Raw genomic sequence first — 65931 nt, 5'->3', positions numbered from 1 at the left:
TTTTCACATAGTCGCTCCCTGCGTCTGTGGCTGCCAGCCTAAACAGAGCCTTGAAATAATGGTTAATCAAAGAGGGATAACGGAAGATGAAGTTAATTGATTTTTTGTCTAGAGAAGACAATGAAATACTTCTTAATTTTGAGGAAGAGCGGAAACTGTGCTAATCTGTTATAGCCAAAAAAAAAAAAATGTAGAGATTGCAGACTGTGAAAACTCTGCCAAACAAAACTTGGTCATCTCAAGTGCGTCCATTGTAATGTATTATTTATTCTTGCTTTCTTGCTTCTATTTATTTTAATTGCCATTTTCTCAGAACTGGCAAGAGCTCACAACATGATTTGAAACCAGAGACAAATAAAAACACAGTGGGTTATACAGTATTGTTAACACACAAAGAAGTTATAATATTTAAATACAACTGAATTAAGAAACTGTTTTAAAAGCACCCATCAGTTAAAAGAGTCATAATTAAAATGTGTAGCACCCATGCACTGAAAGCCCTGGCCTGAATCCAGTTGGTAGTCACAACCAGAGTAGACCCATGGACTCCAAGAGATTTACGTATCTCCTCACAATTCATTAATTGACTCACTGGCTGACACCTTGTTGCTTAGTGTAGTCATTTGCACTACAGTAGGCCCATTAAACCATAAGCTGCATTGATTCTAATGGGCCTACTCTAGTTGTGAGTTACTTTAGTACAGAGGTCCGTGGCCCGATGCCAGTCCGTGGCCTGAACTGGACCAGGTTGTGGAGAGAGACGTCCCCCCCATCCCCGCACGCACCCCCCCTGCACAGCCCGTATGCTCCTATGTGTGAGTGTATGCGCACCTGCACAAGCACTGTGCTGGCCTTTGCGCATGTGCACAAGCACAGCTTGGCAATCTTGTTAAATCAAAGACTTGTCTTCCGCATTTATAGTATTAGATCCACAGGAAGGCATTACAACTATTTTTTTTTTAAATATCCAAATAAAGAGTTTAGCATATGTGACTAATGCCCTAAATCAGTGGTTCTCAACTTTGTGTCCCAGCTGTTCTTGCTCAACTCCCAGAAGCCTTCACCACTACCTGTCCTGGCCAGGATTTCTGGGAGTTGTAGTCCAAGAGCATTTAGGGACTAAAGGTTGAGAAGCATTGCCCTAAACCCACCAACCTGCTCTGTCTTGGCTCCTTACTCAAGAACTAGATCCTTTAATCCAGGGATGAGACACATGTGGTTCTCCAGATGTTGTTGGAATACAAATCCCATCATTCCTCACCATTGACCATGCTGGTTGGGATGATGGGAACTGCAGTCTTCTCTAAAGAGCCATGTGTTCCTCATGCCTGCTACAATCCCAGATCTACAAATTTTATCGCAACCTGTCCCTTGCATTAAGTTGTGCACCTTTGCAGTTGTTTACCCAAACTGCTATCAAAAATACCGTTACATAATTTTCCATACTGTACATCATTCTGTAGATGCATCATGTTATTCCATGTCTTTCTTCCTTTCCTAAAGCAATATTGAGCGATAATCCATGCTGCTTTTAATAAGCCACCAAGCTTTTCCTTAAGCCTTATCCTTCCTATCGTTTCTTTTTCCTATACAAGATGTAAAAGCAATTGATGTGCATGAGTCAGAAAGAGAAAGGATTTTCCCAGACTTCCCAGTTGGAACAATTATACTGTATGCTTCCACCTCTTTGGAAGGCCTCCTACGTTTGTATAAACCAAGGAAATTCTCTTAAAATTCACCCAGCAAATACTGTTGCATAGAGTAACACCAAGGGGGGGGGAAGCAGCTCTGTGACCCATGAACAGAAAGAGATTTTGGGTGGAGTGCTACATTTACTGCTCCACTAAAATATAACAAGGCAAGATTTTTAATTCCCCAGAACATTTTTAAGGCTTAGATGGGTCCAAATATTGGGGGGGGGGAAGGGAAAGGTTCCCCAATCCTGGGCAGGTGTAATAGGCAGACTCTCTTACAAGATGGACATTTGGAGGACAGAACAAAACTGTCAAGGGATCAGCATTTTACATACTTATGCAAAATGGGACCTTTTTTTTACCACTCTGTCTTTGAAGGTGTGCTGTGTAAAGAAAGGCTGCCCCATTCAAAGCTTGCTTAAATACAAAAAGCCATTAAAAGGTGTAAGAAAAAAGGTATTTGCATTTGCCCATCCAGAGTTACCCTTTTCCCCAAAAATAAGACCTAACTTGAAAATAAGCCCTAGTATGATTTTTCAGGATGCCTGTAATATAATCCCTACCCCAAAAATAAGCCCCAGTTAACCAGAATAAGATGACATGATAGTATTTGAAGAAATGTAGATGGTTGTACATGAAAAAAATAAAACATCCCCTGAAAATAAGCCCTAATGCATTTTTGGAGCAAAAATTAATATAAGACCCTGTCTCGTTTTCGGGGAAACACGGTAATAATAGTGGGAAGTACGGACATAATCTAGGTGAGAGAAGTATTCATAATAATTCCTGAAAAATTATTCCTCTGTAATCTTCAGGTCCTCTTGCCAATGAGATTATGGATTTTCCATTTGCAACTTCAGAGCATGCCAGCAAGTAGCTTCATACTGTCAGTATCTGTCACGGCACCCCTGCTCCCCCTGCCTTGACAAACAGGGACCGTGTGCATGCTTTTATTAACCCAAAGTCATCAGAACGTACCAGTAGACCACTTCTGAATACTTCATACCCAGGAAAGCCCGCTTGACGATTACCTCATTATATGACAAAATTGCTTCACGACGATGGCACATAAACAACTTTTATAGGTGTATGGAATTGTCTGGTTTTTAAACCAACCCATGAATCATGCTGACTGGAAATTTAAAATCTTGTACCACGGACGGAAGCCCAAGTATTGTAGGACCTCCTGTAACGGAGGGGAACCATATCCATGGTTTCACTTTCTCAGGGTGTACTAAAGCCATATATACAACATACAAGAATGCTCCCACTGCCTTGTATATTATGTATATAGGGCTCATATATCCACAGTTCCAGGTATCCACAGTAGATGGTGGAACCAATCCCTTGACGATATGGGAGTCCTATTGTATATTCTCACAGCAACAAGTTATTGAGAGCTGTGCTTGGAAAGGTTATTATGCTCTGGACTACAACTCCCACAATCCCCAAATGACATAAGTGCTGGGTCATGGGAATTGTAGTCCTATAAAGATTGTGCGTGTGTTTTCAAGCTCTGGCCCAGAGCGAAGAAAGTCAGCAATAACTTCTAGCTCTGGCCAGCATGAGAAACAGCATGATTTAGTGATTGCTGCTGAATGTGTACTTGAGAGATCCATGTTCTCGTCCCTAATAGTAAGCACCATCAAGTCCATTCCAACTTTGGGTGACATGCCCAGGGTTTCCTAGGTATAAAGCACTCTGAAATGGTTTATCAGACTCTCCTTCTGGTGGTGCTCTACAGCAGTGGTTTTTAACCTTTGTTACTCGGATGCTTTTGAACTGCAACTCCCAGAAACCCCAGTCAGGACAGCTGGTGGTGAAGGCTTCTGGGAGTTGCAGTCCAAAACTCCTGAGTAACCCAAGGTTAAGAACCACTGCTTTAGAGCTTGCCCATGCAGCTTGCCCAAGGCTGCACAGGTGGCAAAGCATGTAACCCTACAACTCCTGGGTAGCTCAGTGGATTAGATATGGAGCCAGAGGTTGGGAGTTCAATTCTCCACTGTGCCTCCTTGAGACGGACGGGACTCGAGGATCCACAGGGTCCCTTCCAGTTCTGCTATTCTAAGAGTATTATACCACTAAGTTCTGAGTGATCCCAGCTGGCCCCCTTGCCAGGAGGCACAATGGGGGAGTCAAAACCTTGGCCCCTCGTGCTTCTACCCACTAAGCTATAGCTACTTAGCCATAAAACTTACTGTGCCAGTTTGAGCCAGCCATTCTCTCCTTGCCTGATCTACCTTACAAAGGTGCAATGAAGACAATGTGGGAAAACAGAGACTCATACCTACTGCTCATCGAGGAAAAGCATGATATCATGTAACTGATAAAGAACAAATGTAACCGCGCCGTAACTGAACCTTCAGCAGCATCTGCTTACAGGCCAGAAAGATCATGAGTAGTTCTTGCCACTTCCCAGCTGTCCTAGCCTTTGTACAATGCTTTGCTCTAACCGGTAGGACCTCTTCCACCACTTTGCTCTTTCCTAGCATGTAACCTTGCAGTAATTTCCACTGTTGTAATGTAATGATGCATACATAATAAAATACCAAGGCTGTGCTCCTGCATGCATGCTTCTTTGGGAGAAGATCTCCTGAAATCCATGGGAGTTGAAGGTTGGGGAGGGATCTTATATACTGTATATAACTTAGGCTGCAGCAAATCCAAAGTGGCCCTTACTTGTCCGCAACGTGGAGAGCTCCATCCTGCATTTGGCCAGCGAGGCAGATACCTTTGTTGTTCAGCAGATAACAAATTCAATAGCACACAACGATCAAGCTTTAAGCGATCCATCATGAAAATGGCTGCTGGGGATGCTCATTGGAATCTCCATGAGGACAGGCCAGCTAGAGCCGTCTCGTGGATTGCTAGGATGCTGCCGGGCGTGATCGTGTTTATTTCATTGTAATGAAAAACGTTTAGCCGTCTATTGGCATTTCTGGATGGCTGCCTCCATCAGGGCCTGATGTACAGTTGGAACAGCACGAGAAAGGGCAACAAAGCAGCCAGCGTAGATCTCGCTGGGTGGCACTGATGGACGAACAAACCTGCAAAGCCTGCATTGTCAATTCCTGCTGTGCGGGGAAGAAATTTGTTCAGTCCGAATTTTGACACAAATTTTCCTAATCCACACTTCCTAAAACAAACTCCTACACCCAAATGGAAATGTTCCAGAATTTTTGTGATACAGATCTCAAGTTGAAAAAAACCAACAACCCAGAAACAGAGTAGGGGGAAATGAGCATATGAATAGAGACATTCCTGGGAAAATGCACTAAGTGTGCCTGCTAGGAAAACAGTGTACATGAATGCATGTAATACAACATGTGTGCAAAAGGGCCTATGAGCTTTGATGCAGACTCCAGATTCTCAGTGCAGGATTATCTCATGTTGGATTAACTACAGGCACTACTGTTCTACCCTTAAATACAGAATTGTTCTCCTTCCCCAGTGTCACGAATCTAGAAGCAAAGCCCTTCCATCCTGTATCTCCTTACAGTATTAGTGTTTCCACTCCAGAGCTGGAAATGTTGTATCTTTGAATTAAAACTCCCAGCATTTAGTCCGGAGCTTCTGGGTGCTCAAGTCCAAAAAAGGAACATTTCAAATAGGGGGTTGCCAGGATTTCTAATTTCAAATGCAATCTCATCCTTTTTTAAAAAAACTAAGAATTCAAAATAGCACATCTGCGCCACCTACTGCTGGGTTCTGACACCTTTTCTTTTTACATATATACAGTATACTCTTTTATCAACATTTTCCAGTTAAATGAGTATACTGCAGGAAGCAGAAGGATACTAACAGTGAACATTCAGACAACGAGACAACAGGAGGATCCAATAATGTAACACCCAAAGTGCAATAGATAACAAGATGAGTAAATCAAGTACACAAGGGGTTCCAAAATGTATAGCAAATTAGAGGGAAGCATATGGATTACAGTGTATGTAATGAATGCATGAATGCACCTTCTCTCCCTTAACAGCGCATTTCACCACCTTTGCAGCTTTGAAGTCACATCATCACAATGCATTTATTAGGACCGAATGTCACAAACTAACAAGCATGCTTGCTGTTTGGATTTTTTTGCTGCAAGAATCAAACTGTATTCTTACCTGTTTAAAATTCCCAAAGTCACTCTCAAGTTAAGATCTGGGAGACAGCAAAGGGACGTGGTGGTGCTGCGGGTTAAACCACAGAAGCCTCTGTGCTGCAAGGTCAGAAGACCAGCCATCATAAGATCAAATCCATGCGACAGAGTGAGCTCCCGTTGCTTGTCCCAGCTCCTGCCGACCTAGCAGTTTGAAAGCATGTAAAAATGCAAGTAGATAAATAGGTACCACCTCGGTGGGAAGGTAATGGCGTTCCGTGTCTAGTCGTGCTGGCCACGTGACCACGGAAACTGTCTGCGGACAATGCTGGCTCTATGGCTTGGAAACGGGGATGAGCACCATGCCCTAGAGTCAGACATGACTGGACTAAATGTCAAGGGGAACCTTAACCTTTATCTAGACATCAAAAGCCAATCCCATTCTAATCCTCATATACCAGGATGGGCTATTTTAATATTCCTTAGATCCACATTTTGATGCAGAATACCACAAGGAACTGAACCTACCATTTATTCATTTATTATTTTGACTTCCGTACCACCTCATCAGTGAAAACACTCTGGGCAGTTCACAACCCATCAAAACATAATTGCAGGAGAATGCAATAAAAACTTCGTTTCTAGCTCTATTGATAAAAACAACTTTAAAATAAATTAAACAAATTTGAACATCCCAAGTCAATTATTAAAATACTAGTAAAAAGCAGCTTTATAGTTTGGTTTTAATTAACCTCTGGAAAACTGAGAGGGACTGTGCTTGACGAACCTCTGTATGAAGCTTATTCCAGAAGGATGGAGTTACAACCGAGAAGGCCTGGATGAACTGAGGGTAACTAGTAGTTCAGCGGAGAGACACACTATTTCAGATGGCAGTGGATCTTCCTCTGTCAGAAGTTTTTGAACAGAAATGGGAGGGGCATCTATTGGAGAAGTTTGAGCTTGGCACAGGATTGGAGTCAATGATCCTTAGGGTCCAGCTCTACAATTGTGACCCTACAATTGTGAGCCCGCGAATGCACACATCCATACAGAAGTGTGTGTGTTTGACTGGCATCTGCTATAAAGTCACTTCTGCTTTAATGCCACCCTATAATTTGATTTCCTCCCAATGGTCCTGTCCTTTATCACCCTTCTCCCCTCTTATATACAGTATGTGAAGCCTGAGGTTTCTTTTATGGAGCCAGTCCGTCTCATAGCCTCCCTTCCTCTTTTCCTACTGCCTTCCAGTCTTCCCAGCATTATTGCCTTTTCTAGCAAGTCCCGCCTTCTTCTCAAGATATGACCAAGGAAGGAGAGTTTCAGTTTTGTCCTCTGAACGGCTCAGTGCTTTAGGTATGGTGGCGAGTTCGATTCCCCCCTATGCCTCCTTGACCATCCTTCCCTTTCTAAGATGATGATGATTTCCACACACCTCCCTGAGGCTGGAGCCTTGATTTGATCTCGAAAGGCACAGAGACCCACACACAAGCAAGACCAAACAGCAACGAAGGAGATCAGGGGAAAAAAAAACCCTCCTAGTCTCCCTCGCTCTCCTCCAGCTCGCCTTGCCTGGTCACATGACCCCCGTGGCAACACTAAAGGGGAGGGGAGGCGAATGGGCGGAGCTTCGGCGGGTCTGGGCTCCGCCCACCTCCTCCGACCAATGTCTCCTTGCCCCGCCTCCGCCTCTCCCCGGCGCCTTCCTTCCCTCCCTCCCGCGAGAAGTGGGGGCTGAGATCTCGCGAGACTCCGGCGCTGCGGTAGAAGGAGCCCGCTCTGCCGCGCTGAGGGGGAGGGAAAGAAGGCGAAGGCGAGTGAAGGGCGGAGGAGCCGGAGTCGGTGGCCGGGTCTCCCTCTCACCAGAAGACCGGGCAAGGACCTTCTTCTCTCCCTCACCCTCCAACGGTTTTCTCTCTCTTTCTTTCTCTCTCTCTCCCCCTCCCCCTTCTCGGCCCGCTCGACGACGCCGCCTCCGGGCCGTCCTCTGCCCTCCCCTCCTCAGCCCCGGCCACCGAATCGCCTCAGGGCCGGCCGGCCGGCTCGCCCGCCCGCCGCCCACCAGGATGCCGCTGAGGGGCTCCGGGCCGCTGCCCGCGGCTCTTTCTTTCCTCCTGGCCACGGCAGGGAACCTTTTCCCGTCGACGGTCGACGCGCAGAACGGTGAGGGAGAAGCGGCCGGGATGGGCCTGAGGGGAATTTGGATGGGGGGGAGGGGCGGCGGCAGTTGGCCGTTGGCGGGAGGGGGAACCGGAGTTCGGCCCGGTGGAGGGGGGGGACCGCGAGCCTGTCGGGGCTCCAAGGGGGGGGTGACACGGATGGATGGGTCGCAGCAAGGGAGCTAGGTAAGCGGAGGGGGGGAAGAAGGAATACATGTGGGGGGAGGGAGGGTCTGACCACGGAAAAGGGTCAGTGCAAGGAGGGGCCATGTGGTGCAACGGAGGAGGGCCGGGGGTGGTGGTTCAAATGGTGGCCCAGACGAGAATTAGCCGTGAGCGTGACCTTGGGCCCGCTGCTGGGGAGAGGGGGGCCGTTATTACCATTCTCGGTCTTGAGGAGGAGGAGGATCGTGACACCCCCCCCGTGGGTTGTTTGTAAGTTCAGGGAAGGTGCAGAGCTGGAAATGGGGTGGGAGGTGGAGAGTGAAATTCAGAGGTGGAACATGAGGGGGTAAATTTTTGGGAGGGAGGGTTAGGCTTGGAGGTCTGGGTTCAAATGCTGACACCGCGAGGGAGACTCTCTCGAGTGACCTTGGGAGGCAGTCGGTCCCTGTCACTATTATCATCCTGATTAGCCACGTTATTGGTGACATCATGAGTCGTAATTTTTGTCAGGATGCATTAGGGTTCTGCAGAATGTGCTCCGTGTGAGACTATGAAATATATTGTGGTTTAAGGGAAATAAATATTGTTAGCATAATCCTAGTCTTCTGTAGAGAGTTGTCATGTGTTGAGTGCATTCATGCTTTGCACATATGCTGAGGATTGGTGCAACTAGAATGTTGGTCTTTGGGTATACAGACTTGATTTTAATGCCCGATTTTGCCACAGAGTTTGCTGGCTGACCTTGGACTGCTAGGGTCCTGACATCTGCAATATGGAGATAATACTGATCTGCTTTACAGTGTTGTTGCAGGGATAAGAGGTGGCAGACAAAATAATATGTTCTGCTTAGAGTTCACTGGAGAGGCAGAAGAAGGAATAAAAATGTTACAGGATGATGAGTTATGATACGGGGAATTAAATGACAGTAGCACAAAGAAAATGTATCAAAGGTACATTTTAATTATCAAAAAAGTTACTTCCCAATTGATTCACAATAGATGAACAGCAAAGTGAGTCTTTACCTTGTGTGTGTGTGTGTGTGAGAGAGAGAGAGGGAGAGAGGGAGAGAGAGAGAGAGAGTGGCAGGAGCATTCATCTCCAATGGAGAAAGCAGTGCCAGTGTCTCTTAGTAGTTAGCAGGTGTGTCAAAATATAATAAGTGAGTACTTCATAAATCTCACAAGTGTTTTGCTTTCTCTCCCAAGACTTTCTTTCACTTGTAATGCATGAGACATGTTTAAGTGGAAAACTAAAAAAAGCATTACAATTCATAGATGTCTGTGTTCGAAAGCAAAAAAAAAAAAAAAAAAGGTCTGCAGCTGGAAGTTTTAGCTGTGGCTGTTTTATGCTTTCCTTCTTTTTCAAGGCCCCTCTGAGATTGTGCTACTTTGATTAGTGTGTGAGGTGCCTGTGCTAAAACAGAACATCGCTGTCCGCCTACTGCATCTATTGGGCTTCTGTAAATCATGTATAATGCAATGGATATTTTTTCTTCCTTAGCAACAAAAGAGAGTTCTTCTGATAGGCCCATTATGTAAAACCTGGCAGTCCCTCCCCCCCTTAAAGTGCCATAAGAAACCTAGCATGAGTTTGTAGTGAAGTGCATGACAATTGTGACAAGACTGGAATAAATGAAAGGAAGTACAACTTTCCTGGAGAAGGACCAGCAATTTAATGACAGTGTAACTAAGCACAAGATTCAAGATTTGCTCTGCTTGAGTTGTGTATTTTAGGGTATCTTAAGACATGAAAATCACCATGCTGTCAAAGTGATTTTGATGTATGAAAACACTTTGCAGAGTTTTCTAGGTATAGAATATTCAGCAGTTCTTTACTCTTCCCTTCTTGGGGGTGCCTTGGGACTGTGCAGCTTGCCCAAGGCCATAAAGCCTGGCTCTTCTCCTGGGACTAACAGAGGGGAACCAGATTCCGAACTTCTGGCTCTGCAGGAAGGTACTTAACTCACTCAACCATCTAGCCAGCCTCAGATATAGTGAAGGGGACCATAATTTCTGGTGGGGGGTGGGCTGAGGTAGTATTCAGAATTCAAGTGATAGTAGTATGAAAGGGATTTCCTTACTTGGTAGAGCATTTTGTTTCCCAGGTTTTTCCTGTGATCTTGACAGTTTGTGTTGGGTAGAACCTTGCTTTAAATCTCCTGGGTTATTAAAATAGAAGGTATGAGTGAAAAAGATCTGCAGTGCTTCAGTATAAATAATTGGAACTGTGAAATTGAGCACAATATGCCAAGACAGAACTGGGCCAACTAGTTCTGTAACTGCTTAAGGTAAAAGAGAATTGTGGAGATTCTGTTTTGGAAATTGGCATTGAAATGGCTGGAAACTTAGTGAGAACTTGTTCCTTATCCTTATATAATTTCTCAATTATGTGTTTTAGATATGTTCTATTTTTGTCATCACATTGGCTGACAGTAAAGATTTGTACATGTTGCAGTGTAGAGATTTTTAATTCCTCATTATTTAATACTTGTTTATGTGAAATGAGGTGAATAGTTTTCTACAATCTGATGGCATTTGACTTCGTTAGAATAAAATGGACTGATCCTGTTCAAACATTAGGCTTGTTGTGGTCAAGAGCAGGAAAGACAATGTATTATACAGTGGTGCCTCGCTTGACGATGATAATCCGTTCCAGCAAAATCGCTGTACAACGAAATTGTCGTCAAGCAAAAGTAAAAAACCCATTAGAATGCATTAAAAACCGGTTAATGCGTTCTAATGGGCAAGATACCTCATCATCCAGCGAAGATCCTCCATAGGGCGGCCATTTTCCGGTGCCTGTAAAGCGAAAAAGTCCTCCTAAACACAGCGGGGAGCCATTTTGCACAGCTGTTTTCTGATCGTCGTTAAGCAAAAAATCTGTTCCCGAAGCAGGGAACCGATCATTGTCAAGCGAAAAAATCCCTTTGAAACATCATTTTGCTATTGCAATAGGGATCGCAAAAACATCATCGTGAAGCGATTTGTTGTATAACAAGGTAATTGTCAAGTGGGGCACTACTGTATATTATATCAAACAGATATATCTGAAGAACCCCTGCCTTGCCTTTTTTTTGGCAAAATTCACATGCATGAGGGTTGAGGGAATGTATTAGTTGTGTCCTTGAGATAGTTCAGACCCAAGCCATTTAGGACTTTATAGGTTAAGACCACCACTTTGAATTCTGCCTGAAAATGGATCAGCAACCAATGGAGCTGCTGTAACACAGTGGTTATATGATCCATTAACAAACTGGCTGGTTAAAGGGATCACATAAGTGCTGAAGTTTTGAATCTGCAGAAGTTTCCAAATGGTTTCCAAAGGCAGCCCCATGTAAAGCACATTACAGTAATCCAGCTATATAACTAAGGTATGTGCCACTATGGCCAGATCAGACCTCTCCAAGAACAAGTGCAGCTGGCACACTAGTTTAAATGTGAAATGTACTCCTGGCCACCTCCAAAATGTGGGCATCCAGGCTAAGAGAGAAATCCAGGAGCACACCGAATCTATACACCTGTGTTTTCAGAGGGAGTGTAATCCCATCCAGCACAGCTGCATCTCTTCCTTGATCTTCCTTTTGACTGACCAGAAGCACCTCTGTCTTGCCTAGATTAAGTTTCAGTTTATTCATCCTCATCTAGTCCACTGGTTCTTAACCTTTGTTACTCAGATGTTTTTGGACTGCAACTCCCAGAAGCCTTCACCATCAGCTCTGCTGGCTGGGGTTTCTGGGAGTTGCAGTTCAAAAACACCTGAGTAACAAAGGTTAAGAACCACTGCCATTACTGACATCAAACGCTGATCTAGAGGGGAAACAGCTTCCTCAGATTCAGCTGGAAAGGGGAGAGAGAGAGAGTTGGGTCACTGAACTCTGAAACTCTAGACCAGGGGTGTCCAACCTTTCACCTTCCCTGGGCCACATACATTTGGTTTGGGCCACATGGGGGGGGCAGCCCTAGCCGTCCTCCGCAGCTTCGACTTCGGTGGCTTTATGGGGCCGGGAGGAGGTCCACCTATTGACGGGGACAGCACAATGCAGTCACGCAGCCCCCTCCCCTCCTGCTCCTTCCTTCCTTCCCTCTCTCCCCCTCTACTGTTGTGACATGCCCCGGCCACATTCCGGTTGCAAGCGCCGGCAGTGTAACTTGAAACTTTGGAATTTCTTTAAAAATAAAAAATTGCACTGGGCCACATTACGAGCTGACCTGGGCCGCATGCGGCCCTCGGGTCGCAGGTTGGACAAGCCTGCTCTAGACAATCTCTCTCAGTGGTTTCATGTAGATGTTAAATAGCATTGGGGACAAAACAGAACCTTGAGGGGTGCCACAGGCCAACCACCAGGGTGTTGAGCAGTAGTCCCCCAACACCACCTTTTGAGTTCTGTTCTCCAGGAAGGATCAGCGCCGCAATAAAATAGTATCTCCAAGACCTATCCAGAGAGATGGGCCAGAAGGATACCATGGTCAATGCTATCAAAAGCTGCTGAAATGTCCAGCAAAATCAATAGGGGCATATTTCCCTTGTCCAGTTCCCAGCATAGGTCATCCACCAAGCCAGCCAGAACAGTCTCCACCCCATAACCTGGTTTGAAGCCATATTAAACTACCCAAATACTAAAGTGTTTCCCTTAGTTGGCAGGGCATCACTACATAGAACCTGCAAGAAAATATGCAGTGCTATTCACTGCATTTCACACTCTTCTCCTTGGCTTTTTTCATGGCCTCCCTTGCGCCCGTACAGTCAATCAGCCCTGAGTTTGCTCAGTATTTTGTGTGGTTCAAAGCAGTCATTAACACTGATCACCATAGTTAGTATTTAAAAATGCTACTTAAAATCTTCGTTAACAAATTCACAGAGACAAACATGGGAGAGGAAATCTGCCATGAGAACAGTGCAGGGGAAAACTGCTTTATGTATTACAAATCCCAGAATTCTGCTGGGGGATTCTTTGTAGTTCGAAACAGCAACTCTTCCGGATTCTGGACATGTAGGCCATACTCCCATTTCACTTATGCAAGCATAAATTAATAATTTGATTTTTCTTTTTCCTACTTTTACCATTGTAGAGGTTAGAAAAATGTAAATGGTACAGTGTTTGCTGTAACAAGGACTGCTCAGTCTTCCTCAGCAACAGCATACCTTAGGTGGGGTTCACTGTTAAATAAATCTTTTAACTGAACGTATACCATATATTTTCTGTGTATAAGACGCCCCCATGTATAAGATCCCCCCCCCCCGCTTTTCTAACCCAAATTTTCTTTCTTTGCAAGAAAGTGAAGGGGGAAAGCAGGTTTGTGCAAAGAAAATGGAGGGGAAAAGCACTTTCCTCTCAAGAAAGTGAAGGGGGAAAGAAGGAATTGTTTCCCCCTCCACTTCCTTGCAAGAAAAATGCTCTCCCCATCCACTTTCTTTGCAAAAACCTGCTTTCCACCTCCTTACTACCGCATATAAAATGACCCTCAATTTTCCCTCTAACTATTTTAGAAAAAAGTGTTGTTTTATACACAGAAAAATAAAGTACCTATCTACCATTATACTTCTTACTTGGGTATCAAGAAGCCTTCTCATCGGGCTTCTTGGTGTCATATATATTGGTGCCAATGAAAGTGAAAACTGTATAGCTGCTGTGATTTACACTGTGTTAATCTCTCTTCTGAGTTATTGTAACATGCCTTACATGGGGCTGCCCTTGAAGACAATCAGGAGGTTCCACTTGGTGCAAATTGTGGAGGCCGGGATTTTGACAGAAAGAGCTCTTATGGTTCATATAACATAAGGATAAGCCCTAAAGGAGCAACAATGGTTGTCTTTTTATTTCTTAACTTAATTCAGAATGCTAGTATTAACTTAAAATGCCTAAGTAACTCAGGATCCAAGTATCTGAAGGAATATCTCTCTCTGTACATAGCTCCTTCTATTAGAGGGAGTATAAAGGGTGATGATATAAGATAAGACCTTTTCTTTGGTGGTGTCAGTTGCAAGATGCTGTCTTTCTGGTGCGAATTTATTTCAGCAGCTGACTGAAACCTCTGCCTGGTTGCCATTAGCAGTCATTAAGGAATATAAGTAGATTCTATGTGTTTCTTTCTGCTAGTTGGTATTGTTAGGTGTTGTATTTTATTATTCTAGTTGTTTGCTTCTTTTTATTTTACTGTTGTTTCCTGCTCTTGGATATTGATGAAGGATGAGATATAGACAGAGGAAAAAGGAGATAATAGGTAGAAGATTATGTGGGATGCCACTTTAAAGGAACTGGGTTTTTTGTCTCAAATACTGATGGCTAATTTGATTTTTACAAGAAGGTCCAACAAAGACACAATAGGTCCTACAGAAGCAGAGTTAGCAGTTTGTAAAGCAACCAGGGTATCTGGCTAGAAGAGGGAACTGCTTGCAGTTAGGTGTCACACAACTACTTGGAGGGCAATAGTGGAATGTTTACTTCTAAATAATGAGGTGAAATAAAATGCTATTTGGTTTTCATTTGGTTGTCAAAAACTTTAGACTTTCATGTGCCTTTCTACTGAAGTGCAAGTTGCTTTTGGCTGCTCAGTTCATCACCAGACTGCAAACCCTGATAGGTATAAGCCAATATTAACCTTACAAACCCCTAACATTCCCAGAATTCCTAGACTGGTTAATGAATATACTGTATAATGGCATATTAAAATGAAGTTGTGTAATTGCATGAATTAAGATATTGCATAGTGCTCACTGTCTGATACTGAAGTCTATTCCTCTTTTGCCCGTGATGAGTAGCACTAGAGGACTATAGTTCATGTTTTTGCCTTTAGCTCTCATATTTAAATGACCTTGTTTGCAATCTTATGATACTTATGTGAAAATAAGTGTTCATATAGTTTCTATTCACTTTAAAAGCTGTTACTATTTTACTTACACACTCAGTTCATACTTGGACTTATTTAGAACTTTGCTAGCTGTTCTGGAGAACTTAAACTGTTATTACTAATCAGTTTTCAGCACCTTAAATGTTGTTTGAATGACTATCTATTCTAGGTATTTTTGAAGACCTACCAACATTTTATAAAGAGTGGTACATCGCAGGACAAAACTATAAAGACATAGTATAGGGTTTGTATATGAAAATTAGAGATAGTGTCAGTTAGTGGTATTAATGTGACTGCTTCCAAAGAGGCTGACTCACAACAGACATCATGTCAAGCAGCCATAGTAATTTGACACAGTGCCAGAACTGGCAAACCACGGAGTGCAGTTGATCAACAAACCTGAGACAACTACAGTACTCATCTTCACATTTTCTTTTCTTTGGAGTACATCAGTTGACCAACAGTAGAAACTGTAATTGTTACTGCTATATCTTGTGCAATTTATCATTTTGTGCAATAATTTAAGCTGCTTTTAGAAAAGTGAGGTGAAGCGTTACCAGAAAGATCATGATTTGGTCCCTAAATAATAGTGCAAGCCATGATCTGAAGTCTGAAATAAGAGATCCCAGTTGGATTCCAACTATTATGAGTCTAGAAAGCCAGGCCAAAGGCAAAATGCCAAAAGAAAAAAAAGGCACCATATGTATATAAGGTGAGCATAACAAATATGATGAGAAGAACTAAATTTGTAAAAAGAAAAGTCTCGGAGGAGTAGAAGTAGTCTATAAATATAGTCCAGGTAACAGCACAAATTAAGAAAGGGAATTACTTGGTCTCAGAAGTTGGTAGTGCTGGAAAAGAGCAAGAATTGGAGGATAAGGGAACAAGACTTTAAGATGATAATCTAAGAAGCTCTTAACACCAAAGGAACTAGAGCTTAAGTCTACAAAACTCTGCATGCAATTACCAAAGAGTAAAATAATAATGTCTAGTTAAGTGCTGTCAAGTCAGTTGTGACTTGACAGAACTTTCCAGGGTTTTCTAGGTGCAAAGTATTCAGAAGTGATTTACCATTCCCTTCTTCTGGGGCTACTCTGAAGCTGTGTATCTTGCCCAAGTCTACTAGCCTTTGATAAAAATAGATTTAGCTAGAACCTTGTAGAAGTATAGAATAATATATGCCTAATATGAGATGGTATGTATGCTTCTGTTAAAAAAAAATAGAGGAACATAAAGTGTGTGTGCATTCTAGTGTCTCCTTAATGAGTATTGAAAAGGGTTGACAGCCATTTTTGTAGTAACTGAGCCACGTTATAGAGGACAAATCTGCTTTCTACTTATAGCCTTATATTCTGAAAACTAGATTATTAATGTCACATTTCTAGAAATATTGTTTTGCATATGTGATCCAGGCTGTCTCTTTCACTCCTAATAGAATTTAGAATTCCTCCGTTCAGAGTTTTGTAGGGGAACACTGTCTTCTTTGGCTGCATTGCAGTATTTGACAGTTTGATAGTGACAATTTACATATTCAGAGGCCATTGTTAACCATAGTTAAGTGTGACAAGAATAAGCATACATGTACCTTGAATTCAAGTTGATGAGAGAAGAGGAGGGAGAAATTAATGGAACAGAGAGTGGTGTGTGTGTGTGTGTGTGTAAGTGTAAATAAAACAGATGGGGAGCTGGTCAGGAGAAAACAATAATAGTGTGTCTCTGACCATGCCCATGCAGCCCCAGGAAATTAGTTCTGAGGAACAAGATATGGCAGAAAGACGTTGCCTTTATTTCATCTTATACAATAATTAATGCCTTCTTAATAAGATCAGTATTACTGAGAATTGTTTTTTCCAAAGATATCTTTGCATCTCTCATAATTAAACCAAAAAAAAGTTTTTCATTGCAAGACAGATTGTGGAAGACTTGTCTCCAATGATAAAGATTTACTTTCTGCAACAGTTAATATTCCTAGATCACAAGGGCAAAGCCTTCTTAAGTATGTTATCTTTGGATTGCATTAATGTGGTCCTTTATATTTGAACTACATACCACAGAGTTTAAAATATTTAAGACATTTTGCTGTTTTCCAGTGTGTTTGAAAATGAATTCCTCTTTTAATTTCCCCTTTTCCCCCTAGAAGTCAAGCCTTGTGATCCATCAAATTTTTATTACTGCTTCTCTTTCCAGACTGTAAAACTAAACTGTTGACCTGCTTTGGCATTTTTTCTGTACGTCTTTGCACTAAACTGTTGTTTAAAACACAGTACTGTATCTGTTTGCATTCAGTAAAACTATGCCTAGATGGTCTCAAAGTCTATTTCATTGTTGACGGATGTACTTCATGTCAGATTTGCAGGTATGGGAAAACTTTAGTATTCCATCCTGATGGATGATGCCAAACATGTTGCCTCTTAGGCTGTTTCTAGCTTAGTTTCCTGAATGTGTTTAGGGGATCTCAGTTATTTATCCCTGGTAGTATGTTAGGGTCCACAGTTTGGGGGCTTCACCTGATTTTCTAGGCAGTCACTTTTCCTAATTGCTATGGACCCATTGCTGCTGCTTTTTGTTTGTCTTCTTGGCAGATGCAGAAGACTCCAGACAAATGTTTATTTCATCCTAAGCTGTGTCAGCCCTAGGCTGTACCCCACAACCCTGTCAGTTTTCGTATGGAGCCGCTGTGCAGAACAGTGGTTCTGCAGTCCTTTTGGAAATAATGCTGTTGCTTTGTAGTTGACCTAATGTTCTGCAAACAAAAGGTCTAGAGTTCAATTCCTGACATCTCCAGGAAGGCTGGGATAAATTCTATCTGAAATACTCAGTAGCTGCTACTGTTACATGAAAAAAACCCAACAAATTAGTAGCTTGATTTGATCTAAGGAAACGTTCCATGTTTAGAAATTGTGTAGATGTCATGTGCTGTCTCAGCATTTTGGGGATCTAAATTAATTTTGAACATTTCCCTCTTGTAAATATTTTCCTGCCTTAGTTCTGACTAATAGTTGGATTTAGCCTCAGTATTGATTCTATTTATATTTAATAGATATACACCAGTCATACTTAATACACTTAGTACCTGTGAATTTCTAATTCTTGAACTGGTAAATAAATTACAGTATTTAATATCTCACTTAAAACATAAGAAATTAGTAGTGATAAGTGCAACAGGAACAGAATCCACTTTTAGATATGTTCCAGTTCTGTGCTACTTAGTAAGGGATGCATACAATAGAAGAAAGAATCTGTTTACATTTTTATTAAGGTTATGTATATTTTAGCAGCTTCTTCAGAACAAACCGGGAATGGCTCAGCATGATAGTATTGCTGCACAGGAATGTATTTTATTTCAGCAGCATTAATGCTATCCAGAAAAGCTCTTAGGAAGATGATTCCATTAGGTCACATTATTAATTTATTACGACGTAATGTGGCCCAGTTCATGACTTGCTGGGCAGAAATTCTGAAATGTATCACACTTTATGTCTTAATTTTGTGATTATTATCCTTACTAGTGACTTTCCTTGCTGTTCTGCCTATAAATATGAATAAATATTTGTCTCAGTTCTGAATTACTCTTAAATCCTGTGGAATTTAGCAACCTTTCAATGTATTTAATTTTTAATTTCAGTTGTTATAATAGAAGCCAGAATTTTATCCACAACTCTTTTTTTGAATGTGGAGAATGTCTGTGAATGCAGTTAATGATGGCAAGTATGCCAAATAATTTTTTCATTCAAGTAAAATGAAATTAGAGCTTTCATATAAAGGGGAAGAATATATAGTTGCAGATTATAGTACGGCATGTTGTTCTGGAGCATGATATGAAGAGCTTTTTGCGTGTACTCATGGACACACACATTGTTTAAACAGAAGTTGAATGGCTATCTGTCAGGGATGCTTTAGCTATGGATTCCCTGGGGAGGTGTCTATATAATCCTTGGGATCCCCTCCAGCTGTGTATAGTTCTGTGCTTCTATGTATAAGATGCAGAAGACAGCAACATCTAAGTTCTGTAACAGCAAAGTGAAAGTAGTTCTTGCCTTCTCTGGTGTCAGTTTGTTTTTTAAGCTAATTTACCTTGCAGTAGGAAGTAACACAAAGAGAAGAATCATTTAGTCTAATACTGTTGCTGCGTTAAAACAAGTGTCTTTAAAAGACCACTAGTCACATTTGCAAAATTTCTGAGAAACTTTCAGAGAAATAGTGGTGTTAGTCTATGCAAGCATGCCAGATGAAAACAAAAGAAAAAGAAAAAACATTGTGGTATTTCAAAGAATAACTATTACATTTCACGGTGAATGTAACCCACTGGACTTGATCCTCAAAAGTTTTTTTGCTGGTTTTTATGTCTGATATACATCTTCAGTAGTTGTTATGGATTATTCTATACACTTGCTGGCTGAAATCCTGTTGCTTAGCAAGTTGCAGTGGAGTAGGCCCACTGAATTGGTAGGGATATGATGAGTCATCCTCTCTGTAAGTTCTTTTGATTCAAATGATTATACAGTGGTGCCTCGCTTAGCGATGTTAATCGGTGCAGCAAAAATCGCTGCTAACCGAAAACATCGCTAAGCGATTTTAAAAAGCCCATAGGAATGCATTGAAAACCCTTCAGTGCGTTCCTGTGGGCTTAAAACCTACCTTTAAGTGAAAATCCTCCATACAGCAGCCCTTTTCGCTGCCCGGTATGCGAGGAATCCATCCCAGAAAACAGTGGGCGGCCATGTTTTTTCCCGGGCGGCCATTTTGGAACCGCCAATCAGCTGTAGGAAAAAGATCGCTATGCGATATTTAAAACGTCGCAGTGCGGTCGCTTTTTTGATCGCAAAATCTTCGCTGAGCGTTTTCGTCGTTAAACGGGGCGCTCGTTAAGCGAGGCACCACTGTATTCTTATTGTGACTTGCTATGCTAAAGTAAGTCACAACTAAAGTAGGACTATTTGAATCAATGGAACTTACAGAGAGGCTGACTCAGCATATCCCTGCCAATTCAGTGGCCCTAAGCAACAGGATTTCAGCCACTGCAGCATGAGGCCATTGACTCTTACAGAAGTCAGTAGTATTAAGGTAGTAGTAGCTGATGAACTCAATATATCCCTAGCTTGTAACATTCTGAAAGCTATAATTCAACATATTTTTCCTCTTTGCAGATATATTTAATCCCTGAGATGCAAACCAATTTGGAATATGTTTTCCTTTAGGTTCCAAAATGTTTTATCCTAAATATGGCAGGGTTATGTTAAACAGGTATGTTAGTCATGTGCCTCAGCAAATACTCCCCTTGGAGAAGTACAGTATCAGACTCACCTTTAAGAGACAAGACTCTTAAATTATCTGGAAGAGATGAAGAAGAATTAGTGAACCCCCATATTATTCTAAAGACATGAAGAAATGTTAGTAAATGTCCTCTCTAACTCAAGAAAGTAAAGGGGTTGTCTCTGCCAAAACTGCTTTTCACTTGTGGTTAGAGTACTGTGGGAACAGGGAAGAATCATGCAGTATATGCACTAATGCTCAGCTCTAACAGGGCCCCTGGTTTGTTTGTTCTTCTGTTTCCTTAATAAGTAAATGCATTGGATATGGATTTTAAATTGGTTCCATTTTATGTCTCTCATCTAAATGATTCAGTGAGTACTGATAAATTCTGAAGAAACTATTCAAAGTACTGCAGACATTGTCTGATACTGTATTGCAGGCATATAGAGGGTATGTATGTGTTTAAAAATTGCAACAAGACTTGTCTAATTTTTAAACAGTTTCTGTGGAGCACTTGTTTAATATGGGAGTTTGTATTAGGAGGAATGCAACTTTCAAGCTCTTGTTGGCTGCTACAGAAAATTTAGGTCATTTTGTATCTCTGAATTTTCTGCATCATGAACTCGGTACAAAGGAGAGGACAAAGCAGAGTCATATCAAAATGGTGCTTTTTAAAGAGATTATTTTTCCTTATACTCATAATTTCAGGTCATAAGATGTAAGGAAATGTATTTTGTTTAACAGAAGGAATTGATGTTGAAATGTAATTTTCATCTGATAGTTTTGTCACTGAGAACTCTTTTTCAGAGACTTTAAACGGGAAGAGAATATACATGGTGTATTCCAGATGCAGTCTCTACAAGCTGACTTAATATAAGATAATGTAAAAACTGTTAAAACTGATGCCTTGCCCCCCAAGAGTTCAGAATTCTGCAAGGCTGATAACAAATTTAAAGCTCTATACAGACTATAAACTCTGTCTGTTCTCATGCAATGGCTGCTGCGATTGATGGGCCTGTCTCTCTTCTTTGTTTTTTTTTCCTTCTGTAATTCATTTGCTTTCTTTATAAGATCTGTTCTTTTCTGCTGGTCTGTCACTGCATTTCTGCTGCCCCTCCCTCTAGCTGGGTTTGTCAAGTCGCCCATGTCAGAAACTAAACTCACGGGGGACGCCTTTGAGCTGTACTGTGACGTGGTTGGGAACCCCACTCCAGAGATCCAGTGGTGGTATGCTGAAGTCAACCGGGCTGAATCTTTCAAACAGCTATGGGATGGTGCTCGAAAGCGCCGTGTCACCATTAACACTGCCTACGGGGTGAATGGCGTGAGCGTGCTGAGAATTACTCGCCTTACCTTGGAAGACTCTGGGACTTACGAGTGCAGGGCAAGCAACGATCCCAGAAGGAATGACTTGAGGCAAAATCCTGCCATAACGTGGATACGAGCCCAGGCTACCATAAGCGTCCTTCAGAGTGAGTTCAGTACCCTACAGTAGTAGTACTGTAGTATCTAGAGGCAGTTGAGTGACCTTTACCCCTCACTTGTGTCCTTTAGTATCACCCACCCATTGTCTTTGTTACGTTTTTTTGATTTTGGACCCAAGGTGATTCCTTTGGTTGTAGTGCTATACTGTGTTTGCCCCCTTTCTGTGTCTCCTCCTTCCTAGGATCAAAGGACTGAGGAGAATCGGTGGAACTCACTTCTGGTTCCTCTGTGAAAACAAACCCTGTACTGGATTATTTGTTCCCTCCCCTTTACTTTTAACAGTAGACTTCCTTCTATCTTAATGCTGGTTTCTCTCTGAGTGCCTTTTCTATTTTCTGTTTTTCCCTGATCTAACCATTTCTAACCCTTTTGTTTTTAATTTCTTTTTTTGGGGGGGATCTCATGGAATGCTTTGCTTGTTCACATGATTTTAGATTCATAGACTTCTGTATAAATCCTTCATATTTCATTTTTTTTAACACCTGGATTGCCCCTTTAGTCATATGCAGTCATAGCCAAAAATATTGGCACCCTTGCAATTCTGTCAGAAAATACAACCTTTCTCTCAAAAAATTGTTGCAAATGTTTGGGTACTCACATGTTCATTTCTTTGGTTTACATTGGAACAGCACAAAAAAGAGACGAAAAGTCAAATCTGATACAATCCCACACAGAAACCCAAAAATGCATTGGTAGCCTTAACTTAATACAGTATTTGGTAGCACCCCCTTTGGAAAAAAATAACTGAAATCAATTGATTCCCATAACTATGAATGAATTTCTTACACCTCTCTCTATTGGAATTTTGGACCACTCTTCTTTTGCAAACTGCTCCAGGGCCTTCAGATTTGAAGGATGCCTTCTCCCAACTGCTGTTTTGAGATGTCTCCACAGGTGTTCTATGGGATTCAGATCTGGACTATTTCAGAACTCTCCAGCGCTTTGTTTGTAACCATTTCTGAGTGCTTTTTGAAGTGTGTTTCAGGTTATTGTCCTGCTGGAAGACCCATGACCTCTGGTGGAGACTCAATTTTCTGACAATGGCCACTATGTTGCGTCCCAGAATTCTTTGGTAATCATCAGATTTCATTATACCATTCACCCAGTCAAGGCATCCAATGCCAGAAGCAACAAAGCAACCCCAAAACATCTTTGAACCTCCACCATGTTTGACTGTAGGGACTGTGTTCTTTTCTTTGAATGCCTCATTTCTTTTTCTGTAAACAGTGCCATGATGTCCTTGACCCAAAAGCTCTACTTTTGTCTCATCTGTTCACAGTACGTTCTCCCCGAAGGATTGTGATTTTGTCACATGTGTTTTGGCATACTCTGGTCTTGCTTTTTTATGCCTTTGTGTCAGCAGTTTTGTCCTCCTGGGTCTCCTTCCATAGCATCCATTTTCATTCAGATGGCAACAGATAGTGCGAGCTGACACTGTTGTACCCTGTGTCTGCAGATCAGCTTTAATGTTTTTGGAAGTTAATCTGGGTTCTGTATCCACCATTCGAACAACCCTTTGTAATTTATCAGTAATTTTGCTCTTCCTTCTATGTCCAGAGAGGTTAGCTACAGTACCATGGGCTGTAAACCGCTTGATGATATTGCACACAGTGGACACAGGAACATTAAGATCTCTGGAGATGAACTTGTAGCCTTGAGATTGTTGATGTTTTTCCACAATTTTTTCTCTCAAATTTACAGACAACTCATTACACTTCATTCTTTTCTCCATGCTCAGTGTCATACACCACACAAAGGTTGAATCAACTTTTCTCCATCTTAACTGGTTGCAAGTGTGATTACTATTTTGCCCACACCTCCTACTTGCAACAGGTGTGTCTAAATACAAATTACAGGAGCATCACAAGCTTGAAAAGCAATTATTTCTTACAATTTAGACAGGGTGCCAGTAATTTTGGCCAGTGCATTTTTGGGTTTCTGTGTAGAATTGTATCATATTTGACTTTTCATCTCTTTTTTGTGTGTGTTTTTCCAGTGTGAACCAAAGAAATGAACATGTGAGTACCAAAACATTTGCAACTGCAACAATTTTCTGAGAGAAGGGTTGCATTTTCTGACAGAATGGCAAGGATGCCAATATTTTTGACCATGGCTGTATCTACTTGCATATATACTAAAAGTTTTCAAAATTGATTTTCTGATTATATAAGTGTCCCACTGACTATGAACACACCTCTGTTACTTAACGTGTAGAAATGATGCCCACGAATCTCCGCATTCTCACTAAGTTCATGTAGTATTTAGTTAAGCATCCCTGCATTGGAGGTTATCCCTGCATTGGAGCTCTGATTTATTAAAGCTATATATATTCAAAATGCTGTACAAATCCTTCTTGCATTCATGCAAGTGTGGTTGGTTTATACAGACAGATGATATTTAAAGTAGTAGAAATGTTGTCACATACTCACTTGAACGTTCTGTGTCCATAGACTTGACTCTCTTATAACAATCCATACTTATTCTCACCAAATTATGCTCAATTTGATGGCCAATCAGAGTCCTGTCATATAATTTACTTCTTTGTGGTATTGCTATTGTTATAATAAGGAACCATTTACTTGGCTTCCATTTTGGATTTTAACTGAAACATAAGTAACAGACCTAAGTAGTCACTATAGACTGAAGGGATATATGTAAGAATTTAGAAAGGGGTCGCTTTATCTCTTGGATCACATTGTTTTTATACTGTAAAATTTGTCTCTCCATCCAATAGAAAATATTTTAAAAAGATAAGAGTGAGAACCTATTGGCAGCCACAAACTGGTTAGGAAACACACGCCATTGCTCCACCATCCCCAACCCTACAAGAGGAAATAAGAAATTTGCTCCTCAAAGACGCCATACAACCCATCTCATAACACAACAGAGGGTTTTTCTCTCACTATTTCACCGTACCCAAAAAGGACAGAGGTTTTTGCCCTATCTTAGACCTATGAGAGTTAACAAATACATAGTTACCACAAAGTTCTGTACGCTTACCCTCGAATCAGTTCTCCCTTTACTCTGCAAAGACGACTGATTCACTGTCATAGATCTCAAAGATGCATACTTCCATATCTCCATACATCCCTCGCACTGAAAATTCCTTCAATTTCAATTAGGATCATAAGCCTACTAATTCAAAAGGCTTCCTTTTGGCCTTGCAATACTCCAGGAATATTCACCAAATGCATGGCACCGGTAACTGCTTACCTCAGGTTGCAAAAAATTCTCATATTCCCATGTATCGACAATTGGCTTGAGAAAGAGAAAATCTCATCACATCAAGTTTTCACCCCATATGCTATGGTACCAGCCTTGACTGTGCAATGTGTACTAGGCACCATGGCCTCTATGATTTCAGTAGTCCAGCACGTATGTCTCAAGATGAGATCTCTTCAGTCATGGTTTCTCACCCTCTTCGACCCGCTCACAGACCCTCCTCACACTCTTTTAAGGATCACCCCAAAAACCCACCTCCCAACTTCAGTGGTGGCATTTTCCTCCCAACCTATCCATCAGGAGGCCGTTCCAACAACCACGACCACAAATACAGGTCACCACTGACGACCAATCAGTTTTTCTTCGCCTATGTGAACGATGGGGCAAACCAACTCTCGACCTCTTCGCTTCCCGCATGAATCGGAAGTGCAAATGATACTGCTCCCTAGCCGGCATTGGAAAACACTCCCAAGAGATGCATTCATCAGCAGATGGCCCAAGACCCTCACTTACCTTTTCCCGCTGTTCCTGTTTCTCCACAAAGTCGTGGTTTGTTTGCAACAAGACAAACCCGATGCCACCGTTATAGCCCCTTGGTGGCCGAGACAACCTTGGCTTCCAGTCCTTCATAATCTCTTATCAGACATTCACCACCTCCCTTACATGTCCCACCTCCTCACACAGAACAACACCCAAGTATTCCACCCAAACTTCTGCACCTGGCAGCATGGAGTATTCCGCCTCACTAATGAATGTCCTCCGTTAGTCAAAGAAGCCCTCCACTAGAAAGGCTTACCTGTATAAATGGAACAGATTCAAATCTTTCACTGAAGCTTCTTCATTGCCTTCTTATCAACCCATCACTTGCTACTGTACTACATTTTTTTGCTTCATCTCAAGTCTAACGGCCTTTCCCTCTCTTCCTTGAGAGTTTACCTCGCTGCCATAGTTTCTTATCAGCCCCTCTAACTCTCTGGCAGCTGATTTCTTCAAACATCCAACATTTAAACATTTTCTTAAAGGTCTATCTCACATCTACCCAGATACCCACCTGCCTTCCCTGCAATGGTCTCCAATACTAGTACTGCAACAACTTACTGAAGCTCCTTTCGAACCTTTAGCTTCAACTGCTTTACAGCTACTTACCTTTAAAACAGTTTTCCTCGTTGCCATCACCCCGGCTCGATGAGCTAGTGAGTTGGCGGCCTTATGACATGACTATCCTTATTTACAGTTTTTTCCAGACAAAGTCAAACTATACATGGATATTTCTTTCCTCCCCAAAGTCGTATCTCAATTCCATCTCTTTTAGCCGTTTATCCTTCCTTCCTTCTTCCCGTCACCGTCCACAACTCAAGAAAGAATCCTCCATACTTTAGATGTTAGGCAAGCCCTTGCCTTTTATGCCCAATGCACCCAACCTTTCAGGTGTTCACCTCAACTTTTCATAAGTCACCAGCCACCTACTAAGCGTCACCAGGCGATGTCTCAAACTATATCTAGATGGGTCACTTTAACCATTCACCTTGCGTATCAGCTGCCATGCAGACCAGTCCTGAAGGTGATTCGCGCTCACTCCATCAGAGCAGCGGCGACCTCTGTGGCATTCCTACACGGTGTACCTCTTCCAGACGTCTGCGCCTCTGCCACCTGGGCACAGCCGTCCACTTTCATCCGACATTATAAACTTGATCTCCAGCAAAAGTCTAATGTGGCCTTTGGACATGCTGTTCTAGACTCTGCCTTGGTGTGATATCCTGCCTCCGGGTAAGACAGCTTATTAGTCACCCAGGGTGTGATTCACAAAGGCCACGCAAAAGAACCCACCTGTAATTGTAGTTCTTTGAGTGGACCTCTGTGATTCACACATCCCGCCTGTCCTCTCCTTTGTCATGCCATTCTGCTTAATATAGCAGTGGCTGACACAATTGAAAGGGGAGCCTTGGCGCCAAGGTACTTATACAAGGGGGAGGGGCCTTATTCTAATATGTTTTTTGCTACCGCAGAAGCTCTAGAACTTTCCAATGAGGCTCCCTGCAGGCGCGGATCACCCAGGGTGTGGATCACAGAGGTCCACTCAAAGAACTACAATTACAGATGTGTAACCTGTCGTTCTCATGGGTTCCTGCCTCAGGGGGAAGGGGAACTAGCAAGAGAGCCTCTCAAGTTGATGACAGAGAGCACAAGTATCATTGTAAAAAGGCCATCTTTCTTATAAATATCTGGGTTGTTTTTTTACCTGATCCATTTCAGCATTCCCTTTTTCATGTAGAGTAGGATCCCTATATCTGCAGGAGATCAGTTTCACAATCTACCATGGATGCCTGAAACCGTGGATATAGGGGAACCCCATGTACAGCATTGAAGAGGTCAGGACAAAGGCCACGAACACCCTTACATATTGTATGTAGGGCTGCTGACACCGCAGATACAGGGGTCTGTCCTACTGTAATGTCTTTTAATTTGCCCTCTTTACCACTTTTTGTATACATTATCCCGCAGTGTCAACAATCACAGCAAAGGTATAGTCTCAAGTTTCCTATCTCATATTAAAAATAGAATAGGAATTGACAAGTATAGTTCCACATGAAAAATACAATCCCACATAAGAAGCTGCCTAATTGTGAAAATGCATTACTTTTGTTCATTATAACGTTTCTCCTAGGGAAATTGTAATTTTTCTCAATAGTTCATTATAAATAACTGTTTCCATATTTGTTAAATTGTTAAATATAATCATTTTAGAACTGCAGCGCGGGAAGGGACCCTTATCTATGACCCTATGGAGGCCATCACGTCCAGCTCTTGTCAAGGAGGCACTGTAGGGAATCAAGGTCTTAACCTCTGGCTCTGCAGCCAGATACCTAAACCACTGAAGGAATTAGGAAAGAAATATGGATGTCTTGAGAATGCATCATCTTTCGTGTGCCAGAGCAATAAGATGCAACACTGCATATGTATCCAGGATGTATGGAAGAAGAGATTTGCTAAAGCAATAGTGGCTCATGCAGTCATGGAGTGAAGAATAATACTACTATTTTCCATGTGCTGCTTCCCACAACTCACCAACCTTTCCTCCTACTCTATTTAATGCAGTGGGTTATCCTTCCTGAATTGCTGTGGATCTTTCTGACTGAGGGGGTGGGGGTGAAGGTATCAGTTTGAACCAAATATTATGCTTTTACAGCTTTTACTTGATTGCATATAGACAAGAGCCTCTTGGAAATCCTAGAATTGCACAATTTAACCCACTACTGATGATTTGCCATCTTCAAATGTCTTGAGCAGTTTCCTGCTGGCAGTCACTTAGGAAATAACTCATTTGCCTATATTTTCCTTTTAGGAACTCTTTGTTGTATTTTTAGCAAACATTTACAATATATCATTTTGAAGGTAATATTAGTAGCAGGTTTACAAAATGCCTTTGTTGTAGAATTCCAAGCCTATATTAATTTGTTTTATTTATTGTACTTGCAGAATATACAAGAGTGGTGTGTTCATTCTTAGTATGTGGAAAATAACAGTGTAATTCTATGATGCAAAAGTAATGGTATCTTGAAAATGTAGATGAAGGAAAGCCTGGTTCAACTCCTGTTCCTCATTGAATATGAGATTTCCTAGTGACCAGGCTGCATCAGGAACATAGTCAACCAATGTCCGAGTATTCATGGCCAATGTGAAAGCCAGGGCTAGATTATGTTTTTAGGAGAATGTATTGAACTGTATTTTTTGAATTTTATTACACTGTGTTAATTTCTCCGTCTAGATTAATACTGTGTAATGTTTGATTATGCTTTGATTATGGTATAAGTGTACAGTACTTCTCATTTTAGGAAATTAGCACGTGCTCACTCTTATCATGTATTTTGCCATATATATTTATGTTTCGCAATTCATATATTACTAATGAGATGTCTAAATATGCCCTGTTTTCCATTGTAGTAAGTAGCATGCATGTACTACCACCATTTTCTCTTTTCCTCTAAGATAGCTAGCTCTATATGTTACAATTCATGAGATTTTAGGAAATGGCGTTTATTTTATCACATTGAATAAATCATCCTTGGCCAGATATTACTGACAGTCTATCTATGAATCTCTTAGTAGTTCAAATGCTCAGACATTGTTTTAAATGTATTGATGTATTTACATTATCAAATGAGACATTGATGTTAGCAGAAATGGTTGGCTGTACACCTTAAAAAGAAAAACGGTTTCAGATATTTTGCTGTGTATTTTAGGCTTAGGCCACTTGCTTATACACAATCAAGTTTAATTTCAGGACAAAGCTGCAGGATGATTTATAGTATTAAAAGAATCTATAGAAAAGAAAAAACATTCAACTTGCTATGTGAGATTTAACTTGGTTTGGGAGGGAGGGAGAGTGCAGGTGCTAAGCTAAATGGCTGAGTTGGAAACAGGAGGAAAAGAAATCAATAGATAATATTAACATGGTAAATATTGCTCACTACAGGTAACAGAAACATCAAACTTCTGTTAATATGACAGAGTGCAAACAACAAACAAAATAGTTTTGTTTTCTTCAACTAATATCTTATTTTAGAGTGCTTTTGCAGATAGTTCTTTCTCATAGTGTAATGATATTAACACTGTTATTTTTTGTAAAACATTAACATTGGATAAATATGCTTTGCTTTCTGTTAGCATTTCATGTTATTTTCCTTTCAAAAAGAATTATCCAAAACAGGGTAAGTATAAAATAAAGTATACCTGTTACGATAAAAGAGAAATGCATAATCTCAGTATACATAATTTTCTTCCCTACTCTACACAGTTAAATGCCCTTCTTTCCTAGCTCCAAATGATGTGTTCAGTGACATACACAGAAGGCTTCCTCAGTTATGTTTTCCCAGTACTTCATGTGTAAATTGCAACTGCCAAGCATAGAGGGCTTTGCTGAGTTCACGTGTTTATTCCTAACCTTTGTCCTTTCTCCGTTGTATTTGTGTATTTGTCACAATAGGGCAAAAAAGGTGGGCAGACCAGAGCAGTTTATGTTGAGGAAATCATGTGTGCATAGGAAGTTTAGTTCCTTTTAGCTCACTACTGCATCTGCATATTAGGTAAAATCATACACATTGTAATACCGGATAAGGGATGCCTCTTCTCTTCTCAAAATTGATCCCTAGAGTCTTACATTTTATTAAGTCTTATATGCCGAAATCCTGTTGTGTAGCTCCACCTGTTCAACTTGAAGTTGTGCAAGTGGTTGCAAAATTTGCACAGAGATGGAAGTCATTTCCAGTAACAGTTCTGCAGGCATAGTTGTGCAGCTAATTGTGCAATCAGACATTCAGACTGCTTGGATTTGCCTCCCTGTGAACTTTGACAGGCATGACATAATACTGTCTCAAGTGCAATGGCATTTCAGGTTTTACTTTTGTTAGATTTTATTGAATCTTTGAAGTATTTCTGACTTAAAAAGAAATTGCATGCTGCAATTCAGTATTTCTAGATTCGGTCTGGAAATACTTCCACTTACAAGTTTTCAGCGTCCTGTACAGAGTATTTGTTACTGAAGTTTCCTCATTAGGATTGGATCCATCTGTGTTTCCATGTAACTTTTTGTATTTTATTTAACCCTTCCTGTAGTCCCTACCCTTTCCTTTGCCACCCAGCTATAGTCAGAGTAGCTGTTGCTTGCTGCCTTGCATCACAAGAATACCCATTGCATTCCTGAATGTTTATATAAAAATGGGGAATGATACAAATTACTACATACAACTTTTCATGTATCTTCAGTGGTGGTTTCAAATTGAGTGTATGCTTCATTACATGCAAGCATCAGTTCTAGTTACACACATATAAATAGAACCCATTAGGTAAAGTGCAGTGTGTGAGGTACAGAACTCTTAAGATCTGAGAACTCTGAACATCTCTAAGATTTTCAGTAATCTTAGAGAAAAATCATGTCTGCCAGAGAGCATTTTATCTGTTCAACCTTTAATGGATAGTCCTTTTTTTAAAAAAAATTATTATTTTCCAAAACAAATACATCAGTACAAAACATTACAAAATACTGACTAACAGTCAAAAACACAGTGCGCCCCAATATCCACGGGGCCCTTTGGAGTAATTATTTTATTATGAACCTCTTTTCCAAAATTGTATTGGTTGAGGCTTTCCCCTTTCCTTTCACTAATACAAATTCAATAAATCTACCACAAATAGCATAAAAAATATTCAAACTTATTTCCCTTCTTTTCATCTTAAGTTCAGTAGTCAATTTGTCACATACAATAATATGTGCCAATTCCTTCATCACATTTCCAACAGGCCTTGGAATAATCTGAATTTGTTCTTTTCAATTTCACCGGAGTCATGTACCACTTTAAGCTGATTTTGGACAGTCCTGATTCACTGGAGTCCTGATTCAGAAGTTGTGCCTGAATCTGTGTGGTACTAAATAAGCAGTGGAAGTTTGAGAGCTCACGTGAGGCCCACTTCCTATGTCCCCACCTCACCCAGAAGTCAGTAAGTCCTTCACCGTGGCTTAGGGTATTATGTATCAGTAAGACCTTTGCCCTAAAGTTTTCTTGTAACATGAAGGTTCTACTGGCTTCAGATGACCTGAAGGTGTCCTCATATCCCCACTGCCCATTTAGGTATGACATCTAAATAGGGCTCAAGAAGTGGGAATATTAGATTTCTGCCATGTGTTCCTAGCTGAAGAGGTTGTTGTTTATTCCAGAGTAGCCCCAGCCTTTCTGTTATATACTAATTTTATGACTGCACATGCAGATTTCCTCAATTTTCCTGCATTAATTGTACTGTAACTGCATCATTTTTTAAAAAAGGCCTTTGAATCCATTGTTTAAATGGAATCCATTGTTTAAATAGTACATTATAGTAGATTATCTTGTATGAGTGATGTGCTAACCAAAGTATAAAATTTTATGGTTTTATTCATTCACTTTTTTGAAGTTTTAATAACCCAGTACGAGAAAAATCTAGTGTTGAAGTAATGATGTATATTACCGGCAAGATGTGCTGAAAAAGAAGATACAGTAATGTTAAGGAAAGTTGAAAGCAGCGGGGGGGGGGGGAGGAAAGAAGAGCAAATATGAGATTAATTTACTTGATGGAGGAAGCCACAACCAGTTTGGAAGGCTGGAGCAGTAGGACTTTTGGAGGTCAGTAATTCATAGGGTTGCTGTGGCGGAAATGACTTGATGGCACAAAATAACAAGCTCAATGTAGTGTGCCGTTCCCATTTTTTTCTTTCTTATATCAGGAGCCTTGAATTTAGACAGTGATGAATTTATGCAGAGGTCACAGTTTAGGGCCTTAGACTGATAGACTGTAAATTTAATTCTAAAAAAATAGCAGCAGCAATAATAATAATAGTAGTAGTTGTAAGACAAAACTTGTTAGTATAATATATATTATTTTTGAAATGTGGCAGAGCCTCTTAACTTTGACAAATTCCTTAAGATTCTTTGCAGGTGCTTATGGGGTGGTACATCAGAGAAAGAATGCCACAGAGACCAATTGGATTTCTAATGCCATCTAGTTTAATTTTAGTCCTATAGTAGCTTAAGGCATCAATACGTCATGACCCAGTCCTGGATCGAGAACATTATGTGAGAGCATCCAGATAATATCTTTTACTGGAGAAGGCTGGATGTGTGCTTACATGCATGGATATACAAGGATACTAATTTGATTCAGACTAAAACAATTAGAAGCACCTTGGATGGAGCTGATCATTCCCCATTAGCTGCTAACTGCCTGTTCTGTCATTAGTAAAATACGAAGGTTGGCTTCTGATTTTGGTTGTCGATATATTAAGGATGAAGTTTCCCAAAATGTACTTCATTTTTCTTTGTTCTTTTTTCCTTTCATACAGGGTGGCTGGTCCTTGTTGCCTTTTTCTGCTGGTCAGCTGTTCACTGTATGACTTGATGTCTTTTGAGCTAGTGAAGCTGTGTTTCATGTGTAGTTCTTTTCCCCCTTCCCAGTTCCTTTGCCATTTAGTTGTGTTGTATAGAACATTGTGTGTGTGTGGTGACTGACTATTTTTTAAAATGTGCCCTCTTTTTCTAGAGCCCAGGATCAATGCCAGTAATGAGGTGATCATTCTTTCCCCTTCACCTGCCATCACACTACAGTGTAACCTCACAACAAGTCCCAGTCCCCTCATCTACAGCTACTGGGTGAAAAATGGTGAAGAGATCTCAGGCACTAGGAGGTTAACAAATACTACAGACCACAGGTAAGCCTTAAAGGAGCAATTGTCGTTCTGTCTGAGAATGGTCCTGTGAGGTTGCAGCTGAGCTAGCTAAGCACAGTGAATCTCTCATCAGTGAAACTAGCATGTTTATAATTTTGAATGCACATTTGGAAACACACGGCATAAGCATTCTGGGTTCAATCTAGACTTAATCATACCTAAAGTAGATGAGGAGTGACTAATTTCTGTCCTGGTAGTTACAAGTGATCTGCTTTATGCATAGCTAAGTATAGAGCCGGCTGTCACTACAAAGCAGTTATTTATTTGAAATATGTATACCCTGATTTTCTCCTCAGAAGGATCCAAGATAGCTTACAGTATTAAAAGAAACAAAATTGAAAGCTAAAAATCCACAAATTATTACAGTATTAAAAAAAGAATTAAACGATACCAGATTAAAAACTACTGGATGAAAACAATTTAAAACTGTTCTAAAATACATTTTTAGAAGAAATTAAAAATAACCTTTGAAGGAATAAGCCTTTATGTTTGTTGGGATGTATACCTTGTGAGCTAAAAATGAGCAGAATAAATTCTGCAAAATGATATTTAAATTTTGTACTGTGACACACATGTACGTATCTTCCCCATCCTACATGGTAGAATTTAAGTTTGGTTCAGAAATGGGTTCAGAACTATCTCTGGAGACAAAAATGTTGAGCCTGTCAACTTTGGACATATCATGAGAAGGTGGGGATCTCTGTAAAAACAATAATGCTGGGAAAGGTGGCAGCTCCAGTCCGGCCCACCCATCACTGCTGAGTGAGCCAGCGCTCTGGCTCCAGTCACCCAGAACAATGGTAAACAAAACCTGCAAGATCCCAGCGTGGGATCTTGCAAGTTTTGACTGTTACTCTTGAGCTGCAGGCTGTGGAGCCTGCAGCTCAAGAGGCTGGAAGCGATCCTTGCGCAGGTGACGTGATGATGCATCACATCGCCTGTGTGGGATAGAAGACAGGAAAGGCGCAGGGGAATGGAGGACAGGTGAGTTAGCTCAGTCTCGTTTTCTCTCTCCCCCACCCCCCGTGGTGAACGAATTTCATTTTATTTTTAAGTAAAGTTGGTTCGACCCCCAAACACAGAATTTTCATGTGGCCCCCTATAGAAATTAATGGCCCAGCCCTGCCTTAGAGCCAGCCATACTACAACTGTACTGATATCGAGCAGAGCATAGCAAGCCGCCCAGAGTGGTTGACCAGACCAGATGGGTGGGATATAAATCAAATAAATAAATAAACAAATAAATAGATAAATGTGTGTTTTGTGTTCTGTTATCCGTCACTTTTGGTAGTTTTGTAGGGGAAGGCAAAAACATGGTAAGAACACTGCACCCTCTTCGAGTTTCAGGTTCCATTCTTAACTTTTGTTGGGAAAAGAAGCCCCACTTCAAAATTCATCTAAATTAAGCCAGTAGCAAATTGTAAAAAAACAAAACTCTAGGAAAAATGCTTTTCTGAATGTGTTACGTGTATTTGGGTTTTATGTTTTCCTAAAGATTCTCAACAAAGAACTTCATGTGACATTAAAAGTCTGTATATTAGATTCACTTCCGTGAATCAGAGATGAATGAACTGCTGTTGATGATGGTTGCTTTATCTCCAGTTCCTGGTCCTGTTACTTGTTTACGCAGTGCTTCTCTTCTCTGCAGAATCCCAAAACCTAGAGCAGATGATTCAGGGGAATATCTCTGCGTGTTTGTATTTGTCAGCTCTCCTCCAGCAAATGCCAGTATTGAAGTGAAAGGTATTTATTTTCCTTTTCTCCCCCCCTCCCTCCCCCCCTCTCTCTCTCAGCATTGACTGGTCATATCCTTGTATGCATTAAATAAATTTGAACTTTTTCATGAAGACCTAATTTTTCCAAGCTGCAGTTCCATGTAAGTGTTTTTGTCTTCCTATAGTGGGGGGAGGGGAAAGTTTCCCAACCTACAGGCCGGTTTTTCCCCAATCCAATGCTCCTCCTTTTTTTCACCTCATCAAAATGCACTGCACTCTTGTTGTACTACACTTTCTTCATCTGAGAGCCTTGTCTTTGTCAATTTCATCTCTGTAATGACCTTCATTATTTTAGCTCGGTCTGCTTCCTAGGCTTCCTGTAGATCCCCATTATCTTGGGAATAATCCCACAAGGGAGTTGGATTTTCTTCATATGGCTTTATACCACAGTACACCCCAGTGCATTTCAGGACCCTGTTAAAATGTGGAATTTGGTTCCACAAGTTGCTGTGAAGTTCTGTTGCCTATATGGCTTTCAAGGGGGGGGGGGGTTTAGATGAAAAACATAGCTACATACAGTACTATTATAATATAATTGTTAATTTGCTGCCTAGGGTTGATGGGAAATGCAGTCCAGCAAAGGGCTGTGCTTTCTCCTCTCCTGTTGTTTAATCATAATCCAGAACCTACGTAGAGGACTAAATAGACCCATTGAATTCCCTGCCAAATGATGAATAAACACTTAAATAAATCCCACTGAATCAATATTGTATTTGGGACTATTACTTGGATTTAGGCCCCTTGCTGGTTACCAGCTGCTCCCTAAGACCCAGTTCAGGTTGTCACTGTTTGCCATCAAAGTCCTGAACTTCAAAGGCAGCCCACTTGGCAGGCGAGAGCTTTCTCATCTGTTGTTCACAGTGTGGAATATTTCTCCCTTCAGAAGTTCCAGTGAGTTCTCACCGGCACTGCTTTAAAAACTGATATGAAAACACATCTTTTTTAACTGGCTTCTAAAACTGTTTGATATATATTGAAATGTTTTGATGATCTTGTTCACAGATCAAGCTTATTTTAATAGTTTTATAGTTTGATCTGTTTTCTGTTTGCTTGTTTTTATTGTCCTTTACAACATTTGTAAGGTCGTTTGAGCACTACTTGTAGTTGGAGGGTGGGATACAAGATAATACCAGCAATAATAATAATAACGAATCCATGGAGAAACCAGCAGGAAAAGTTGAAAGGGAATGAAGCAGTAGCTTCATATAAAATTCAAAGCTGTAATCACTTAGTGTTCATTCATTGCCTTATTCTATTGAGTGTGTTTGCAGAACATGACAAGCGAGCTTTACCATTGTGCTTCATTGTATATTTGATTTTATCAGTCATCTGGCAGCATAATCTGGTGCACATATCTGGTTAATTTTAGCATAGAAACTTCCATCTTGTAGTGCCACAGTTCCCAGAGTTGGGTAACCCAGGTGTTCTTGGACTGTAACTCCCAGATACCTTAGCCTAGTGGTAAAGGCCTCTGGGAATTGCAGTCGTAAGATCACTTGGGTTACCTAAGATTGGGAACTGCTGTTGTAGTGGAATGGCTGTGGCATATTTGCATAAGGAAACTGGACATCAACAAGAATTGGGTCAGTCCAGCAGAGACTCAGACTGGCTTATCCATGATGCAGCTCCTGCTCATTTTAAAGTGGTGGCGGAAGTGTGGTCTGTGATCGGTTCCACAAAAAGGTGGAATGTGGCCCCAGATTTGTTGATGTTTCCCCATGCCTGGCTTAAAGAAATATGAATTTAGAGATAAATTGGTAAGACACCTGAATGAAGAGGTTGAAGTTGGACTACACTCTCCTGGCTATTTCCTTTAAGATTACTTAGAAATATTTTTCAGAATTAAGTTTTCCTAATCCTAGAGTTATGGTCATAATATAAGAGACCAAATAATCTATCAGAAGTCATCTGACCAAGCAATAACCTATTCTCATGTATATTGAGTGTGTGAATGTCTCTTGTACTATAAATCTGTATCAGTTCTAGATTAGAATTTAGGAGTTGTGATTTATAGTACCTGATTTGCTTGCTCAACTTTCTCAGAAGCTTAAAAGAAGGCTAAATCTAATGTTAACACAAACAACTTCCGTCTCTGTTTATCAAACCTTTGTCTCATATCTCTCGATCTGAAGCAGAAATATTTAATAGATCCTTAGGCTAGATCATATTCGGAGGGAAATCTTGGTTTGTTGCTCCATCAGTGTTTAGATCAACTGTTGGCCAAAGGCTCAATAGTAGGAAACGAGAGCCCTTAGCTAGCCTCTAGCTTCAACTCGCTGGTTATTGGCAAGCTGTACACTTAAACACAAGCAAATATGGGTTTTACATAGCTTTTCATACTGTTTCATCCTGCTGCCTGATAGAAGAACTTTTCAAACTGAGATTTCACAGCACTACTACAAAACTGTGCTAAACAATGATGATTATTGATTATGATGCTCCCAAATTGCATGAATTAACTTGTCTGAGTTTTCTCAATAACATAATTTACATATGTTTTATATGTAAGTTTTCAGACTCACTCATTTCATTTTTCTAACACTGTTACTGGAGTAAAAGTAGGCCAGCATTAACAGTACTGATTTACAGTACCTACTTTCTTCTTGAGTCTGAGGTGTTTGCTGCCATGTGTTAAGCAGTGTTGACAGATAGAGAGGAGAATGTGAGACTGTACCTTAAACTGCTGAACATGATTTCCTCTTCTAATGAAGACAGTGTTAGTCACATTCCCTTAATGTGAACTTCTGTTTTGTCACCTTGCTATACAACCCTCTTCTAATAAAATGGAAAGGGAATTTGCATATGCCACATTGTTTCAAACTTGCACTTTGATCTAGTTGAGACAACATGCTTCTGCACTTAGGCTACCTTAAACTGGCATCTAGGGAAGTACAGTGGTGCCTCGCTTTACGATTGCCCCGCATTACGACAAATCCATTTAATAACAATCTTTTTGCGATCACAATTGCGATCGCAAAACGATGGTCTGAATGGGGGAATTTCGCTTTGCGATGATCGGCTCCCTGCTTCATGAACTGATTCTTCCCAAAACGACATTTTTGGAACAGCTGATTGGCGGTTTCAAAATGGCCACTGAGTGATTAAAATGGCTCCCCGCTGTGTTTAGGGACGGATTCCTTGCTATACAGGCAGTGAAAATGGCCGCCGTATGGAGGATCTTCACTGGACGGTGAGTTTTTACCCCATTGGAACGCATTGAATGGGTTTCAGTGCGTTTCAATGGGGTTTTTATTTTCGCTTTACGATGTTTTCGCTTAACGGTGATTTTCCTGGAACGGAATATCGTTAAGCGAGGCACCACTGTATAAACAAAATCAATTTCATATTTTTTTAAACAAGGGATATTATCATAACTAGCATACCAAAACCTGGAACTGACCTGAAGTTTGTTTACTCCTTATTTGACTGGGAGGTAGTAAAAATCTACTCTGCTCATTCCACCTAGCTTAGTATATCTAAGTCAGCTAAAGTTAAACAATAGCAAGCATCAGGAATTGGTATTTGAATAATCCTAGGTAGAAAAAAAAGGTAATAGAGAGATATTTGGTAAAACCAGAATAGAATACATAAATACTTGTTCTGTAAATCATTGAGCAAGCTATTCTTCTTTACATGCGTACAAGGACAAGGAGAATAGAATACAAATACTGCCAGGGTGTATACCTCCAGGCAAGAGAAATATATGGCTTTTTAAGGTTTTCTTCATATTTTACCTTTATATTCCCATACTGGATAATAATTGCGACTTTATAAGAAACCTATTTTCTTTTTCTGAAAATGCATGATGTCATTGACACAGGTAGATCTGAAGAACACAAAAATCATAGTAAATGAGACAAACTAACCCTGGGGAATCAGTGGTTCCTACTTTTTGGGTTGCACTGTGACTACATTCAAGTCATCCAAAGCCTCTGGTCTGTTTTTCAGAACTGGAATTGGACTTTGACTGGATTAACAGATCAGGATCCAGCAGTTGCCTAGCAGGACACGTGTGACATAATTAGCTGCCTAGAAAGCAAATGGCTTTTAGAGATGGTAACTGAAGCATACCCGCCATCTGCTTAAGTGTAGGTTCATCTCAGGTGGTTCATTGAGCTCATATAATCTTTCAAAGTATTACACTGGATGGGACTTGGAAGTGGCCAAGTGAATGACAGTGGCAGCACTTCGCTAAGAATGAGAATGCTAGTATGAGATTTTCAAGGGGTAATGGAATTCTCCTTAGGTGCACTGACTGTACACTGTCTCTCGTTCACATGTAGATGTCAGATCAAAATTGAAATGCCAACATTGTGTTTTAAAACACAACTTGAAGAACTAGTGTCATTCTCTTAAGGCGTAGTGTACACTTATAAAGCACATTAAACAAGTCTCTCAGTGAGTCACTTGTCATTTTATAAGTAACAGCAGTAACAAAACATGAATTTTGGGCTTCCATACTTGTGCTGACACTTTTCAAATAAATAAATGACTGCAGACTAGAATGCTGAGAGAGTCCAAAAGATAGTTGCATATCTCATTCCTGCTGAAATGGCTTTCGCATTAAGCTAGTTCCGGGTTTTTGTTTTGTTGTTGTTGTTTTTTCTTCAGTTTACTTCAAAAAATACTCTGAGTATAAATTCTCACAGAAATACAACCTGGATTTGTACAGGGAAAAGACAATACTAATGTATTTTCACTATTGGGTACATTTTACTTGTTTGACACTTTATTCTAAAGATGCAGAGGATGTCATGAATAATTTTCCTATATTACAAGAGTTGGGTTTATAAATGTTCTTCCTATCTTGAATGAGTGTCAGTTTTTTTTTAAACAGGACTGCTAACAGGTAGGGTGCTCTGAGGCATGTTTAAGTGATGAGCTATGAAAGGTAGATAGAGAAAAGTCTAGCGTAAGTTGAAGGATGATTCACAAAGGGAGAGACTTGTTTCCTGAACTGTCCATTGCTTGCCTGCCCAGATTGGCCAATCAGTCATTTACCCACTTGCATGACTTAAGCCTAAGAAAGAGGGAAACCACCTAAGCTTTTGCTTTACACACTTTGGGATTTTTTTAACCCAACTTTCCTTCAATAGAAAGTGTTTTGTAGATCCTACTGCCAGAGCAGAACATCTCTTCCTTTCTTGGAAAGCATAGTTTAGCCAGGAAGATTCTGATAAATTTAAACAAGAGCTTATGGGGAGGGAAGAGTTCAGGGCAATTTGCCTATTCGTTTTTATTCAGTGGGAGTTTTGTGACTTAAGTACCTGTACATAAATCTGAAAATCCTTCAGAGAGGATGGAATGGATTTTTCAAAACAACGTGATCTTTTCTTCTCTTTATGTGTGTGCTAGCTGCTCCTGACATTATTGGGCACAAGAGAAGCGAGAACAAGAATGAAGGGCAAGAAGCACAGTTGTATTGCAAATCTGTGGGCTACCCACATCCTGATTGGATGTGGTATAAGAAGGTCAATGGGGTTTCTATGGTGAGTATAAGGTGCAGCACGATGAGGTAAGCTGGAACCTCTGGCTGAAATATCTGCTCAAAGGTAAAAACACATAGCGTTGTTGAATAAGGAAGCGCGTTCAGTTATTTCTCTTCCCATGGGAAACAAATAGAGATTTGCATCAAGCAGAGGTTTTCCTTGCTCTGCTCCTTGTTCTCTTTTTAAAAAATGAAGATACAACGGAGACCAACTTTGCAGCTTTGCCACACACAAAGTACCTGCCTTGAATCAAATGTCGAATATGTTGCCCCTAAAATAGGCAGCCTTTCATAGGTGGTGTGGCTTATGATGGTTCATTATGACAACCAGACTCTTGGATACCTAGAAAGTGAAATGTTGTTCTAGGCCTTTCACAAGTGTGGTCTTCTGTTTTCTCCTTTGACTAGCTTAACTTTTCTTGGATACCTAGTGTGGTGTAATGGATAGAATAGTGGATTAGGACTCAGAAGGGCCTGGATTCAAATCCCTGCTCAGCCATGGAAACTCTCTGAAGGCGTGGAGTTGATAAAACCACTGCTTAAATATCTCACTTACCTGGAAAGCCCTCTTAGGGTCAATAGAAGTCGGTTCTGACTTGACAGCTGATAACAACAACAAAATCTTTCTTCACTTCCATGCCATCGATATATGGTTGTTCAGATTGGCAACCTCACATTTCACCACACATGGTTTCAAGTTATACATTCAATGGCAAAAGAGTGTCAGTAAGCAGAATTCTTACCTATATTTCTTCTTCCCAAGTCCATGCATGCTGTTGAGGCTACACAGTAGAGAATATCTTTTGTAGATCAGAAACAATTTGTCTCGTGTACAGTGTTTGCTTAAATTTCTTGTTTTCGCCTATGGTCATGTTTCCTTCATATCAGGCAATTGACAACTCTACTGGCCGCTTCTTCATCACCAATAAAGAGAACTATACTGAGCTGCTGATTGTGAACCTTCAGATCAATGAGGATCCTGGCACATATGAATGCAATGCAACCAGCCCAATTGGGAACACAGCAGAAGTTACCATCCTACGTGTCCGCAGCCACTTGGCTCCTTTGTGGCCCTTCCTGGGGATTCTGGCAGAGATAATTATTCTTGTTGTTATCATTGTGGTGTATGAGAAGAGGAAGCGGCCAGATGAGGTTCCTGACGGTAAGTATCTTCTAAATTGTTCTGTTTCCAGGGAGACCCAGGTTCTTCCTTTGCTTCAGGAGCATTTTTCAAAACATTAGAGATTTATAAATCAGTAGCTTAGTAATCTACAGTGTTTCAGTCTGAAAGATATATATATATATATTTCTTTTTCTAGGTAAAGTATGAGAAGTGTTATTTCAACTTTATAAAATATGGCTTGCAGAAGAAGGGATATGCTGGTTATCTCTGCATTTGCATTTGAGAAAATTATGTTACAGAAAGCAGAGCTTATATTGAAACATGTGGTCTTTACAAAACTGTCCCTTACATCAAGGGTAGAAGGAGACTGGTTTCGTATTATGTAGAATTATAGCATTGCCTTTGTGAAACCATCCTAAGGAGATCAAGTTCGCTTAAAAAGGTAGCATTGGAAAGTCAACTCTGCTCAAACGCAGCTGCCTCTGTTCGCTGTATGTTTTTCTGCCGTGCTGAATTCTTTTCACCTCTATTCCTTTCCCAATATTTACAACATAACTAAGAAGGTTTGTGTATCTCTTGACCAGAAATGCTTGTCAAGCAACTGTTTGCATGAGCAGTATAAGGGCTATTACCTAAACATACCTACAGTTCATTGTAGGGAGAATGCTGTCTTTCATGCTTGCATGTCCTTTAAGGAAATCACCTCAATTTGTAGTTGCAAACCATCCTTCTAAACAAGTCACAAGGCAGGAATTTAGACTAGAACCCCCAAGACTGGCAGCTTTTGTAGCCAGGGAATTCGTTTTGAAACCCTGTCAAATTGTTGGCTGTTTTGTATACGTATAAGAGCATGGAGGTTCTTATATATTATGACGGTGGTTGCCATATAAGGAGCTAATGTTGAGTGTTTCATGTTAACAATATAGTCCTTGTAAATGGCATCTGTAAGTATGCAGGGACCAATATTGCCTGCAATAGGTAACCATAGACCAATCTAGAGTAGTCTAATAAGAAAAAGTGACAACATAGATGGAGTCTTAGCAGCAGACAGTGTTTAGTGTTAAGATAATGTAATCAGTTCCATCCTACAGTCATTTTTTTGCACAGCTAACTTGACAAAATGTCAAGATGAATGTTATCTGCTGAAAGGGAAGCTTCTTGGGTAAGTTTTTTTTTAAAAAAATATTCAAGCAGAAATTCAAAAACAGAAATTTTCTTTCTTTCAACTACAAATTATTTGTAATATTTGATATGAAACATTCAAGTTGAGTGCTCTGAAGTTAGAAGAGAATATTACCAGAAATATAAAAGTAACTATTAAGAGACTCCTTCCATTTTTATTTTTACTTTTGCTCTTCTTCAAAATGCAAGTGGCTGTAGGTATGATGAGTATGAGAGTCTCTATGTATATTTAAACCCAATCCTTCAGAACAATTTTGAGATGACTGTTTGCTTATGGCTCTGCCTACTAACATGAGAAAATCTTCTCACAAGCCCTTTCCTTTCAGCCAAACCATAGGTGTCAGAAAAGTTTGTGTGCTTTACATATTACAGCATCCTCTGCTGATGGCTTCTCAATAAAGCCTTTATGTTAAGCTCTTCACTGCCTCATAGAGGTCTATGGCCGGACTAGTTGGCTGAAGCTTTCAGTTTGGCATGAAGAGAGTTGTGCATGGCCTTATTTAGAAGGTTCCAGTTACTGTTTGATTGGATTGAGCATTTGCCAGTGCTGTGCTTGGCTCATTTTAATGAACTCTTGAAAAGATGCATGTTCCAGGAATTAAGCGTGTGAAAATGATTGGATATTCCCTATTGTGTTCTCATGTGCTTGAGAACCCAGGAAACCAGGTAAGGAGGTTCTTACTGGATACTGGTGACATTCTGGTTCTTCTGGCCAGATTGCTCACAACTAGGATATTTGCTATATGGTTGCCTTATTCCTTTGCCATCAAAATTTATGCTTCCTTCTTAGTTTCATAAAATTTGTGAAACCTCTAAATGCATGTTCTGAAGATCTTCTACCATTGACCTCTGCCCTTTTAACAATGGGAATAAGTTTGATGTTACACATAGTCCAGGAATTGAGGGATGTTCCCTTTTTCTTTCTGGGTATGCATGTTTTGTGTTCAATGGTGAGTAGAGGACAAACCATCCAAATGTATTAAGAGAGAGGATACAGAGAAAATTAGGAAGAAGATAGCTTTGCTTAAGTGGATTTAGCAATCCCAACCATGATTAAGATCAAGAAATGCCAAATAAGAGCTTAGATATTGTTGGACTAACTCCCACCAGCCTTAGCTCACATGGCCAGTAGTAAGGAGAGAATTGTAATTCGGTATCTGGGCGCACTTTTCCCATCCCTAGCTCAGTTAAGAGCCTCATGGCACAGTAGTTAAACTGCAGTCCTGCAACCAAACCTCTGCTCACACGCTGGGTTCAGTCCTAGATGCCTGGCTCAAGGCTGACTCAGCCTTCCATCCTTCCAAGTTTGGTAAATTGAGTACCCATCTTGTGGGGAGGAGGCAGTGTGTAGCCTGCATAATTAAATTGTAAACTACCCAGAGAGTGCTTTAAGCACTATGGGCGGTATATAATCAGCACACTTTTTAAAAAATTGTACAACTATATTTAGGGGCAGTGTAATGATGTAGACACATATCTGATACATAAAGTGGTCTGTCCATCACAGTCCAGAATAGTGGTGTCCTGCTCTGTCATGGTGAACTTCTTCTGTCCCAGTGCTATTGAAACAGATTTCAAGATATTAACTCCCTATGACAATTAAAATGGATTAACTACAATTGTTCAATTTTAATTGATTTGCAGGTCACAATCTAATTGTGCCAGTTTCAGTAAAAAAAAATTTTTTACAGTTCAACCATTTTCTACGGATAGTGCTGTGAACAGTGTGATATACTGCCCCTTGCCCAGGGTGTATATTTGTATTTCCACTTGTATGGTTCATATAGACATAATCTCGTGTCAGAAAGCTCTTCAGTTTTACAGCTCAAGAATGGCTATACCCTGTGTTCATCACCAGAGGTCATAGGGAAGTAGGAACAGGGAACTGTTTCTGATACAGTAAAGCAAAAAGTAGATTATCCTATTAGGCCTATTCTCATGTTGCTGATATCCTTGTACATAAATATGGATCTGTGCATGCACATCTATATTTGCATGTGGAAATTGCTCCTCAGTGTTGCTGACCTGAACATTTCTGGTGAAGTCTTCTCCACCTCTCTCTTCCCAAGATGATATCCCTTATTGGTACTGTACTTTTATTTCAATTGTAGAATCTCATTCTGAAAAGTAAATTACATCATTGGGAGAGTCTAATGAGACTTTAGAGATATAATTGAACTGACATTGATATGAACATTAAGCATATAGTATTGCATTTTAAAAACTATTTCAGGATGTGCTGCATTTATATTTTTCTAACAGTTCGATAGCTGGCATTGATCTATTGTATCGCTTACAGTTAGATCACATAGTATATTTGAAGAACTAAGGTATTGTGGGCTCTCGAGACTTAAATCAGTGATTATTCGCTCTTGGCTTTTCCCCTACCATGCAATTATTTTCCATCCTTACCCCGCTGAATTGTGCTGTCATCTGTGTCCTTGTTGACTTTGCCTTCCAATGACTGAATCAAAAGGAGCATTTATTAAGGTGAATTTCTGAGCAGAGCGCTCCTCATGAGCATTTGGGGAGGAGAAAAGGGAAAGGGAAATGTGTATTATTTTCTGATGTAGATGCCCCCTTCAAAGTTGGTCAAAGTTGGTTATTTGCAGTGAGCAATCTTTGCTCGTTGATATCACATGCACAGAATAATAGATGCGGAATTAGGAAAAATAACTGATTGGTTGTGTGTGTGTTACCTTGGCTCATGTTGTCTGTAGCCCATTCCAGCTTTCCAGATTCATCTTAGTGCAATGAGGAGTGACAAAGTCAAAGTATTGAAAAGGCAACTTCTCTTTACTTTTTAAAATATCTATTATTGTATTATGGAACAAGCTTGCTACATACTATAGATGGAAAATGGTCTTCATCACATCAACTTGTACTATGTTAAAATGTTTTTGTAAATTAGGCCAGTGTAAGTAGAATATTTTCACCCTTCTAGTGATATGTAGGTGGAATGATTGGACTGATCTAATTTCAAATGAAAAGTACCGTCACATATGCATTCTCAGTGCAATTTAAGTTCTTGAGGTTTAGGTGAATACATTGACATTCTGATGGCCCAGATTTCCATCTGGGTCTGTTTCTTGTGCAGAAGATGAAGTGTTCCCTGTAGTAAAAGTGTATTATGGTTCTACCTAAACCAGTGACAGTAGAGGAGTGCCCGGTTAACTAGAAAAAATTAATATGCTTAGATCCTTGTGTATATTTTTACCTGTGAAAGTGCTATCCCAGTGCCTTCCATAAATGTTGTTTTAGAAGAGGTAGCAGTGTTGGTCTGTGCTAGCACGTCTGGTAAAAACAAAACAAAAATAATTTTAAAAGGAAGACAAGTGTTGTGGCACCTTATAGACTAATGGCTGTACTTTAATGTGAGCTTTTGTGGAAACTCACATTAAAACATAGCAGTTTCTCATTAAGGTGCCACAATGTTTTTATCCACTTAATTTTTTACTTTTTGTTTTGTTTTTGCCTGAAGAAATGAAGTACTTTAGATATATATGATGATGTTTGAAGTCTTTTCTAGTGAGCTAAATTAATGCAGTGACGTATCCATCCTCATCCTCATCCTTCTATTCATGCAAGTTCTATCCATGGTGCCTAAGTAGATTTATCAGTGAGGTGGTGTGGGCAGGATGGAGAGAGAATTTTTCTGTCTGTGGGGAGTACAACCAGACTTTCTTCACATCTGTGCTGGCTACCTGCATCTTGGGCATAAAAAGGCTGCAGTCTTTTGTGCCCAGCTGTTTGCTTTTTCAAAAGGCAGTAAAGGCAATGTTTTCTAATGTACAAAAAGACGTTGGTCGTTCAGTGATGCCAAGTGACAGAAGCAGCCAGCTGCCTCTCTCATAATATGACCCACCTCTGCTTCTTGCATAACAATAATGAGAACCTTTGGCCCTCTAGATGTTTTGGACTGCAATCCACTAAATCTCTCACTGTTGGCTGTGCTGCCGAGGTTTTCGAAGAGTCCACATATCTGGAGGAGAAAGCTTCTCTATCCTTGCTGTCTTTATACATATCATTTGTCTTGTGAATGTGCTGCATTCTGCAAAAGTTACAAATGATTTGCAAAACTGGCCTTAAGGAGTGCCAGTGTGTGCATTTACATTGTCTGTATGTAGCTTGTATTACTTGAATGAGATGTATAGCATTTTTGCCATATTCCCCTCCCTCTGCCTTCCCAGAGCGCAAGAATAATCACTTGGTCTTAGTGAGCTATATAATAGGCCAAGATGGTTGTTTCAACAAAAAAGACTAGTAAGTTGATAAGCAGACAGTAAAAACTCCTTGACTACATTTCTTTCAGAGAATATTGCAAATAAGTTGTTTCTGCTTGGAATACTGCTTTATGCACTAAGTTTTAGTTCAACCTATGGTAACATTTTGTCTTATTACTTCTTAATTTGTGAGCTTGATAGGGAATTTTTTTTAAAATCCTGTTTGCATTTGTACACCAGCTGAGCGATAGTTTCATTTCATTTATCTGCATTCTAATATCATTTTCTTGGCTTGATTGTATGAATAATAATATGAAGAAACCGTTTAAATTTCACTTTCTCTTTGTGTTCTTTCTGTCATCTGGCACATTTAATTTCCCTGGCAAAGAGTAGGCATACTTTGTGGCTTAACTTCTGAATGAAGAATTTGTTGCTCGTGACTGAAGGCTATGTAAAGAGTTCAGAAAGAAAGAACATGACTTGATCAGCCTTCTTGTCCTTTAGCCCAAAGATGGGTTTTTGTAGATAGTGCTTCAGTTCCATTTGGACTCACTTTGCCAGATGATGTGTTGTCTTTGAGATTGGTTCCTCCATTCCTTTTCAGATGGGTTGCATTAGTTGATAGCTGGAAATTTTCAGTAGAAGACAATTTATTTATCCAAGAGTGTTTCATTTCTGTTGATCAAACTTGGCTGCTATAAGTGCAGCCATAAAATCTTTGCCAAATGCCCTCAAAATGCTATGTCTCAAAGTTTTTGTTGCCAGCTGTGAAGTCTGATGATTCACAGAGGAAAAGGATTGCTGGTTTTCAGGTATCATTTCTTGACAAGTTTACTTCTCTGTTGCTACTACTGAGAGATGTGTTCTTCAGATCAAATGGGAAAACTAAGTTGGAAGATTTTCTAGCACTCCTTTTACAAAGTATGTCTGAATGCTAATCTGGGCCAAGGCATGTAGCCTTCTAGAAGAGAATTCAGACAAATTCTATATTTCAGTTCTTTTCCTTCTGTTGAAACAATTGTTTATAGTATTGCACAAATTTGGAGAGTAGCTAAAGTAGGACCCTTGGCCCTAGAGATATGGTGATTTGTGAATTTGGTCTTCCATGATTTCTTACTACACAGAAATCTGACATGGAAGCAATACATTCCCATAACCATTGCATGCTACAATGTACAGGTAACGTATGTGTTATTTTTTTTTTAATGCCAGACGGACCTTTTTGAAGTAATTAAAATTTTATGTGAGTTTGAATATAGTACACCACATGTCTTTCAGTCACTTTGCATGCCAGAATTTTGTGATGTGGGAAATGGCTCCAAAAACACAGTTTGGCTTTGTTTGCCAACATGTTTTGAGCCATTGAAGTCTTCAGAAAAATTTTAGTTTGGCTAATGAAAGCAACCATGTCAAATTTATACTACATGGCTTCCAGGAGACTTCCTCGCATCTGCCACTTTCTTTTCTGCCTTTTGTTCAAATGTTTGCATTTTTTTAATATACCTGAATTTGCCTAGTATAGCACCCCTCCCCATAGGCATTTCATGTAAATTTAAGACAGGAAAAAAAATTTTTTTTGGTGGCTTATAGATGGAGTGAAATGAAAATCCACCTCCCAAAAACCTTGTGGAATAAATCAGGGAAGACAGATAGTCCAGTGGCTCTTAACCTTCGGCCCTTCTGATGTACTGGACTACAATTTCACAAATCCCTGTCCACTTGTCATTCTGGTTTGGGTGTCCTAAGAGTTGAAGTCCAGAATGTGTAGTAGGCTTCGCAAGACAAAATTTTTGCAATACGAAACGACTTGCAGAACGAATTATTTTTGTCTTGCGAGGCATCACTGTAATTTCAAAGGCTGAATAGGCCAGTGAAAGAAGAGCTATTGGTTAAACATAGAAGCCAGGTAGACATCAAAAAGAAAATATCTCATAGTTAAAAGCAAAATTCCTTTGGTCACTAGTGACTTTAGATATATATCTCTCTCTAATACTGTGCTGTAGTGCTATACTGCTCCATGGAACCATAAGGAAATTCAGTACTTGGTGCAAATTCTCACATTGCGTTTTCTACAAGCATCCTGTGCAGAGAGCAGCAAACAAAATACACTTCATTTCATTCATTAGTTCTTTCATTTTATTTTTTGATCCTGCTTTCTTAACTAAAAATCCCAAATTAAATGCTAAATGCTGAATTTATGGTTTTTATAGAGAGAGTGCAGGATGTGTTTTGTTGATTTCTATAGGTTATGGGCTTGTAAAATCTGCATGTTCTCTTTTTAAAAACATTTAGAAGTGACAAATCAGATGTCACTGTGGCCTTCCTTGGGAGGATTTTTAGTGGCATGGTTTCTTGCATCCATGTGCCCACTAGATAGAAGTGCTTTTTGATGATGTTTTCATATTCTTGCACCGTTATACAAATTTGCAAAATGAGAAGTGAGGATTGTCCTCAGGTAGGTGGGCTGCGATGCCCATTCCATTGCTAAACTGCAAAATACAAATATTAATTTTGGCTTAAGAACTCCTGAGCCTAAACTATACCTTTTCAGATGCACATACTTTCCCATGCCCACAGTGGTCCATATAGCAGAACTATCTCAGTTGGTAAAGTTGCCAGAATGCTCCCAGCAGAACAGTACATTGCCACAGAATAAGAACCATGGAACAATACTCTGAAAAGGGACTCAGGCCGCTTCTCTGGACCCCTCCACCCTTCAGAATGGAATGCAGAGGCTTCTCTTGTGTGGCCACCACCTCCAGTGCTAGTGAATCAGAGAATTACTAGATCATGCTGTTTGAGTTGTATTGTTATTTGTCAGTTACTATGACTTCTTTTTTTCCCCCTTCAATTGCATCATTCCTTTTAAAAATGGTGGTAAGTGAGAGATCTGCATGCTTTGGAGTTTGTTTAATCTCCGCTTCAGTCTATACAATGCACAGTTCATAATGTTAACACTTTCCTTAGTTTTCCTCATTCACGTTCACAACTAATTTGGGTTTAAGTTTGCTGTTGAATCCTTGTTTTCTAATTTGTACCATTTTCTGTAGTTTTCTTGTACCTCCCTTTTATCAGTCAACTTCTCTAGGATTTTGGTCCTTCTGTTTGTCTGCATTTTGTACCCTGCTGGAACTGATTTTGTAATGAGTAAGCAACTTGACCCACAAGCTAGTGACATACAATGGCTTTCTCTAACAGCCACATTTTTGGGGTGGGCATAGAAAGAAGGTGATGGCGGCCTCACCTATCCAAGATTTCATTGCACATGAACAGTAGAGACCGAGCTCTGGCATGTAGTTCACCTATGCTAGAATGCCTCTTTGGCTTTCATTTGTCAAATGGAGAACTTTCAGAAGAGGGATTCAGTAAAACCTTCCTTTGTAAGCTCAGTCTTGCACCACCTGAGGTGCTCAGAGGCTTGACTTATGGAGGATTTTGTGTCGTATAAGGTAGAGTTGCAAAATCCTAATGAGAAAGACAAGGGCCTGCATCCTTTTTGGAACTGGTTAACCAAACAATCCCATTTTATGTAGTCTGTGGTGTTTGAAGCAAGGCTTAAAGGAGAATGATTGCTTTAATATGGCACTACTAACCCTGCTAATCTCTAGGGAAAAAAAGAAACAAAACTAAGAACTCTCACCGATGTCTCTCATATTCCAGTCAAAGGCTCCCAAATGTACTCGTTTATATAATGTAGAGTCTCTAACATAGTCTGCCTCTGAGATTTTATGGGAAGTGAAAGATGTTTGTTTGAGGGGAGACTTAGTTTTGCTGTAATGTGCTTTATGTTTCAGTACCTGATGTGTCTCTGTATATCTCCACTGTATATACAGCACATTGATATGTCTGGTTGTCTTTACTAGTCGTAGTTCTCTCTGTACCTTGTTCTGATAGTTTGCTGTTAGTAACAGACTTCTGTGGACACTGGTGTGTCGCTAGTGTGTTATTTTGGCTGTAAAGCTGTTGGTTTGTGGTTAGCTCTTTTTCTTTTGAACGTTTTGTTCATTTTTTATTTTTATTTTATTTTTTGTTCTGGTAACTGTGCTGGCAGTGGCTTTACCTATCCGTTACCTCAAAGGTACAGGTGGAGTAATGTGCAGCCTTGGTCGACATTACTCCTGGTGTGTGCTCATGCGGTTGCCTTACACTGTTAAGACTGTAGTTTCCATAACTGCTTTGTGTGCCCTAAGACCTCTTGTGGAATCCTGCTGAGTTTAAAAAATACATATAGTTTTTTAAGTTTGGAAAAATGATGATGAAACACAGAAAGGGTTGTCAGTGGTACAATTTCTACAGCACAAGTTTGTAGATTGGGTTTTTCATTGCTTGAAAGGTACCTCTTTTTATGTGTAATGTATCGCAGCAATTTAAAGCATAAATGAAATGTCCAGTAGATTCTAAAGAAGCCTGTATGAAAAGCCACATGTTAACTAATTACTTTTCCATTTTCAAAAAATGAAAAAAGGGACAACTTTCTGGCTCTCCCACTTAGCATCAATCAAAATTGCCTCTTCCACTTCCTGAACATAATTTTTTTCGAGACATCAAGGAAAAAAGTGTATGAAACATGGTTTAAGAGAGATGGTGGTATACTTGTGAAATCTTATACCAGTGTTTTGTCCGTTGAGAGTTGAGAGGAGGAGACTAAAACTCATTAATTTTAGAAACAAACAGCAGGATTTTACAACTGAAATGTTGGTTTGTCTTCTCATCTATCTTGTAAGATTGAACCACTGGAACTTGGGGACAAGATGAGTATGACCGCATCGCAACAATCTGTCCACTACAGTTGCAGTTTTTCATTATAAGCATTCAAAGTGTTAACTGAAACCATTTTGAATAACATACCTTGTCATCTAAACTCAAATCTAGACAAAAGTCAAATAACTTCATGAATCTTTGCAATACCAAATGGAATGGCCTTTAAATAAATGCTGTACATAGATGATACTGTGTGCTGTCCACTGATACAAAAGTATGGAACTTAAAATAATTTCTCTCTCTCTCTCTTTCTCTTCTTCACTGGGTCACAATGAATACCTTCTGCAGATGATGAACCAGCTGGACCAATGTAAGTAATTTGTAACTGATGTGGTTTTTGTCTCTCGAATCTGGTATAAAGATTCTCTAGCTATTTCATATTTCAGGGAGCCGGTGGCATTATAACTTCTTTATCATGGAGTCCTTCTACATTGAAAGGATTCTGGCATAGAGTACAGTATGGGTTGCCTTTGAGGGCAGCCTGGGGAGTTTCAATTAGCATTAAATACAGCTGCTAGAACGCTGCATGGCATAGTTTGTTTTGGTGATATTTATGCCACAACCATTTATGGAAGTTGTTGACTACATTCCTGTTCTCTTTCCAACCCCAGTTCAAAATGGGACAGTGCTTACTGTCTTAATCAGCTCGCAGTCCAGGCGTTTGAATAAGGTTCAGTTCCTTTTTTATCTTTTCCAAGAGGTTTTGCTTTTGCTCCCCCCCCAGGCAGAAATGAAGTAGAGGCCAGCATGGGATGTTCTGTTTGTAGCCCATACACAAAGAAGTCCAACATTATTATTCAAGCAATAGGGAGAACTTTGGCTCACTTCTTTATTTGTTAACCTTTTACTAAGATGTTTTTAAACTAGTTGTATCTGCTGCTCTTCTTTTGTTTTATTGTATTGTGTCAGTCCATAGAAGAGCCATAATGTATAAACCACATTGCATTTAGACCAAGAACTATACCTATTTTAATGCTTGAATGTGTTTAATTTGTCTTGTTGGCTCTGTAGCCAGCCTTGAGATCCTGTGATATAGGGTGGGGTATCATTTTTTTAAATAAGAGAATAAAAATAATTATATATTTTGAGTTTGCATTTACTTCACGCGGAACACTGAATATTTCTTTGGGGCCTCACCCACACTGCACTTTGTGAAGTGAGCAAAAGAAGGCTAGTAATAGGAAGCAAACTGTCCTTCATCAATATTGCTTTGCTGCTATGCAGGAGCCCTTTATAGGCCTTCATGGAAGCCCAGAAGTTTCAAAACAGTATTGAAAAAATTGTTGTTGTTTTTGTTTATTTGTTCATTTATTTATTTATTCAATTTATATACAGTAGTGCTTTGACTTATGGCCATAATCTGTTCCAGAAGATGGGTGTAACTCAAAATTGTTGTAAGTTGAAGCATCGTTTCCCATAGTAATGCATTGGAACACGATTAATCCATTCCAGACAAAAAATAATAATCACCAAAAAAACACCCCCACTCCAAGCCCCATCGGAACACGATGGGGCTGAAAAATAATCAAAAAAAAAAAAAAAACCACACAACCAGCCCCATCGGAATGCAATGAGGCTGAGGAAAACAAGAAAAAAAACCCACCCCCCCACACACACATAGCCAGTCCCATTGGAATGCGATGGGGCTGGGGAAAAACACACAAAAACCCAGAAACATAACCCCCAAAAAAACCCAAACCCACCCTGCAAAACCCTGTAAATGTACTCACCCAGAAGCAGAAAGCAGGACCAGGCAGTCTGAAGCCTCTCTGCAAACATGTGCACGCTAAACGTTGGGGTGAAAGAGCTACAAAGAAGCTCTTTGTCCACCAACAGTTAGTCCTGTAATTTGAATTCCCAGCCTTTTTTCCCTGCCTCTTGTGTTTGTAACTCGAAGCTCTGGCTGTAAGTGGAAGCAAAATTTTGCAGCTTGAGCTGGTCGCAACTCAAAATGGTCGTATGTCGGGACGTTCGTAAGTCAAGGCACCACTGTACCAACTGTCTAGCTAAAGGCCATTCTGGGCAGTTTACAACATGTTAGGCATAGTATCGTGCAAACTCTCTATGTTTTGACTCTTAGTGCATCTAGCCCAGTATTATCAGATTTGCCTGGCATCAAAGATTCAGACAAGATTCTTTCCTAACTTGACAGTGGTGCATTTGGGTGGGATGGTAGAGATATGAAAATGTTGGCATTTAGAGGGTTGGCTGATACTGCCAGGATTTCAAATTCCATGAAAAGATGGGGTTGCTCCTGGTTAGTGAAATTCTGGCTGTACTCAAGACTTAAGCTTCACCCTGTTGATTCTTTCTCTTGTCTGTTATTCAGCCAGGGTACGACTGTAAGATAATCTGGGACTGTCCTTGTAGAAGGTTCAAAAACACTTTGCATCCAAAAGGCTTTGGAATTCTTATGTAAAACGTGCTTCAACTTTTCTTTCCTTTGTTTGTATCAGACTGTTGTGTAATTTAAAATTATGGACTTTTATGAAATATATGCAGTACAATGCTTCCGGAAGTGAATGATTGGCCAGCTGCATGCCTTTGCCCAGGGGATGCCTGAGTTTACTCACAATGCTTTTCCACTCTTCAGGGAGGCTTCTTCTTTTTAATGGTTCTCATCTTCTTGTTTTTTGGGGTTTTTTTAAGAATCAGATACTGATTTTCTTCTTCTGACCTTAAATCTGATGTCTTTTCCCCCACCAGGAAAACGAATTCCACAAACAACCACAAAGACAAAAATCTACGCCAGAGAAACACAAATTGAAAGTATTGCTTATGTAAGTCTGTCTAAAATGTGATAGTTTTGTAAACTACCATTTTTTGTTTGTTTTTTAAAGCCAGAATAAAGGAACTAAGGGCTGACTTAACTGGAAAGAAGCAACCTGATCTGTCATGGCATTGGGCTTGGGCCTGGCTTTTGAAATGGGTATGGGCAGGATTAAATGAGTAGGATATCTCAGAATGGTTAAAAAATTTTGGAAGATGCAGAATCTGTATTTTAAGAGCCACTTTCTAGATGGGGCTGTATTTCCTTTGAAAAGACTGGGTGTGTAGAGTCCTAGCCCTAGAATTAGTCCTGTAAACTGAGGTGGTGGCTGTGTCCAGGAATGTATTTCAACAGCCTTGACTGGGAGAGAGAGAGCAGATCAGTTGTGCATCTTCTGGGCACATCCATATTGGATTTCTACAGTGTTCCCTCACATCTTCTGGAGTGCTGCACCAGGACCAAGCCATGGAGACAGATCTCCCACGCCCCCCCCCCCGCATGTACTACACACACACACACACATACACACACTTGCACACACAGGTGTCCCCGCCCACCCACACATGGTCCCCACCCACCCCCAACCAGGCCGTAGTTCAGAAAAGGTTGGGGACCATTGCCTTAGAGGGAACATTGGATTACTATCATGTGACCTACTGTAGTGTGCTTTGAAAAAGCAACTGAAAACTTCACAATACAGTGACTATATTGGGGTCTAAAGCCTGTTTTTGTTCTCTCTGCACTGGATACCTGCCGTATTTTTCGCTCCATAAGACGCACCTCTCCATAAGACGCACCAAATTTTTAGGAGAAGAAAACAGGAAAAAATAATCTGTTTTCTTCTCCTAAAAAATTGTGGAGAGGTCCGTCTTATGGAACACACCCTAGGACCCTTTGGAGGCTCACCCAGGCCCCCCCCCCAAGGGGCCAGAGGGGTCGGAATCACCACCTTCAGGGACTCGCTTCCCAAGCCTCAAGAGTCCCTGAAGGTGGTGATTTCACCCCCTCTGGCCCCCGGGGGGGGCAGGGTGAACCTCCAAAGAGTCCTGGAACACACACTACAACCCTTTGGAGGCTCACCTTGCCCCCCCTCACGGGGCCAGCGGGGGCAAAATTGCCAGCTTCCAGGACCCTTTTGAGGCTTCCCTTCCCTGGAAGGCAGACACGGACCCTTGGGAGGCTCCCCCCACGGGGCCAGTGGGGGCGAAATCACCAGCTTCACTCCATAAGACGCACAGACTTTCCCACCCACTTTTTGGAGTGGAAAAAGTACGTCTTATAGAGCGAAAAATACGGTATTTGTTTTCAAGTGCAAGTCAAATTGTGGCATCTTATCTATGAAATGGATGTCCTCTTTTTGATTACAGTAGGATCCCCATATTGACAGATCAGTATCTATGGTTTCACATATCACCCAGTATGAAAATATTAAGAATATTAAAAGAAAAAGCCCAGAAATATGCGTTCCCACAATATAATTACCAGAAATGGCCACTAGAGGGAATCAGAGACTGATTTATATAGGGTTCACTATTATCCACGGTATTCGGCATCTGCGGGGGCTTTGGGCCCAATCTCCCGTGGATACTATGGTCCTACTGTAGTTGCATTTATATCCCACATTTACTGTGGTGAATTTAAGATATCATACATGGCATTCTTCCTCTTTATTTTTTCTCATGGGCTCATGAGATGATCTGACCAAGAAATACTGCATGTGTGAAAGTTACTTATGGCTCAGGTGGGATCAAAATCTGGATGTCCCACTCATGTCTGTCACTTTTTAACCACTATACCGCTTGGCTCTCTGCTTTCATAGTGCCAGATTATAAACTATCTAGTAAGGTGTAGTTAGGTCTTTCTCTTAAGCTGCAGGTATGCTAAGACATTGTGATTCCTCAGATTTAGTGGCTTTTATCTTAATGTTTTCCATTTTGTTTTAGCCTGCTTTTATGACAGGTTTAGTAATTTTTGGATTATTTTGCAAAGTTTTCAGTTGAAACCTGGGTTCAAATCCACATTCAGTTGTACAGCTCACTGGGCCACTCACACACTCTTAATCAGGGGTTGTTGTCAGGATAAAAAGAAGGGAGAAATCTATGTTTGCTACCTTTTCGCTGGAGAAAATAAAATGCAATCAATCAATCAATAAATAAATTTTAAATTGTATTTATTGTTCATAGCTCTTGGTAATTCTGTAAACCACATAACAGATATTTAGAATTATAAAGGTAAAGGTTCCCCTTGACAATTTTAGTCCAGTCGTGTTCGACTCTAGGGGGCGGTGCTCATCCCCGTTTCCAAGCCATAGAGCCAGCGTTTTGTCCGAAGACAATCTTCCGTGGTCACATGGCCAGTGTGACTTAGACACGGAACGCTGTTACCTTCCCACCGAAGTGGTCCCTATTTATCTACTCGCATTTGCATACTTTCGAACCGCTAGGTTGGCGGGAGCTGGGACGAGCGACGGGAGCTCACTCCATCGCGTGGATTCGATCTTACGACTGCTTGGTCTTCTGGCCCTGCAGCACAGGCTTCTGCGGTTTAGCCCACAGCGCCACCACGTCCCTATTTAGAATTATAGCATTTATAAATTGTTATAGCTGTCTTGACAGTAAACATTGATAAAAGCCTCAACAAATGTTTGGACTGAAGACAGGCTTCAGAAAATATTTCTGCATTCAGTGTTCTTCCTAACTCTTTCCTAGTTGATAGAGAGATGAGAAAATAAGTTGCATAAGAAGATGTAAATGCAACTTGATTTGGGGTTTTTGCCAGTGTCATCCTGTATCTGTTGTATGAAAGTAGGAATCCTCTTGGCCTAGTGGGATTTAACCCTATATAAGTGTGTGTAGTATTGCAACCTCATTCAATGTTAATAGGACATGTTATGTGTAGGGTATAATTAACTGCTAACTGTTCTCATTTTCAGAGCTTTAAGTTTGAGAGACTGATGGAAATATCACCTGCTAAACTGAATAATTGGAATGGTTGGTTTTCAAACTCCAGTCCTATCTCTTATCTCTGATGTTTTTTCTTTAAAGTGAGCAACAATGACTGTCTAAAGCATGCCTTATTTAATCTCTCCTTGTAAGAATGACCTAGCTGATACATTTAATAATGCTTCAGTATAAAGGGTGTAAACTATTTTGGGCTTGATGTGCTGTGAATGTTGCTTTTTTCCCCCTTCAAGAATATTAAGTATTACAAGTAAAAAATCCAATCTTGCATGCAGCATTTTTTACTTAATGTAGCTGTTAAAATTAGCAAAGCTCTAAGATGCACTGCTGCCATCTAGTGATAACTTTTGTAAAGTACAGCAGAACCTAAAATATATACAGTTATATATTTATATTTTGGGGGAGGGGAACCAAACTACATTAAATGTTTTGATTTTTCAGCTGCTAAATTCATTCCTTGTATTGTATGTCTGAGAGCTGAGAGAATTATTTCCAGTAGGTAAGAGATATAATATAAATTGAACTTTATCCTAAGGGCTTAATCTATATAGAAAGACTTAGATGTATTATAATCAAGGATTGCAAGAGCTGGAATAGTTCTATAGAAGGTGATGAAGGAGGTGATAAAGTAAGACACTTCAGTTTATAAATATTATTATGATTGCTTTTTAAGTGACTTTTTTGTTAAATCATGTAAATTTCTCATCTTTTTGCACTGATGTGTTCACGTTCTTGTACATTCAATTCAGGCAGAATTTTATAAATTTGTTTTTCTTTTGTTTTAATGATGTTGATATGTTACGGCATGGTGATATTCTATGCAACTGGTTTGTTTCAATTAGACATTCATTTTTCATGTTGATTTAAAGACTGATTGTAGAATCACAGACCTAGCAGGAATCTTAGACTGTGGCAATACCTGTAGATGCATGATTTTGTGGTGTGTGTGCTTGTCGAAGTGCAATGTGTATTAAAAAAAAGTGAATTCACCTGTTTTTGAAAATAAAATACTGGTAAAAGGTTTGGCTTTGCTTCTTAGTTTTCCCCTCCAACTTGAATGTTGAGAAGACGTTTAACTATGAATACATAAAAGTGCCCTAGACCAAGTCTTTAGTAGGGCTTCTAAAGCAGGACTGTATGTTCAGGATGCAAGAATAGTCTCAGATTTTCACATTAAAGAAATGTGTAACTACTGAGATATGTACTGTGCCAAGACAATACTGAAAACACCAGAACTTTTTTTTGTCAGTAACAGCATTTGCTAAATAGATTGTGCTTTTTGTGCAAAAGAACCCCCCCAAACCCTGTACTTTCTGTGTATGAATACATACGTATTTCTATGCAGAATAAAAGGTTTTATGCAGAAAATAGAGAATTTTTGCACAAATACCACTTGTGTGATCCTCCCCCACAAAGAAATGTAAAACATGTGCTAGAACTCTTTCTGTCTCATCCACTGGGCAGAAAACCTCTGAAATTGTTTGTTCATCCTTGGAAATAGGTGAAAATCATTTACATCCCCACCACGTCTTGCTAGGTTGAGGAGTTTGTGGACCTTTGGATATGTTGGACTGCTCTCCCCCCCCCCTCAATCCTACTTCATTATTGGCTACACCGGCTGGGGCTGATGAGAGTTGCACTCAGCAACTTCTAGAATGATCACATATCCACACCTCGCTTTGCTCTGACTGCAGGTCTCTAGAATGTCAAGAGGGTGACCCTTCCCTATATCTCTATTGGAGATCCTGTAAGTTAGATCTAGGCACTTCTCACACACACACACTAAAATGTTGCTCTCCTACAACTTGCATCGCCCTGCCCAGAAGAGCCAGTTGTGAGGGATTGTGAGAATTGTAGTCCAGCAATATTTGGAGAGCCTGCCTTGCTTTAAGGGGCAATTTCAGGGATTGAATTTGGGACCTTCTGTCTCCGACAGTATCCTGTGCTCACCCCTTACCCCCAGTGTTATTTCTCAGTTGCTTCCCTGTGTTTTTTGCAAATGCTAGGTAGCTCCCTGCTTGCAAGTCTGTCTCCTGATAAATCATTAAAATGCAAGAGGCAGCTCAGGGTACATGCCATAGAAGCTTACCAGATGGTGTCATTTCACAAAAGGCACAACTTTTTGAAGGTCTAAATTTGCTTTTTAAGTGGGCTTAAGATTCTTTCCCTTCAATGTTTTCTCTTCATGAAATAAATTGTACAAATAGTGATATATTTAAGCACTCTTGGTCTTGATGTTTTTTGTCAAGGTGAAAAGCTGTTCATTGTGTGTTCTCAGTTCTAGGGAGCTCATTTTATGCATTTGCTTCCTTATTTCTTGCTTACTAGGCATTTTAGAATAGCACTTACAGTAGGATCACAACACCCCTGCCTAAGGCATATTGGTCGGTTGCGGCCTTTACCCAGTTACATGCACCACCCTGAAGGAACCCGAAACACATCTGCTCACAAGGCATTGTGCATTGGGCTCTTCTTCCCCCTCCCAAGTGCACAATCACAAGAGGGTGGTTGTGGGCTTCTCACTCCTACTGTCGCAGTAGAAACCCTTCAGCTTTCATCTGTGTGTTCAGCTGGTTTTTAAAATTAATGTTTATGTGTATATATTTTCCAGGTAAGAAAGTAGACATTGAATGCGGCAAGTGCTGCTTACTTTACCCATGTACTGTATGATTATGCAGATACAGTAAAGATGTTTCTCAAGCAATCCAAATGCACAGATGGCACAGAAAACATTTGTTCCATGACTCTTGGGGGTGGGAGGGGCTGTCTTAGTTTGGGGAGCTTTAACACATTCTTCAACACATGCCTCCTTGCAGTTTGAACTCACACCTCCCCTGCCCTAGTCCAGCAATGTAACTATTCACCACATGGGTTGGCAATTCAGCTGACATTCATTGCCCTGTAGCAGGTTGTGACGATGGTGCTGCATCCATCCTGCACAACGTGTTTTAATGGGTGAACCTTCTGCAGGTTGCTGTCCCATTGTGCCTTTGTCGCTGCTGGGGATATTGCTGCAAACCAAATGCAAAACATATGTTGCCCATGTTACTCCAGAACCACAGAGGGAAATCCTTTCCAGGTTCTCAAATATACCCGCCTTGCATTAAATTTTTTTCCAGTATTTCAGGTGTGTTTTTTAAGCCAGAGCCAATACATACAACTTAAACAGCTGTGCTGGTTGTTATGCAACAGCCGTCTTATAGATTGTTCTATTATAGCAATACCATGTGTATCTATTGCTTGCTTTCTGTAGCCTATAATCAGTCAGGAGAACATGAACTATTTCTTTTTATTGTTCTTGGTGGCAGCGGTTTCCTTTCGGAGGTAACGTTTTAGGGGAAAGTATCTAATCTTATAAGTGCATGGTGTTCTAATATAAGCTCCACTACTTGAAATATCTACATTTCTTTTTTAAAAAATATGAAACTTTTAGAAATCTGTGGCAATTTGCAAAATAGTAATTCTACAATATTTCATTTTGTTTCCTTTGGAGTGCAGTATAAACTCGGTGAGCATTAATAGATTGGTTTTCATAAATCTTTTTCTAAAGTACATAATCCCACTGATTTAGCTCTTTGTTTCTTTGCGGATCAATCCTTGATGTGGGAGATGCGGGCAGATTTGGAACACAGAGAGGGGAGGCAAAATGCAGGGAAAACACAAAATTTCTGGGGGGCGGGGGAAGAGAATTAGACACACTTCCAAGAAAGAATGCACCTTAACATTCACATACTCTCCAGTTTCCACATATTCAAGAACTGCCATGTTTGTGACAGCCAAAATATTTTTAAGACTTGTTCAGTACCCATAATTTTGGGTCTATAGTCCTTCTGTTTTGGTCTGCCATCCATCTTTTCCTGTGCATAGCAAAAATCTATACAAAAATTGTATTTTGTAGCAGCTGATGGGGTTGAATAACCCTTTTGGTTGGCCAGCTCTTCTGTTTTAATCATGAAGCTATTACCTTCCCACTCGTACCCATTTTTTAACTTTAAAAAAGCAAAATATGTTTTAAAAATTCCCTATGCTGCATAAAGCACAGAGAATGTATTTGTGAAATTATGGGGGGGGGTTGTTGGGACGTTTGCCCCCAGGGCAGAGCAATGTTGCAACGGCAACCTTTGTACCCCACTTGGGATTTGTGAGGTTAAAAGGACTGAATTGGGAAAAATCAAAAGTAATACAGTAGATGGAGCTGCTGGTGCCGAATGAAAAGGTGTAAGACAGCTGAACTCAATAAACCCAATATCTCCTATGGACACTAAAGCTTTAGAGAGAGTTCAGACTGAGCTCACTTGATGGTATATGCCCCCCCATACAGCCACTCTGAGCCATTTTGCAAAGCTGTGTCACTTATGTTCTGTATTTTTTTTTCTCTCATGCAATTTACTAAAACTTACTGAACTGCTGTTGCTCAGGTAGGATCGACTATGTGTATGGTTGTGGAAAGACAGCTGTTGTGTGGCTTTGCTTTTATGGGTCAGACAATTAGGGTGCTGCATAAGACTCCCCTAGATTATAGCTGTTTGAACCTACCCTGGCTCCCAATTCACCATTCAGGAACACACCAAAATATGTCACAGAACAGGTCAAAAAGCTACAAGGGGAGTTGAATCTAATCTTTAAGGAGCTCAGCTGCATGCACCACTAATACCCATAGCGTTCTATATGTGGGGAGGCTATGTGTTGACCTCTACAGAGGTAAGGTAAATATAAAGGTTCCCCTTGACATTTAGTCCAGTCATGTCTGACTCTAGGGGGCTGTTTCCAAGCCACAGAGCTGGCGTTTGTCCGAAGACAGTTTCCGTGGTCACATGGCCAGCGTGACTAGACACGGAACGCCATGACCTTCCCACCATGGTGGTTCCTATTTACTCACATTTTTACATGCTTTGGAACTGCTAGGTTGGCAGGAGCTGGGACAAGCGACAGGAGCTCACTCCATCACATGGATTTGATCTTATGACGGCTCCTCTTCCAACCTTGCAGCACAGAGGCTTCTGTGATTTAACCTGCAGCGCCACCACGTCTACAGAGGACAGTCCCCTAATTAAAAGTCTGCCGGATATAGCTCCCAATTTACAATGTCCTGCTTGAAGGGCTCTATTGAACAAGAAAAGAAGAAAAAAGGCTGAGAGCAAGTGTCTGGATGCCCTTAACAGCCACTGGTTGCTTTTAGTGCCATAAACACAATGAAGAAAGTTCAGCATCTCCTGGATAGCCACATCTTCCATTGCTTAGATCCAAATGTACCGATTCTTCTTCCACTCTTATCTACTGTGAGATAGGTTAAACTGAAAGGAGGTGACTTGCCAACATTAACTGGAACCTGGATTCTTCAGCTGTGGCCAACACTAACCTCTTCATTAGACCAACACAGAGAAATGGCTCAGTGGGGGAGGCGTATGCTTCTCATTAAGGAAGGGTAAAGGGTACCTCTGAGCATGCATGTATTTTCTTCCCATAGAGTCTGCAGCAGTAGAACCCAGCTTCCACTTATTGCACGCACAGACCAGTATGTCCAGATATTATCAAGTCAGATAAGGAACACAGTACGAACAGCCTCAGTGACAGCATGGCTGACTTTTGCACAAATCAAGGCAATGTAGTTGCCACTTACGGTTGGACAACCGGTTTTACACCCGGAAGACTGTGGTGTGAATTTACTTCACAGGAGTCATCTAGAGTGCTGCTGAACCTATTCTGGGGTTAAATTCAGCACCATGGATTGCTCCTGTAAGATGAAAACTAAAACTTGGGCTCTCAGCACCCTTGAGACGAGTCACCAGCTGCCACTATGGCCCTTAGGTTACTTGGGGGGGGGGGGGGAAGGCTAGAGATATTTTAAAAGAGGTTATGGGGATTTCTAATGTTTCCTACTTTAGCTGAAGCAACACTTCTGGTCTTTATATTATATACCTGCTGAAGGTATATTCATAGAATTAGGCTTCCTATTCTTCACTGAAATTTGTCCCCTTGCACCCAGCTTTGATATGACTTGATGATATTCTTTATTGTGTATGCACAACCTGAAGTGGCATCTTTTAAACACATTCTGATTGATGCTGATAAATGTTTAACAAGGGGAGGGAATATAAAAATCCAGGCTTTATAAACCAGATTTTGAAATAGACAAATATCAAAAGGGAAGCATCCACTTTGTCTCTTGGGATATACATCTCCATTAGTTAAGCTGGTCTACAAGCAATGTGATCTCGTATAGTGATGGATTGAAGCTGAGGCTCCAATACTTTGGCCATCTCATGAGAAGACTCCCTGGAAAAGACTCTGATGTTGGGAAAGTGTGAAGGCAAGAGGAGATGGGGATGACAGAGGACAAGATGGTTAGACAGTGTCACTGAAGATACCAACATGAATCTGACCAAACTGGGAGGCAGTGGAAGACAGGAGGGCCTGGCATGCTCTGGTCCATGGGGTCACGAAGCTCAGACATGACTTAAGAACTAAACAACAACAGTGATGGATATTGAGCCCACCAGCCTGTCCGCTAACCCAGCCAAACTGTCCGCCCTACATTGAATTTGCTTGTCAAATGCAGTCAACAGCTAGATTTCATTCTTTGTGTGTGTGGGGGGGGGGCTCCCATGTTCAGGGCAATTGACAGTTTACATAGTCCCTCTTGCTGATCACCTTTTTTCTTAAACTGAAAATCAGTTCTTGGTGGAAAAAGATTTCAATAGATTGAGTCTCTTCTGCCAAAGGAAACCTCAGCAGCCTCCTTAGAAGACAAATCAGCATATTTTACCATAACAGCCCAGGGAAGGAGGAGAACTGGTCCCAGCTACTTCCTCCTACTGTCTCACCATCCAGCAGTTGGTGAAATGCACCAGAAATATACAGATTGGTGTTGCGTGCAAATGTCTCTGGACTGGGACTTGGGCTACTTGTATTGTGCACTTAAGACAAGGTCCAGATATGATTTGAAAAATCTGAAGTATGCAAAGAAAAGAGATACTTGGTGGGGGGAGCAGGTAAGTGTTGGTGCTTGCTGATAGATAGATTTTGAACTGCAGTAGCATATTTTCAAACAATTGTGTAAATTGCTGCAAATAAACTGCTGGTTGTGCATCTGAGCAGGCAAGTTCTCTTACACTATTTCCGTTGTACACACATAAATCAATAGAATGCTCACCTCTGTTTAGTTGGTACAGTGGTGAGTCTACAGACATTAGCTGTTGATGGAATTCATCTCGCATCAACTGTGGCTGGACTTCGTCTTACATCAGCTATCACAGCCAATGACCAGGGGAAATGGAACTCGACCAAGAGTTTCAGAAGATGCCCTTCTTCTAATCTCCAAATAAAATACAGTGGTGCCTCGACTTACAAACTTAATTGGTTCCAGAACTCTAGTCGTAACTCAAAATGGTCATAAGTCGAAGTACCATTTCCCATAGGAATCCATTGAAATGCAATTAATCTGTTGCGGCCGAACAAAAAAAAATCCCCCCCCCAAAAAAAAACACAATGCAAGACCCATCAGAAACGTGATTAATCCGTTCTGGCCAAAGTAGAAAAGAAAACACAAAAGCAAACAAAGATTGTAAGACCCATCGGAAGCACTATTGATCCGTTCCAGCTGAAGGGGGGGGAAACCTGAAAAGCAAACAAACACTGCCAGACTCATCAGAAATGCAAAAAAAATCACCGAAAAGCAAACAAACCCTGCAAGACCCATCGGAAATACAAAAAAAAAGAAAACCAAAAAGCAAACAGAGAGTGCAAGACCCATCAGAAATGCAAAAAAAAAAAAAAAAAAAAAAAACTCCAAAAAGCAGAGAGTGCAAGACCCATCAGAAATTGGGGGGGGGGGGCAAAAACAAACAGACCCTTCAAGACCTGTCACAGCATAGAAACAATCCCACCACCCAGCCCAAAACCACACTGCAAAATCAATCCAGAACAATTTTTAAAAAGTAGAAAGCACTTTACCAGGCAGTCCGAAGCCTCCTCCAATTACACACTCTCTAACTGCTGGGGCGAAAGAGCTACAAAGAAGCAGCCTTTTCGCCTCCAACGGTTAGCAATTTGAATCCCCTGCCCTTTTTCCTTGCCTTTTTCTGTTTGTAACTCAAAGCTCCTGTCGCAAGTAGAAGCAACATTTTGTGGCCAAAGCTGGTCGTAACTCGAAATGGTTGTATGTCGGGATGTTCGTAAGTCGAGGCACCACTGTAACATACTGTCTTAGCTCTTAAATGACTCCAATATATGTTCTTGCAGTATAAAGACATCTTGAAAACCAGATACAGTGGGATCTTGGGATCAGTATACTGTATGTGGTTTCACTCATCCATGGTCTAAAAACACTAAAAAAAATTAAAAGAAAACTCCCAGAAATATGTCCCTTCCACAATGTAATTACTAAAACTAACCACTAGAGCGAGGCAGAGACCATTATAGGGCTTGCCATTATCCATGGTGGGGGCCTTCAAAGCAATCTACAGATACTCAGGTTATATGC

The 65931-nt window shown here is 40.5% G+C and overlaps 1 protein-coding gene across 3 annotated transcripts; it reads left to right on the top strand.

Moving 5' to 3' along the window:
• The first annotated feature begins 7511 nt into the window (after positions 1 to 7511).
• NPTN (neuroplastin) lies at positions 7512 to 58472 on the top strand. Of its 3 annotated transcripts, XM_072982059.2 has the most exons (9): positions 7512 to 7944; positions 21331 to 21678; positions 32981 to 33149; positions 34816 to 34910; positions 40298 to 40431; positions 41319 to 41592; positions 52008 to 52029; positions 54426 to 54499; positions 57422 to 58472. In XM_072982059.2, exons 1-8 carry the CDS (start codon positions 7848 to 7850, stop codon positions 54484 to 54486), a joined length of 1200 nt encoding a protein of 399 aa, XP_072838160.1. In that variant the 5' UTR covers positions 7512 to 7847; the 3' UTR covers positions 54487 to 54499; positions 57422 to 58472. The 3 variants fall into 3 exon arrangements, with proteins under 3 accessions (XP_072838160.1, XP_072838159.1, XP_020659344.3); XM_072982058.2 differs by lacking the exon at positions 21331 to 21678 and having other exon boundaries at positions 7519 to 7944; XM_020803685.3 differs by lacking the exon at positions 7512 to 7944 and having other exon boundaries at positions 18260 to 21678.
• Positions 58473 to 65931: the final 7459 nt, after the last annotated feature.

This window comes from Pogona vitticeps, chromosome 12 (assembly GCF_051106095.1).
Source record: "Pogona vitticeps strain Pit_001003342236 chromosome 12, PviZW2.1, whole genome shotgun sequence".
Taxonomy (NCBI): Eukaryota; Metazoa; Chordata; class Lepidosauria; order Squamata; family Agamidae; genus Pogona; species Pogona vitticeps.
Note: the sequence above shows the minus strand (reverse complement) of the source record. Positions and strands in the feature narration are given on the sequence as shown.

Coding starts and splice junctions, on each gene's coding strand:
- NPTN (XM_020803685.3), top strand. CDS start 21,195: ATGCAATGGCTGCTGCGATTGATGGGCCTGTCTCTCTTCTTTGTTTTT. Junction 21,679..32,980: donor TACCATAAGCGTCCTTCAGA/GTGAGTTCAGTA, acceptor CTCTTTTTCTAG/AGCCCAGGATCAATGCCAGT. Junction 34,911..40,297: donor TGCCAGTATTGAAGTGAAAG/GTATTTATTTTC, acceptor TGTGTGTGCTAG/CTGCTCCTGACATTATTGGG.